The sequence below is a fragment of the Mus musculus genome, chromosome 4 (genome assembly GCF_000001635.26).
Source record: "Mus musculus strain C57BL/6J chromosome 4, GRCm38.p6 C57BL/6J".
Lineage (NCBI taxonomy): Eukaryota > Metazoa > Chordata > Mammalia > Rodentia > Muridae > Mus > Mus musculus.
The window spans coordinates 33,906,406-33,978,494 of NC_000070.6; the positions used below are offsets into that span (position 1 = coordinate 33,906,406).

At 42.0% G+C, this 72,089-nt stretch overlaps 1 protein-coding gene across 11 annotated transcripts; it reads left to right on the top strand.

The window, feature by feature from the left end:
• The first annotated feature begins 16,765 nt into the window (after positions 1 to 16,765).
• Positions 16,766 to 42,426, top strand: Cnr1 (cannabinoid receptor 1 (brain)). Of its 11 annotated transcripts, NM_001355021.2 has the most exons (6): positions 18,239 to 18,753; positions 20,204 to 20,289; positions 28,807 to 28,924; positions 29,509 to 29,574; positions 31,625 to 31,732; positions 37,147 to 42,426. In NM_001355021.2, exon 6 carries the CDS (start codon positions 37,209 to 37,211, stop codon positions 38,628 to 38,630), a length of 1,422 nt encoding a protein of 473 aa, NP_001341950.1. In that variant the 5' UTR covers positions 18,239 to 18,753; positions 20,204 to 20,289; positions 28,807 to 28,924; positions 29,509 to 29,574; positions 31,625 to 31,732; positions 37,147 to 37,208; the 3' UTR covers positions 38,631 to 42,426. The 11 variants fall into 11 exon arrangements, with proteins under 11 accessions (XP_030109009.1, XP_006537657.1, XP_006537658.1 ...); XM_006537592.4 differs by lacking the exons at positions 28,807 to 28,924; positions 29,509 to 29,574; positions 31,625 to 31,732 and having other exon boundaries at positions 17,995 to 18,753; XM_030253148.1 differs by lacking the exons at positions 18,239 to 18,753; positions 20,204 to 20,289; positions 29,509 to 29,574.
• Positions 42,427 to 72,089: the final 29,663 nt, after the last annotated feature.

Here is a 72,089-nt window from a genome sequence, read left to right on the forward strand (position 1 = left end):
CATGACTGCTTTATAAGTAACAATTTTAAACTGATTTTAGTACATTTAATGCTCTACGCATCTGTGACTAAAAACATTTATAGCCATGTATCTAAAGGTCGTATTATGCAAAAGCCACAGAGTTGAAAGTGTGCTAGGATAATACATGCAACATTATCAATAGGTGGTATTGCTCGGTGCTGTGTAGTCTCTGCAGTCTGAGGGTCTCCATGAAGGAGACAGGATAATGGTGTTAGGAGTCCATGGCTATAGCCAGAGCCAACCTGAGAACGGGGAGAGCAGACCTAGCCTTGGGACAGGCTGAGGAGTTTAAGTAACCCCACTCAGTGCAGGAAATACAATATATATACTTGTAAATACTCTATACTAAGTAGCAATGTTCACAGAAACATAGCTTCTGATAAAGAAACCTGAACACCATTTTTGAAATGCTAGAACATCATCCACAGGACAAACAGAATATAATTCAAGTGTGTCCGACTTAAGAGCTACTCCTTCTATACCCCAGCTGCTTCAAACTAGACCTAAGTGGTTTGTTGGCAAGAACTTTTGACACTTGTCTCCTGCCCACCCATAACATGGGATCAAATCAGACCAACTAGGATCAATACCTTTTCCTAGTGTAATGGGACAATGGAGCACAAATCACCGGATGGTAAATCACTGATGTCTTTAGAGAATGTTGTTCAGAGACAAGGGAGAGTTGTCATGCTGGGCTTGGTAGTTATTTGTTTGTAATCCCAGGGAAGCTGAGGCCGGAGGATCTTAAGTTTTAGGACAACTTAGGTTTCATGATGAGATGCTGTCTTGAAACAAGATGCAGTTGCTGTGCCAGCTCCTCCAAAAGCAACAAAAAGCCACAAGGTTATTAAAAATTAACCGTTCCAACTTTTCTTTTTTCTTTTCATCTCAATATATCAATCCTAGGAGGGTCTAGAATCAAAAATTTAAATACCACATTTTGCTGGATTTAAGACATCATTAGTAATGTGCCGATAATATGCCATTATTTTATGTATGGTAATTGATAGGGAAATCTCTGCCCAATAAATTATGATGACTTCCTGTAGGCTATAAACAGCATTTTATTTTATTCTATTTTGCTTTTTACTTTTTATTGGTTATTTGTGAATTTCACACCTTTTACTCCAATCCCTTTCATCTCCCCAGCTCCTCATACCTGCCCCCCACTCTTAGAACTTCCTCCCTCCCAAAAATAAAATAAAAATATCATTGTGGAAGCTATAGTGTGTCCCACAGTGTACTCTTTGTCCACACTTCTTTGCTTGCAAATGTCAGTTTCAATGAGTCACTGGTTTGTTTCAAGGCCTCAGGCTTCTGCTACACTATCAATTTTGGGACTCATCGGGACTCCTCTTGGATATCTTGTTGTTGTCCTATGTCATGGGGATCCTATAGTTTTGGATCTGTAGGGCCAACCCCTTCCCATGCCCCAGCAGTTTATTGATGGGGTAGATGTTGAGGTAGGGGCCAACTCAACCCTGGATCTGGGTCTGAGAAGCATCTGAGCTACTGAGCCTGCCAGCTCGCCCATATTCATTCTGGTGAGAATGGGCTCTCCTAGCCTCGGCTAGGTCATCCAATGCTGCAGCGAGCAAGGGGCAGGGGCTATGGATGGGGCTCTCCCCATCTCAGGCCCTCCGAGCTGATTCACACCAACCTCTACAACCAGGGCCAGCTCTACTTTGTTGCACAGGTGAGGTGTAGGACCCCTCTCCCAAGTGTTGCAGCCAATGAGAGATAGGACCAGTTCTCCCACTCTCATGACCCTGGCCATAGATGTAGTGGGATAGGGGTGGGGTGGGGGTTAGGAGCAGTATGAGCTCTCTCTCTCTCTCTCTCTCTCTCTCTCTCTCTCTCTCTCTCTCTCTCGCCTCTGCACAGCATCCAAGTTGCAGGGCCAGCTCTCCCATGCTCCCGCCCTTGGGGCTGACCCCCACACACCCCTGACACCAGGGTCAGCTACACTGTGCTGCTCAGGTGAGGTACAGCACCCACTGTCCTATGTGCTGCAGACACTGAGGGGCAGAGACAGCTCTCTTGCTCTCATGACCCCAGGGCCAGTTCTTCCACCTGCTGCAGGTGGTGAGGGGGGTGAGGTAGGCATCTTTCCCTCATTCATGCTACCACATGAGTGGCTGGGCCAGCTCTCCCACACTTACACCCTCTTGCTGGCTCACCCTCAATTCATGCATCCAGGGCCAGCACTACTGTGCTTCCTGGGTAGTGTGCCCCCAAGTACTGCAGCTGGCATGGGGCAGAGTCAACGCTCATATAAATAAATAAATAAATAAATAAATAAATAAATAAATAATGGTTCTTATACATGGCTGCCTGGCATTAAGTAAAAATGTGTCTTCACCTTGGCTCCAAACTTTCATCTTGTCTATTATACTTGTTTCAGACACCAGCATGTTTCAAGTTCAAGGTTATGGTGTGAAAACAGAATGTGGGGAAATGTAACAGGCCTGACAGAAAGGACAGTATTCTAAATAGACACTTGACTCTCTCAGTACGACTAGCAGACTCTTGAAACAATAGACCCAAAGAAATGGAAATTTCCCCCGCCCCCAAAGAACCTCTTGGTAGGAGAAAGAAACAGCATTGGTAAGAAGGGGAAGCTATCTCTTAGAAAGAGACTTCAAGTAGCTCTAACAATGTGTCAGACCACCTTAGGGTTAAACCCATGGCCCAGACAACGATGGATCAGTATGGGAGGGGCCACACTTTCCCTGAGACTGCTTAAATACATATATATCTTTGGCCCTCTGTTTAAACTTTAATGTCACTCCTGAGCCCCAAAGACTGACTTGGGGGGCTCTTTGGATCTCTTTGTTCCTCTTTCTAACATGGTCACATTGAATGAATCTCCCTTTTCTGCTTTCCACAATAATTTGGCTCCTTTGATTCGTTTACTTAGGATGAGTGACTGAATCTAGCTCGGGGCACAGCCTGTGGCCCCATAGGATTGTTAAGAATCTCTACCAAAATGTGTTCTGTTTTAAATAAAATCACCCTGACACATTAAAACAGTGTGGCATGCTTTATCGGGCCTACTTTGCTAAGTTTGGGAGCTATTTCTAATGTAGTCTTTGCAGTAAATAAGTAGATGAGGGTTAACTCACCACAGACAAACAAAAATGAGAATGAGTGGTTGGAAAATTACTAAGAGGCTGGACGAATTCTTTGCTAACTGGACCTTACATTGAAAGCAGGCCAGAATGGTCACATATGGAAAGCTGGCAGCAGGGAATGCACAGCTTGATTCATTATTGGGGTGGGGATGAATTCTGGCTAAACTGCATACGTGGGACCCTCCCTAGAACTGGGCTCTTCAAGGACAAAGGTAGAAGACTGAGTTGGGTCGTGGAGATCTGGGGGCTGAGAGACTTGATCAAAGGAGAGAATCTTGATCAATCAATGAATAGGCTTTTTGTACAGAATAATGTGGCAGAGACTGCATATCTCTATTTGAATAAGTAATTTAAAGTTAGATTTTTTTGATAAAACAATCAGTAACTCCTTAAATCCCTGGAAGACTGAGTGTCCTTGAACTATTTCTCCTACCATGATCTAACACAGATGAACACGGATGAAAAATGGCCACCAAGATAGCTGTCAACAGCAGAGTTTTGTGGGGTTGAATCTGATAGGTTCAGATAGTGAGCCCCATGGTCTAACACTTTGGCATTGAGGAGATACTGGGCATCCTCAATCTTCCCCTGCCCTTCCGCCCCACTCTAAAACATGAAAAGGGCGTTTCTGACCTCCCTGGGAATCATAAACCTCTCTCTCCTCAGGGCACACTTGCAAACCTTCTGAGTCCCTCTTGGTTTAATGATACCTCAGTGCAACTGCTTCTTCGTCAGACTTAGCAGGAAACACAGCCATTTTCCTGTTTCGTTTCTAAAGCCTCCTGTGCCATGAAGTACTAATTAAATAAATGTGTGTGATTAGTGTACTCCTGCTGTAGAGGCTTCCCCACAAACCCACTGAGAAATCAGTTCTTCTACATTTTCATTAGCAAGGTTGCTTATGTGAAATTTAGTAGTGACCCATCATGTAGGGTCTTAATCATGGTAGCAGCACAGTTCTGAGGGTAAGAAGCTCTACGTGTTGAGATCAACACATCAACTCAACTCTATCCAACACACTAGTGGTTTTGTAGACCTTTGAGATGTGCTATTTTTGTTACTCAACTTGGCATCACAGTCTACCTCAAAAAGTCAAAATTAATAGTAGAAATCAGAAGATGAGATTAATTTAATGTAGCCATATTTGGAAGATGGGCAAAGAAGATACAGTCACCCATCTATGGGGTCTTGAAGTAAGATCACAATTTGAATAGAGGACCAAGGATGTGTCTATCTAAGAGGACTAAGGCTGTGTATATAAGCCGTCCTAGTCAGGTTGTGGTCCTGTCCTCTATTGTCCCACCATTGTCTGGGCTTCAGTTTCAATCTGTGAGGGGCTCTGACAAGGTAGAACTGAATGAGATCTTGTTCTTGGAGATGAACTATTCTATAGATGGGGCTTTCTCCTCCCAGAATCAGACCCCTAGAGAAATTCCTAGAGAAATAGGCTGATAGATTGAGAGACGCCAGGGTCTTGTTAGACTATGCTCTGACATTGAGATTGCCACGAAAATCATACTTCTATGAACTCTGTGCCATGCTTGCCCAACATTATTTCCAGGATGCCTCTTGGTCACTCATGCTTCAGGCTCAGTGTCCCTGGTCAGGATAGCCCGCTCTGTTCCCCTCTGAGGCCTTCCTACAGCACTTTGTCTTCTTCTTTCACAGCCATTCCAAAGGGGCCAGCAAACCATCAAACTAGTATAGAGATGACTTCAAAGTGAAGACATCTGAGGTGGAGAGAAATGAACTCTACCTCAGCTTCCTTCATTAGATAAGGATGAAGAGCCATATGCCACCAAAACACCTCCGAGATGCTGACCATAGTCATCTGAACAGTAACAAAAAGCATTGTGTGAATCCCTCATCAGAGCCTTATATGGCCCTTACCTCTTTCCCTTCTGCAGCCTGGCATACAAACCTTAACCAAAACTCTTCTGGGTACTCCTGCATCTGTAATATTTTTTTTTTCTATTAGCCTGTCCCTTGTCAGTTAATTCACAGCTTCATAGCCCTGCAACCAGTAGAATCTAAATTGGTAGAGAAATCTCAGCACTGTCTATTACAAATTGATTTTTTTTTTTTTTTTTTAGCATGATTGTAAGTCAGGGAGCAGAGTAAAGGACTCTGTCTTGTACTCCTGAATTCTCCAGAAGACTGCTAGCTGAGGCCTGGCCTTGACAATGTTACTGTTTTTATTTCATTTGCACATATACCAGTTTAATTGAATATAGAATTCCTATACCAAAACATTTTCCCTCCCAAGGCTAGTTAGATATTTCTCAGTTGTACCTCTTTGATTATTGGTGTGTTACCAATTACTCTCTTTATACAAGTCTCTGGCCTACCTTGCTGATCTGTTTCAGATTTACCCTCCCCTCGGATCCTTCTAGAGGACTGAGGATCGTCTCTGTCTTCAGTGGCTCCATTGCTGGATGCCTCCTGGTTTAATTAGCTTATAGGAGGTACAGAAGGAGGGGGAGGGACCCATGCTGCCTTTCCTCACTGGTTCCCTGAGCAACAGCATCTCTGGCAGTGCTAAGCCCTTTACAGCAAGACACAGAGAACTGAGGCTCCAGGCCCAACACCCTTCCAGGCCCTGCCTTCTCTGTTCTCCTTTGCTTCTTCAGCTCCAGCACCACCAACTGTTTCCCATTGCTGATAACCTCTGGCTTCCTTACTCTCCTTGTTTGTATTTCTAATCCTCTCATTAAGTACTAAAAGTATTGACCCATCAGAGATTACCATCTGTGGAGTAACCTTGATGAGGGCTTTGTGGCAGTCATTAGGGACGCTGTTTTCTGGCTTAGGTGCAAGCCCACTTCTTCAGGAAGGTGGAACCCCACCTAGGTAGGCAGAAGTGTTAAAGGGAGGCATAATTATTTGTTTAATGAGAGAATGCTTTCTCCTCCCCAGGATCCCCATCCCCTAGTGTGGCTGACAAGATTTGCTATAGGTTCTGTCTCTTTCTTTTAGATAGCCAGTGAGTCTACAGGACCCTAGATCCCCAAGAAAAGCTTAAAAGCCACAATATTCTCAGATCTGTCGCTTCCTGTTTCTGGAAGAGACTGATGGTTGCTGGTTTTGCCGTGTATGTGGCAGGACTGAATGGGGCTGGGAGCAACTAGGATCACTGTATTCTCTTAATAACCAGGCACCGGAGAGTGTTAGTTCCTTATGGCATTAGCTTGGGCATTGTAATTTGACTTTTAATCTTTGAACGTTAGGCTGAATTTCTTTGGACCAGCAAAAGTTTTCTTCTGATTAACACTTGGCTCTTTGTTGCTGGCCCCATAGGAGCTGTAGGCTTTTGGCCTGGCTATCCATAATACTCCCCGTGTATATGTCCCCATAACACCCTTCTCCCCATGTACTTAATGTCCCTAAGTACTTCAATTCTTTTAACCATTTTTCAATGTCCTAGTAATTTTGAAAATTTGTAACAGTTTTTTCAACATCTATTGTCTGCTTGGCTGCTCCCATCTCTGTTTTTTTTTTTTTTTAAATCTGGTGTTTATGGTTTTAAAATTAATCAATCTTTCACTATATCATACTTTCATAATTATTTATTCATTATATAATCCTTGACTGTCTCTTGAATTGTCACTAGAAAACAAGTTAGATCTCCAAAGTTTACTCAAAATGGCTGTTCTGAGCCAGATTACCCTCTATCCGTAGGGTTGTTTTATTTTACTTTATTTTTGTTGTTGTTGTTGTCATTTTTATTTGCGTTGGTTTACAGCTATATTTGTAGGGGATGCGGTTTTTCTGTTTACCTATCATTCATTTGATTCTATTTACTTGCCAGTGTTTGCTTATAATTAAGTAAACCTTGACAGGGATTGGTGTGTCTGTACAAAGCCTTCCTTTTAGAAAGGGTTGGGACCCTGGTTTTAAAAAAAAAAAAGAAATGAAAGAAAGAACAATTTCAGAAGATAGAAGATTTGGGATCCAGCAAAGAGGAGCCAGGCAATCTTGGATGTTTGAGTTGCTGACAGAAGCTATCTTTTACCCTTTTCTTTGTATTCACAATATAACATTTCAAAAATAAATAAATAAATCTCTCCTGAATTGTCACTATAAATCACGTTAGTTTCCCAAAGTCTACTGAAGATGGCTGCTCTGAGCCAGCTCACACTCTATCCTTAAGGTCAAAGAGGAGGCTGGATGGGCAGGTGAAGGAATTAATTAGTTCAAAGTTCAGAAGCTTTTAAAGTTGTCATTAAAAGAAAATTTCCATTAAGGCAAGGGTCAATTTTTAAAATTTTTCTTTTGTTAAAACACACTGTCAAGTCAACACAATTGTAAACTTAAGTGAGAGCAACTTAATATTTTTGTAAGTGACAAAGTGCCATTTATATTAAAATGCCATTATTTTTTAAGTTCTGAACTCTTTTTCTGTAGACGTGGACTGAACAAATATGCAGATGAGTCATCTGAATTGCAAATGGTTCATGGGGAGCAGGACACTGTCAAGGAAAGAGCAGACCACTTAGTGAAGACCGAAGTCCCAGTTCATCCTGTTAGCTGTCCAAGTTGCATATGCCATCCGAATAAAGTCTCTAATTTCCTATGCGAAAATCTGCTTTGCCTGCTTAAAAAGAAGGGGACTGGTGTGCAGATTAACTAGGAAGCACTGTGCACTCTTACTTGTGGCTATTATTATAAACTTCATGAGTTGACTTTTAGCACAATGTTCCAGTTATAAGATAAAGGATATGACTGACTAAGACTGGAGGGGAAAATGAAACAAACCAAACAGACAAACAATCGAAACCCTCAGGTGATCTGCACACTAAAGGTAGAACAAAAGGAAGCAAGTTTGATGGGAGACTTGGAAGTTGAGAGAAGCCACTCTCAGAATGACCAATGCCTGAACCTGGCACCTTTGAAATCAAGAAACTCTCAAATGAGAATAAACAGATACTTCTCTGCTGGTTGAAGTGAGGCAAGTGGTTCTGCTGCAGAACAAACTGTAGTTCTTCAATGGAGACGCCATGTTTTAAGCGTCGAATTGCATTAAGAACCCAGTTTTCTAGTGATTGATGTCTGATGACTTTCTGTGGTCTGCTGTCTGCGCACTTCACTGAACATATTGCCTGTGCAGTATGCTCAAGCACTACTGTCTCCTAGGTCATGGGGGTTTTCACATCAACTGAAGGCCATTGTTCAAAGATGAGGCACTGGCCATCTCTCTTTAGCACTTTCCTAAAAGTGTGCAAATAGTCTCTGTCTTCAGCCTGTCTTTTCTGCACTCTATCTTCTACTATAATGCCCTTGACAACTCTTTAAATCCAAGTTCCTAATGAGTTTCCAAATGTCCTTGTTTGGTTTCAACTGCTACATTTTCTAGCCTTCCACCTTGTGAGTATTCTTAAATCCCCAATTGCTGATTGCCATTTTTAAACCTCAGAAGCATACATACATGTTGGGTGCCTATGCCTAGAATGTTTGTTGAAGATCTCAGAAGATGGAAAGATCTCCCACGCACATGGATTGGCAGGATTAATATAGTAAAAATGGCTATCCTGCCGAAAGCAATCTACAGATTCAATGCAATCACCATCAAAATTCCAACTCAATTCCTCACTGACTTAGAAAGGGCAATTTGCAAATTCATCTGGAATAACAAAAAACCTAGGATAGCAAAAACTATTCTCAACAATAAAAGAACCTCTGGGGGAATCACCATGCCTGACCTCAAGCTGTACTACAGAGCAATTGTGATAAAAACTGCATGGTACTGGTACAGCGACAGACAGGTAGATCAATGGAATAGAATTGAAGACCCAGAAATGAACCCACACACCTATGGTCACTCTTTTAGGCAATATCAAATCTCATTCCAGGGCATCCTTTCCTAATGGTCTCTGAGAATGCTAACTCTTACTCTGGAAGAATTAGTTACTCCCCCTTTTCTGTTTCTACAGCACTCTGTACCCCAAGGGCAACTGTTATGTGCATAGATAAGCATTGGTGTCTATTTCACCTACCACACAGTAAAATCCCCAAGGCCAGGAACCTCATCTTTTTGTTTTTGTATCCACCTCCTTCTTCCTCAGCATGAATTGCTCTATCATGATGTAACTGGGCAAGACTGGAAAGATACAGAATTTCAGGGGGATATTTGCCCAAAGCGGGTAAGTAAAGAAACACACAAAGAGGGCCCATTATTCCCTATTTCTCCAGTCTCAATCAGTATTCTAGTATGGATCTTTTTTGATTAAGTGGTGATTTTTCTGGGATATGTTAGCTATGGAGCCGGACAACCAGCATTTCAAACATGTGCCTTTGGAGAAGCAGAAAAGGCTGGGAATGGTGCCAAGTCATCTATCTGTCTGTTGCTGCCTGTGGTCTCCTTCCCTTTATAAAACTGGCAACAAGTACTAGTTGCAGCACATGGTGAAGGGAAATGGCTGAAACACTCCAGGGCATCCACGAGTGAGCACTGTCTGATGAAGCCTTCTCTCTGTACACTGTGTGGCAGCCTTATCCACGTCATCAAGCAGGACCGGAACCTCACCTTTCATCGTTGTTAGAAAGAAACAAAAATGATAGATTTGACTTTGCAAAACACAAAGCCTGAACCCCAGACATGAAAACAAAGCAAACGATGGAAGGAGAAAATTAACTTTTGAAAGTTTCACTCTGACCTCCATATGTGTGTAACCTAACACACACACACACACACACACACACACACACACACACACACACACACACACACACGTCTCTTTACAAGCTAAGGAAAGGGGCTGGAGAGATGGCTTAGTGGTTAAGAGCATAGACTGCTCTTCCTAGAAAATGCAGTAGTTGAAACCAAACAAGGACGTTTGGAAACCTATTAGAAACTTGGATTTAAAGAGTTGTCAAGAGGTTCTGAGTTCAATTCCTAGCAACCACATGGTGGCTCACAACCATCTGTAACAGGATCTGATACACTCTTCTTGTGTGTCTAAAGACAGCTACATAATATACTTCTTAAAAAAAAAAAAAAGCTAAGGAAAATGAGCTACCTTTGGAAGAATTTCCTCATTTCTAGATGATCAAGTATGGGCAGTATTCCTGTCTGACAACGATCCAGTACAATAGTAGTTCTTGGTGATCAATTGAGTAGATTATTGGCTGTGTTCAATGAAGTTGGAACAAAGATTTCTGGTCTCTGAGACCTGAGTATCGCTGCATGGTGAGCATTGGGGTAACTTCTATAACCTGAAAATATAAAGAGGAGGGCACTTTTGCTTCTCCAGGGTTCAATAATGCAATCAATGTTTTAAAGAGTGAATGAGGCACTGGTCTAGGTGTTCAGCCTGAAATGAGCAAAGCAGAGAGCTCAGACAGCCTGCATCCAGGGGTGGGGCTGATGTCCTAGTAATGGCTTCACACTCTCCAGTCCTCTCTGAGTGCCAGTCTTGTAATATAGTCCACACTGTGGAGAAAGGATTTTCATGTGTTGTAAACTTAAAGTCAGAAAAGAATATTGTTACCTCAGGAGGAGAAGAGATACTGGAAAATAATCTAAAATGTAATGGATATTTTAGTTATGAAATTTACTGTAATGATTAAGTTTGTCCTGAAAATATGGGAATCCAAGGTTATTGTTAGCACAATGAACAGCAAGACACACATTCCCAATTACAATAACAGCATTTCTCCTTGTCCTTCACACTTGTAAGGTTTGTGGCAGATGGCACTGCCCATGGTCTACCATCTTTAAGCTAGCTCAACACTATCCTAGAGATGGGACCAGCTCAGGATTTCATTTTAATCCAGATGTGTACTTAAATTAATCAACCAGATCCATTTAAAGCACTAGGTTTGCACTGGGTATTTTCCTTTAATATCTGAAATGCAGAAAAGTTTGATCACAGAATTCTACTCCCAGGAACTCATGCCACGGGTTATGACTGTATATGCTATAAAGAGTTGTGTGATGGAAGAATAGAGTAGAACTTGCATTCAAATTTCTATGGTTGTTTTTCTTTATAACAAGCATGTTTTAATGTTTATTGTCATAAATGTTACATTTACTCAATAAAAAATAATAAAAGCCTTAAAAATGACATCGACAACTTGAGATTTGAACTCAGTATATTGTTGCCATGACACTGAACTTGCTATCTTGACATCATATTATCTGTGAACCACTTTAGAAAGAAAAATGTTAAATATTGACTCAGTGTCAGCATATTCTATCTTTCAGGCCCTTCCCTACACTCATCCATTTCTTTGAAATATTTTGGGCAGAGGCTTGCCCTCTTAAAATGTGCAGGGAATTGTCTGCAGGAGTTCAAACCACCATTGCTTCACATCATGTGACGTGTCAGGCCAAAGGTTTCACATGACATCATAAATGTTCCGTTTTAGCATTTAAGGGGCACAAGAGGTAAATATTCTGGAAATTCTACCTTCCTGCTTCCCACCTGTTTCTTCTTTTTTTTCTTCTCCTTCTCCTTCCCCATCTCCATAGTAATAAAAGGTGCTGGGATAGGAAAGAAGACTTCCCCTGGATTGTGCAGAGGAGGATAGAAATTGGAGCATTGAGGGCATAGTTGTAACACTGAACGGCAGAAAACCTCAGAATCAAAGTTTTCTAAAATGACATTTAGCAATGGTCCATTTTCTCCATATGCTCTTTTATAACTTTCACAGTAAGAAACTGTCACCTCAATTTTTTTTTCTACACGAGCTCTTATTGGGGAAATTATGAATATCTTCTAAATTGATTTACACATTGAAGTTTTATATTTAAGCTGGCTTTCTGAAATCTGGGAACCACACTCAACACAGAGAGGAAGTTAGCATCATTTTAGTCAATTTTCCACACAGACATATGTTGTGCAGTCTTAATACTGAGTATTCAGCTTTGAGAAATGTATTTTAAGGAATAATCAATCATATGTCTTCTCAATTTTTATGAGCAAACTCTGTCCCCTTGAGTGGAAGACTTAGCATTTAGCAGGCCATAGTCTGTAGCATAGCACACAGTAGCAATAACCACAGGTGGATGGGCACATAGGGAAAGGGGCAAATGCCTCACATAGCCTCACAAGGTAGAGGGGCAAGGCAATATTTTCTCAGTCTGTTCTACAAAAGCAGAACCCTCATGACCGACTCCTCAGACATTCTTACTTTATAATATCAGTACCTTGAGGGTTAGCTCTTAAGACATGGCTTTTGAGAGACATTATCAATGACATCATAGTAATCATCCCCACCCTGAAGAGTGACAACCTTGGGCCATAAACCGATACTCCTTTCCATACACTTAATCATCTGTAAGTACAGCCCATACTGTCGCTCAAGAGTTGCCACATTGGTTATTCACACATTATGGCCTCTTCTTTGGTCTTCATAAAAGCCCTCCCTCCCCCGCTCAAAGAGTCACAATTTATTTATTGTTCTTTCTTGAAATAAGTACAGTGGTTAAAATAACCTATGCAATTTTGTTCCCAAGAAGGAATCACTTGACAGTTAACAATCTTTCCAGTGTTCTTTCCCAGTGATTCCCATGTTTATTATATTACTTGACATTTGTCAGTGACTGTAAGGGTAGATTAGTGTTAGCTCTAACTCTTAGAAAAGAGAGGTCTATACCTGGTAATCAAGAGTCTGGGCCATCATCAGCATAGAGAAGGGCTAGAAGACCTTGAATCTCACCTACCTCTGTCCAAATCTATAGTTCTTTAAACAAAAACTTAGAAAACCATTTGTTATACCTAGTCCTTCCTAAGGCCTAAGCTGTACCTGTTTGCTTTAATGACAGATATACTTAGACAAAGAAATGAACACACAGCATTGGCTTTTGCAAATTCCCAATTTTTATTGAGAGCCCAAGTTCCAGATGCCAGATGGGAGGTTAGATCCATTATTACATTTACTCTTTTTTTTTTTTTTTCTCAAGAAGGGCAGTCATTTTCTTTTCTTTTCTAAGTTCCTACTCGAAGTTGTCAAAACAAAATGAAGAAACAAAGAAACCACCAAGAACACGAATGTGGTGGTTTGAATGAGAACAGCTTCTATAGGCTCATGTGTTTGAAGACTTGGTCCCCATTTGGTGGAACTATTTGGTGAGGACTAGGAGCTGTGGCCTCGTTGGAGGAGGTATGTCACTGGCAGCTGGACTTGAGGTTTCAGAAGCTCACACCAGTCCTGCTGTCTCTTCTTCTGCCGCGTGACTCTATTTCAGGTGGTGAGCTCTCAGCCACTGCTCAGTGCCCAGCCTGGCTACCCGGTGCCAGGTTTCCTGCCATAATCACCATGCTTTGGAAACTGTAAGCCCCAAATAAGCTCTTTCTTCTTGGAAAGACAAAGTTGCCTTGGTTCATGGTGTCTTATCACAGCAATAGAAAAGTAACTAAGCCTATTCAAGGAGGGCTGTGCATGACTAAAAAGTGTCTGTCTTCACTCCTGGCTATTGTTTGCTGTTTTTATAGTATTATATTGCTGCTTATCCCAAGTTTTTAGAACATAAATATTTAGATATATGTTTTTAGCCCTTTTAATTATAGCGCATCGGCGACAGGTTTGCCTGCGCTTCATCAAGGGGAGCAAAGGCTGTATTTACCTGGCTCCTTGCTGCTGTATTTTCTCCCTCTGCTTGTTTATTCTGTTAGAGCATGACTCTCATGTGGTCTGAAGGTATGGGTACTCCATCTCCTCATCACTGCTCCTCTGCTTGGCTACAAAACCACGACAGAACACATGAGCAGAAGAAAATGCCATCCTGTCGTTTCTTGGCTTTCCTTGCAACTGCTCATCTGGCGTGTTAATGAAAGAAGGTGAGAAGGTGAAAAGAAAAGAAAAGAAAAGAAAAGAAAGGGAGGGGAGGGGAGGGGAGAGAGGAGAGGGAGAGGGAGAGGGAGAGGGAGAGGGAGGAGAGGGAGAGGGAGGAGAGGGAGAGGGAGAGGAGAGGAGAGGAGAGGAGAGGAGAGGAGAGGAGAGGAGAGGAGAGGAGAGGAGAGGAGAGGAGAGGAGAGGAGAGGAGAGGAAAAAGGAAAGGAAAGGAAAGGAAAGGAAAGGAAAGGAAAGGAAAGGAAAGGAAAGGAAAGGAAAGGAAAGGAAAGGAAAGGAAAGGAAAGGAAATCCCTAACTAGCACACATTTAGTTGTATGGAAAGATGATAGTCTCTGCATCTAACAGAGTATCCTGAGATCAAGGGGGTCCTCATCCTTCCTTCTCCACTCCTTCCTTTTCTTCCTGACTCATCCTGACAACCAGCTTCTCCACTTGAAGGCAGTCTCAGGACGTTTACTTTCTGATGGTGGCATGACAGAGAGCCTCCAGTTTCTTCAGCAGCAGCTCGTGGTTCTGAGATGCACACAGAAGCGATGTGGGTGGTTCTTTAGGCTGCTACATCGCTGGTGGAACATATCACAAGCAGCCATTTCAGACCTCACACTGCAGCTGCCAGAACCTGGGCTGCAGGGCTTGCAGGCCACCAAGCAAGGCAGAGCCACTGCAATACAAAATGCCTTAACACTTCTTAGGAGAGACAGCAACAGCTGGTGGAATTCTAAAGCTACTCTCTGAATTAGAATGAAATCGTGTAGCCAGATCAGTCCCTAAATATCTTTAATTACCCAGCATTCTAGCCCTGTGGAATGATCATCCCTGCACATGCTAAATTGACATGGGGCCCAAACTTGGGCCCCAAACTCTAAAAAAGAGTGACGTTTTTTTTTTTTTTTTTTTTTTTTTTTTTTTTTTTTTGCTTTGCCAGTTCCTGAATAAAGGAACCACTGTCCATCACCCTGAAAGTGGGGGTTGGGTCTGATGAACCACGGCAAGTTAAAGGAGCAACCTCAATGTGCAACCTCTTTGGGACCCAACGGCTGTCTCAGAGCGAGCCATTGCTTCTTTAATGTTCTGTGTCTAGTGTAACTAGGAGCACATTGACTGTTGCAAATTGAGATCTTTCTTTGAAGTTTAAATATGCCACTTTAACTGTGTTCTCATCTTCTACATCCCACTGAATGAATAACCCAAATTACACAGAACAGCAGCAAATTGGCTCATCACAGCCCTGTTATAATTTTAAAAGAATAAAGATCTGAAAAACCAGAGAGTCTGAAGGAACTAGTGACGCCTGCTAAAGAGTTGACAGGTCTTTCCTCAGAAGGACGTGGATTCGAAATTCACCCTTGGTTTGTAGAGATCAAGAGTCATTTACATTTTGTGTCATGTTTCCATGTATCCTTAGTATAGTATTCCTATTAGGGATACTGACAGCTCTGCCTTTGCCATCCCTGATGTCTCCTCCGGGAGCACAAGATACACCCAGCGGCATGTGGGCTGTAGATCATTTCCTCCCATATAAAAGTGATCTTTGCAAACTGAAGTCCAAGGCATCAGAGAATACCTGGCTTTTCCACGGTTAGCTGCCTGCCTCTCTTTTAGCTCCCCAACTCAGAAGGAAACATACAGCAGCTCATTGCCTGGCTGATGAGCTTGGGGCAGACAGAACTTGAAAAACATGTATGCATACCCCCAGGAAGGGCACTTTCCAAACAGCATAATTCTCTCTGTTTTAACAGAGTACCCCTTTGTGTTAATAAAACACCAGGTCACAAGTCAAAGTTTGATTCCATTATTGAGGGTTATCTTTGAACTCTGAATACTGCTGGTACAATTTTCCAGATGTCAGACTCTAGGCCTCCCATTCAAGTTAACAGAAGGATAACTAGCTAAATAGTAATAGCTTCTGTAATCTCTCTCTGGTTAGATTAATACTGATAGTTTCAATCCACATACCACTTCAGCCAGTCAACCAACAGACTCCCAGCATTTAAGATAGATAGATGATAGATAGATAGATAGATAGATAGATAGATATGGTGTTAGTGTTTCATAGGATTCAGTGAAAAAGTACACCATCGATCAGAGATTTGGGATGATTTTGAGACACGAATAAGCATCAACATCTTTATAAGGAAACTGAGTTCCATCTTAGAAGAAGTAAAAGCTGGTGTTGATAAAAGACTTATGTAGAGTACCTCCCACAGGTTGCAAATGACTAAATGACTTCTTCCTCCAGATATGATATGGGCCACCAAGACGGTGGATCAATATGAGGAAGAAGGTCCTTTACATACTACCAGGGTCTGTCTGTGTTTAACACCTGAATGACGCTGAACAACAGTGCTGAGCCACCTGGGTGGCTAAATAGCACCAACACCCACACGAAAGCTTGCCCGGCTCCCTGACCTGACCACGCAGAGCAAGAACTGCCAGCTTCCTGGCTAGCAGGTAGTGCTGAGACTTCTCTAGAGTCTGGGAGGTCCCAAGAAAAGCAATGTCTGCCCCCCCCCCCCAAATGTTTGCTTCTGCTAGGAATCTGAGGTGAGGCTAAAATAGCAACTTCGACCTCTGAAAGAAAGGGGCAGACGACGACGAAGCCTCTTTCTCCTGTAAATCTTTAGAAAGAGCTGCCTTTATGCTGGAGATGTGTGGAAGGAGGCAAAGCAGAGCCTGTGCCTAGGCAGCAGGTTTAAGGCTCAAATGGTATCCCACATCCACCCAATCATCTCTCCTAAGCATTTCTCCCTCTACGATTGGTCTGTCAGATCTTTGTTTATATTTACCTACAACTTGATTGCTTCAGCTGTGGACTCTGTCTCAAAAGGCCATCTCCTCACATGGAAATGGAAACTACTCTCTCTAGTGGAAAACAGTCTCAGAGATATTCCGACAGCTAGCGCTCTGCTGGAAGCCTTTCTTCAGCTCGACCTGTAGGTAGGAAGCTTTCAGGCTTTCCTTCTCAGAGCAGTCTCTCCTCCCCGAATTCTGCAGCTTCCTCTACCCTCTATGTTGCTTCTTCCTTTAGGCTCACCCTCTGGGATCCTTGTCACCAGATTCAAAATAGGGGCCAGATACACTGAGCGTTTGGCTCTGGGTGGGGGGTAGGACGTCAGGGAGAATTGGTAAAAAGAGGCCTTGTAGGAAGCTGTTTGGGCTAGACGTCCTCGACTCTGAGCAAGGCTTAAAACGAATGCCAAGCTGCTACCTTGAGGGCCTAGGAACCTAACGTTGTGCCTACAGCTGGGCCCCTGGACCTGACTTGATGTGGCTCTGTCAGGTGGAAACCTTACGACTCGACTGGACCCAACTCTCCAGGGAGAACGAGGTCTAAAACGCAATTCAGCTGTAGCCACAACCGCCTGGTCCCCGGGGCCCGGGCGGAGAATGGCCCCCTCGGCTGAAGCTGCGGGCTGACGCTCGTGTATAGGGTTGCAATTCGCCGTGATAAATGTAAAGACCAATTAAGGTTTGATCCGTGCACACAAGAGGCAGACGGCGGAGTGGAACCAATTAACGAGCATGTCCCCTAATTCCTGCGGCGGCGGCCGGGCGCACCGCCGGTCCCCAGGCTCCCGCCCAACAAGAGCCCCCGCCCGCCGCGGATGCATCTCCCCGCGAGCAGGAGGTGCGGGGAGCGCCAGGGCTGGGGAGGGGGCGCCGGGCGCCCACAGAGCCGAGCTCGTGCGGCCACGGCTGGAGGCTGGGCGCGCCCGGGTGGTCGCGCGGGCCAGCGCGGGAGGCGCCCAGGCGACGCCGTCCGCCCCGAGGGCGGAGGGCTGGTGGCCGCGGCCAGGTAGCTGAGGACTGGAGGCGGCGCAGAGGGGAGGGTCGGGCGGAGACCTCACTTGGCCGGCCTTCCTGCCGCCCTGTTTCCGGATCCCGACCGCCCGGCGCGTGACCTCCAGTGAGGTCCTGGCAATGAGCAGCGCTGGTGATTAACGGCCCCGAGGTCGCGGGCAGTGAGGCACGCGTCCCCTTTGGCCACGCCAGGGTGGGAGGGCGCCAGGGAGCAGAGCAGGGTGAGGCCGCGGGGTCGTTGGTGGCAAAGAGTGAGGATGACACAGTGGGCGCCGAGCGCCAGGGCCGTCCCTCCTAGCCCCCGGGCCAGCGCCGCGGCGGGTACCGCGCAGCAAAGTTTGGAGCCGCGGGCGCCGCGCGCCGGTCCCTCCCCGCGCAGATCCCTTGGCGGAGTCTCTGCTGCCGCCGCTGCCAGGGCAGGACAAAGGCTCATTAACACGTGATGGGACCACGCTTCATAAATGGGACTGGAGCGAGAGCGAGCCAGAGACAGCGCGCGAGCTGAGGGAGAGGCAGGGACCTCAAGCAGGGCGCGGCGACGGGCGCTCGGGGTGGCCCAAGCGGGCGGCCCCAGGCCGGCCAGCGCGGTCAGTGGGACGCCGGGGAGAGCCGGAGAACGAAGCGGGCCTGTCCGAGCCCAGGGGAGCCAGTCCCAGGGGCCGTGGCGCACGGGTGCTAGAGGCCGGGGACGCGGGCGCGCAGACCGACTGACTTACTGACCGATCGCCGCGGGCACGCCCCGCTCCACCCCGCCCCACCGCGCCCCGCGCCGCCTCCCCTGCTCGCTCGCTGCCTCTACCTTCTCCACTTCTTTTCCGCCTCCGCCTCCTTCTGGCTCCCCTGGCGCCAGAGCCTCCCCCTGGCTCAGGCGGGAGCCTGGGCTGTCTGCAGAGCTCTCATAGAGTCTGGGGGCAAATTTCCTTGTAGCAGAGAGCCAGCCCCTTGGCTGGGCGACAGGTGCCGAGGGAGCTTCTGGCCCGTGGACCGGGGGATGCGAAGGGTAAGACCTGGCACAGTGGCGTTTGGGAATAGCTTTTCCGCCTCCCGCCCCCTCGGTACTGGCCAGTGGTCCCCTGGTGTCCTACGCGGAGTTCTTGCTCCGTGTTCCAGGAGAGCAAATCGTGCTAATATGGTGTTTACTTAGCTGTATAGTCCCAGCTTGTTACCTGTGGTCTAAGCTACTTCTGGAGGCTTCTACCATTTACAATTTACTGGATATGCACCTAGCTCTGCATACACTGATGTCTGTTTGTAGAAAATGTGTAATTGTGCATGTTTGGAAAACAGGCACTTGAGTTGATGCTTGACGTCTTTTAGCCTTATCAGAAACTAAGTCTTCCAGAGTCTCTGCACCACATGTAGAAAACGACTCAATTAAATACTAAATGTCATGTAAAGAAATCTATGTTAAATAAGGAACTTCTGATACAGAGCGATAGCTACAGCAGCCATCTCTGTTTAAGGAAAAACTAATATATATAGTATTGATACCTGTGATTGACTGTTATAGGAACATGAAACTAAGAGCTGGCACCAGACGAATGAAGTTGATGCTTTATTTTAAAAGGATGTTTCTTGGTTAAGGCTTACAAGTCACAAATGGAGCATTTCCTGAATGCAAATGTTTGCTATGATAGATGTGAGAAACTGTTGTTTGGTCATTTCAAAGTTTAAAGCAACATGCGTGTTTTTAATTGTAGTACATGGTTTATCTCTCAAAGGTTTCAAAGAGGTGAGAAAAAAATTTAATAACCTATCTATGAAAAAACCTATTTCCTATCTTTTAAATTTTTCTTCCAAATAGGAGCTACTAGCTCTTCCTGCCTTTGTTTATTTCTTGGCATATTAAATCTCCTTGGACATTTAATCTAATAAGAGATTAGAGCAGATTTACTGGTTTTAAGGATGTTGAAAGATACCTCTCTGGGTCCCATAACTTCTCGTTTTTATTGCCAACTTAATTCCTTTGAACAATGGGGAGATGCACATGCTCAGAGGAGACTCCGCGGGTACTGATTATCTGTGGGGTCACTCCTGACATCAGTCTGTTTGGCAGAAAATTGAGAAACTAGGAGTAGCCGACCTCCAAGGTTCCCATAGGACTGACTGATTTAAAGTGCTGGTCTTCTAATCCCAGCTTTTGACAATTTGAAAGGGAGATAGATCTGCTGATCGATTTTTCTCTGCCTCCCCTCCCTCCACGCCCCACCTTCTCTAACTCAGTTACAAGCAATTTTATCCAAAGGAAAGGCCATGAATACTTTCTTAACTGAGAGAAATATATATATATATATTTCTGATTAAATCCACACAGGAACAGAATGCATGCACCTCTAGAATGCTAAGCAGCACATACTGCAGGCTGTTGTTTTTAGGTACACTAGCAGTTGCTCTAGCTGCAAAAGAGGCTTCATGTTGATATGGTTAAAAAAAAAAACTAATCATTTTAGGTCGTTAGGAGAACTTATTGTGAGCAGGCTCTTTTATTGCTTCAAAAGATGTCTCCCGTTTCAAGCAAGGAACAGCCATGGCTGAGGTATGTATGTATGTATGTATGTATGTATGTATAAGTGTCTACTGGGGCAGCTTTCATTGTGCCCCTGATCCTACATGGGGGTGCAGTAATACCACATGGTGGGAATGCTCACTTGTGACCTTCCAAAATGACTATGCTTGCGTGCTCATTGTTAAGAAGACACATCTGATATTTTTGCCCCTACATTTAATGGCATCGGTGGCTGCGTATAGAAATGGAGGTTGTAACTTAATTAATTAAGCCATAGGTGATGAATTGTATATGTAAAGTTTTAATTCTGGGGAAAATCAGACCTCGTGGTGGAGCGGGGCTTGGCTTTGTTTGCTCTCCAGTGTTCCCTGCTTTTCCCCCCTGTTACCCATCTCCCAGCGGACTGTGTTCCTTTCTGGCTTGCCTGTGAGACTGCTCCTCTCTAATAAGCCTCACTGCAGGATCAGTGTGTTCTTTTTGGCATTTCAAAATGTTAAAATAGTGAAATTGTTAAATGTTATCCAGATGAAACTGCTCGGAATGAAATTTTCCAAAAGAACCATGATATTTGTGACATATTATGTATTACAGACAATTCTGAAGGAAAACTCCATGAATCGTTTTATCTGTTTTCTCAAGAAGGAAGCAGCCTCATTGATTGTGTTGATAAGTGTTTAGTATGCTCTGTCAGCTTATTAATTACGAAAGCAAAGCCTGTGAAACTCTCCAAAACAATCTATGACATTCTCCTGTGCTTTGACTTAGAATTAGCATTAACCACAAGAATATTTAGACAGGTTCCTTGGTTTGTCTTGTGTATTGGTCTTTGAAATTAGAGTTGGATTTACTACATAAGAGGAAAGTATTATGAAATAGAGCTTATACTGGCAGTTTAGAGTTCATGGCACTTACCAAATGCTTCTTCCCAGAAAACAGTTGGCCTGATAAATAATTTTCCATAACTAGCTATTTGGGAATTTACAAGGAAAAAATAGCAAATTGAATTTAGTTATACCTAATAACACGTAATTAGTAAAGGACAATTTGGTCATAGCTTCTCGAATTTGGTTAGTGAGATGAAGTCTCTCCTCTAGGATGCTGCCTGTTATTCTTGGGGGTAAGTACATTAGTTTGTTGCATAATGGGCACAGTTCAGAGCTTGGGTTCCCAGCACCTTTAAAGGATGTTAGGTCTTCCCAGTTGAAGACTTGTCTGTCCTATTTTGGTAGTCATCATTTTTGACTGGTCCGGTAGAGTGAAACCAGCCTCTGGATTTAAATTATTTATAATTCTGCTTTTTTACTGTAAACCAAGACTGCAGAGTTTTTGAAAAACCACCAGGGCTGAGTCACAGACTGCATACCTGTATTTTCAGAGTTGTGCTTATTTTTCTCTTACTGGCTGGTAAATAATGAAAAGGACACAAGGAAATAAAAACTTCATTTATGTATTTGAACTCTGGAATTTTGTATCTTCTTCTCCAGATCTCCAGTTCTTTCCCAATCCTGTTCTTATAAAAATGTTAACTGTATGTTATAAATGTACAGGTTCTGTCTTGTGTGGGTTGGGACTTCAACACTTCCCCACTGAACTGCTAATTCTTTAATAACTATTTAATTTGCTTGGCTGTATGTTCTGAGATTAGATTAGGTTTGTCTTATAAAGTTCACTTCAGATTCTAAAATATTTCTTGGATTAAAAGAAGTGATAAATGTCACCCAGAATATCAATGCTCTCAAACTCTATACCACATAAGTTACAAAACAGAATGTGTAGAAACACTTTTTTTTTAACCTATGCAAGAACAAACTTTCTCATTGTTGTAGGTCAAGTAAAAATTTAGGTACAGTGACTTTTTAAATATGTGAAAATACCATTCTGATTTTTAAATGAATACTGCAACTTTGGGAAAATGTCCAAGTTCAAACCAACTACACAGATGGACACAGAAGACACGAAGCAAAAGGAAGTATTCATGTTGAATTAAAACAAGGCTGCTTTGTTTCCAAGATAGGTGCAGATCTGCTCTGGTCTTCTGTGCCCTAATAATCTTGTGCACTTCTCTAGGGGCCCTAAGGTCTGACTCTAGGCTGAGGAGGATCATCACCACACTTGATTATAATTATATCATAAACACCAATGCTTCTGATGAGTTTAAGACAGCTCTTTGCCAGTCTTGATAATTCAAATTTTTTTGGATATTAGAACTATACCAATTGGCAGAAAATCACAAAGTGCATGTTAAAATAGCGCCCATTCGCTTCCTGTTTCAAATGGTATCATGTTATTACAAGGATGCTCAAACAATAAGAAATGCGGGTGAGTGAACGGGGAGGATTAACTCTAGCGCTGGCCACCACCTCGCACCATGATTCAGTGGCTTAATGTTACATGAATGTTTTCCTTGCGCCTGACACGTGGATAATAGGTGTGCTCATGATAGATGGATAATAACACATCAGAGCCATTCCTTGAATGAAATCAGCATAATTGCCTGTAATTTGGAGCAGAAAATACCTACTAAAAGCTTTCCTGGGTCATGTTTCTCCCCCCAACAGGGTATCCTGGCACCCTAGAGCACATTCCGAGACAGAATTTTCTTAGGACATCTAGTTGCATGTACAAACGTTCTTGGTGTCAGACTGGCTCTTTCCCTAAGTTTGAGGAGTTATCCTCATAGATGAGTATTGAACAACGTTGGGACAGACTTTAATTGGAAAGTGATAATGAAATTCTTGAGGACTACAGTAGTTGAGTTTTTAAAGTTGTTGTTGTTGTTGTTTTCCTGTTTTTTTGTTTTTTTCTTCTTTTTAAGGAAGAACTGTTTTTTCCCCAAATGGGAGGAATTGGGCCTGACACTTGTCCTGGTAGTGACCTGAGTTCTGCTCTGGCCTCAACTGGAGAGACTTTTTTTTTTTTTTTTACACCTACACTTTAAGAGACCTTTTGAAGTCTTGCTTTCTTTGTCTTGTTGTCATTTAGTTTAGAATAAACGTGTTGGAACTCTTCCTATGAGAACCCTGGGATTTCAGACAAGCATCTGTTTGTATCTTGTTGCATTACCTGCATCACTGCCATTGTATTTTGTACTTTTGAATACGTTTCATAAACGAGATTTTGCAATTTTTGGAGGGGAGAATGGACTGAGTTTAATCTCCCCTCTTCTAACTCAAAGGAGAGTTTTCCCCTCAACAGTTGGATATCTTATTATTTAATGTTGCCTTCCTGCTCTTGGTTGCATGCTTACTTACCTCTAGTTATGAAAGCTGAGCAGATTTGATCCTTTTGACTTGACCCCTTACTACTCCTTATTAACTCTAAGTAGCATTTAAAATTATCTTTTTTTTTAAACTTTGGAGAGAAGGTGCAGTATAATTTCCTATACTTGATAATGTAATAGCTATTTTTTCCCTACTAGCAAATTCCATGCTATTGCTTTTTAAAGAAAAGCAGAGGCATCTCTCAGAACTGTGCCAGGCAATCTGTTGTGGTGGTTTAATATACTGACAAATGCTCTCACAAACTGTATATGGGTATTTAGATATAATTAAAATACAACGTAACTGGGATGTTTAGTTTTTCAAAGTTTGTGCTTCAATGGGAAGGCCTCTCTCCACCCTTTACCACTTCTTTAGCCATTCTTTGGAGCCATACTTTTAAACAAGAGAATTGTAGTCAGTGTGATAGTGGAGTTGGAACGAGTGCTGCGGTCACACTGCTGAGAAATCCTAGTACCCTTAAAAATCTTTAAAAATTGTGTCCTAAGTCTCTGCCTTTTTGGACATTTGTATTTAGTAATTTTACAGTACTGACTCCCATAGCGAGTAAATCAATATTCTGCCTTTACCATTCATATTTGCTTTTCATACAGCATTCTTTAAAAATCAAATCTATCTATTCTTGTAAGAGACACTCCGTTGAATGCTGTGTGACTATTTTGGTTGGTTAAAATATCTACTCCTTTCAATGTGTCAGTAGCCAGAGTTTGTATATTTTTTTCACCCCTTGCACAAATAATGAGCAAGTGAGTACACATGAAAGGGAAAGCTAGGGTAGTTTAACACATAACTGAGATGGAAAAAAAAAGTATTTTCTAAGAATGCTGTAGTCCTGCCTCAGTGGGAATTTGGCTTTGAGAATGTTCAACTACATTTAGAAGTAACATTTAACTTCTCATAAAGCTACGAGGGAATAATGATAAAGTAACCTGGGGTTCATCTTCATTGTAATAATCGGGAAATGGTTGCTCAGAGTTTATACATTTGAATATTTTTGGATTATATTCCTACAGGCTTATAGCGCCTAGGTACTTAAGAAAGATACCAGTCGTAGGTTATACTGCTATTAGATGCTAGTAGCAAAAGTCTACAGTGAGTCTCTGCCTCTGCAAAGTCTCCATGTTCATTTCCTGTGATGCATCTCTTTATGGTTAGGGAGTAAAGAACAGACACAAATATTTCCCATGTAAGAAAATGAGCTGAGGTGTTCATTTCTTTGACTTTCTAAAAATTCTTCTATCCTCAGCAGTTAAAATGTTCTTCTCAACGTTGTCTAAGAAATGTGTAGCAGTCCTGTCAAGCCAATCATGAGGTTTGTAAATAGAATTAGGAGAAAATGCTAAGAGTTTCCTAATTTAGGTTTGTCTACTGGGTCAGTGTGTATTGCATCTTGAAGTTACTTTACCGGGTAAGATATGTAACAGGAAGTTTGCAGAGAAAGTCTAGAGGAACCCTGAACTGTAGTCAAAACATTGAGGGGTTCCCCAACCCTGCTCTCATTGCTGGCTAGACAGCTACTCCTGTGTTCCAGCTGGACAGGGGTACCCGGGCCGCCGCCCTTTGCTGTAGGGAGCTCTCTTACCTTGTGCAAGTCCTCACACCCTGTTTCGTGCACTCAACACCTGAACTCACCAACAGTCTGCCCTCTCACACAGACTCCAGTCTTCTTAAAGCCCAGCTCCCCCTTGCAGCATTTGGGTCTTCTTTCATGGGTTTCGTAACTTTAAGCAGTGGTTCTTAAATTTCAGAAGTATTTCCTAGAGGTCTTGTTAGCAGCACAGATGTGGCCGACGCTAGCATTTCTAACTCTATCGATCCAAACCGAATTTGCACTCATTAGTTCTCAGAGGCTGCCCTGCTGCTGACTTGGAGGATGCCACTGGCCCGTGTGCTAAGCGTGTGGTGACGCTCAGACTGTTCTCAAGGCGTACAGGGGCCGAGGATCCTGCTCCCTTGCACCTGTCTTACCAACCTAGTCCTTTATCTTCATGTCATTCTTTCTGAACGCTATCCGTTCCGGATCAGTTCAGAATGTTGTAATTGTGCCGCACAAATCCCAGAATGAATTTGACCTTGAATGTGCACAACAGCATAGAGGTTCTGAACTTTCTTCCAACTTGCATGCTTGTAAATCACATCTTCGTGTGGTTTTTTGCATTGTGACTGAGGCCCAGTACTTCTACATTCATGTGTAGGTAATTGTCTGCATCCTGTGAGCTCACTCTGGCTCATCTCCTGTGTTGCTAGTATGCACTGAAAATGTTCTGGCCATTTCAACTAAAGTAACTAGGACTTAAATGTATAGTTTTAAAAAAAATATTTTTTAAAGGAAATCGTGGACTTAAATGACAACATAATTCATTTAAAATTATTCCAATGAGAAAATAGTAGGAAGGGAATTGAATTATTTAGAAATTCTCCTTGTTCTCAGTGGATATGATTATTGGAACTAATATTTGCTTCTCTTGTGAAATATTTCATATTAATCCCAATAATAAAAAAAATTAGTTTCCATTAATTTTCACCTCAGAGTTAGTTATGGTCTGTGTTGATAATTTCATGTTTGCAAGTTAGGTAAATATTTCATAAAAGAGAAATGAGTTTGTTGTTAGAATTGAAGCTGAGCTCTGAGCCTCCCATTTTACGTTTATCTCTTGGCACAAACATATTTGTTTTCAGTAGAATTTTTCTTTACTAATTCCTAATTACTTTCTTGAGGCAAAATTCCAAATATTCACGATTAATTTTTATTAATATATTGAATTTCCTCAATGCCTCTACCTTAGAAAAGTAATTAGAAATTTAATTTTTGTAGGCAGTAGTAATAACCAATTTTAACCTCTATCACATATTTTCTTTCTTATAGTTTAATTAGTTCTGGTGTAAATTTATGAAAGATTGTAGCAGGAGAAGTTGCTCAACCAAAGCAAGAGCTGTGTCCAGTGAATAGAATAACAAATTGATTCCCATGGGCTGATAAAAGCCACTCTATCTAGTGGCTGGGTTTTCACATAACTTCTCTTGACAGGCCATTTGGGAAAGATCAGCGCTTAGCATTCACTTGGGAAAGGAAAAGAAGTCTAATGTAAGAACACTTCTATATGTCTTAAAGGTATATCAGAAGCAGTATTAGGATCCATTCAAGGCTGGATATATTATAGGGATGTCTTTCACAGGTTAATTGTTAGAGTTCATCTTAATTCAGAGGAAACAAGAATCAGAGAAAAAAGTAGGCATCCAATCTTTGCCTATGATTTCCACGTACTGTAGTATACAACTTAAATCTGATTCTGTGAGAAGAGTCACTTGATAGATCATTAGTGGTACATTTTATGTTGACATGTTACATCTTTTCAGGGGGGACATTTGTATGAGACCAAGACTATGTTAAATCTTCTAGTGGCCAATTGGATTTAAAATGAGGGCAACTATTTACCCCTGAAAGCCACTCTGTTAAGTTAGATTTGCACTGTTGCCAATACATGCATCCATTCACTAGCTTGCTGTGTACCAGGTCCTGAGCCAGCCAGGTCTTGAGTCTTGTAGGGAAAGACTGCTGCAAGAGATGGCTCAGCATTGCCCACAGTTTCTTCTGGGAGGAATTCTCAAGGCACAGCTCATACTCTTTAGAATTCTCCCTCCATTATTTTAACTGTGGCAAGGGGTAGATATATGGATAGGTGTTATGATGTGTGACCTAGGATAGAGTATTGTATTCTTTGATTTCTTTACTCAACCCATAGCTATTACACAAGTGTGAAACGTTTCAGAGTAATATGTCATGGGAAATGTTCTTGACTTTGTGTGTAATGTCTGTGCAAGGCACAGAGTACATGCCTGAAGTGTAGTGACTGAGCCTTGTGAAGGCATGTAGCATCCATCGGCCACATTCTGCAGTCACACAGCTGATACTGACACATGCTAAAAGTCTAATAGGCATCCATCTTGCTGGAGCATCAAGTTTACGTAATTTGTCTATGTTGATTCAGCTTCAAGCCTGGGGATTGGCCTTAGGGGTTTCCTCTGTGTTTAAGAGAACTCCACTGCATCTCTGCCCATAGGGAGTGGCTGCTACGAGCTTTTTCTCCACTCACAGCCACCATGTCTTGTTCTGAAGTGAGAGGGGATGAGAAAGGTGTCAGACATGAAGGTGGCCGCTTCTTATCCCAGCTGTGCTGTAGAAGTGTCATTACAATCAACATCCCTGTAAATTGACTAATGAGGCACAAAAACATCCACTCATACCTAATTAAAAATGGTGGTGACTTAGGTTGTATTTATTTCATTGTATTTCAACCAAGGCGCTGCTCCAGAACCAGAAACTATACCATGTAGTTGTTTGTTACGCTTGTCTCTGAAGAACACGGGGCAAGGATGCTTTGCAGGGGGCTCAGGCAACCTGTCTGCTGTCGCTGTCCTTGAATCTTCTGTCCCTTCAGATTTTAATCATTCACTGAGTAATCTTTATCAGGTACTGCTTATAACTGATGTCACTTGCCCAGATCAACTCTTCTATGAAAGAGAGAGAGAGAGAGAGAGAGAGAGAGAGAGAGAGAGAGAGAGAGAGAGAGAGAGAAGGAAGAAAGGAAGGAAGGAAGGAAGGAAGGAAGGAAGGAAGGAAGGAAGGAAGGCAGGCAGGCAGGCAGGCAGGCAGGCAGGCAGGCAGGCAGGCTAATGCATTTTGTGGACTACAGAGTAAGGGCTATGGATTGAAGTTCCATATTTCCTTCCCCAGAACATTTGCTCTTGAACATTTTAGGCAAAGCTTTTGCCTTCTGAACCTGAATTGTCTGCATGCAGAATGGGGATTATAATACTATTTGTGCCACATAAATACTAAAGAAAAATAATGTGTCATTCAGATTATTCTTAGGCAAGAATTTAGGGAAATTCAGATTTTCTTTAATATGCATTTATTCATCCGAATCTAAGATTTGAAGCCAAAGAACATATTTGGCTTTTCTTTAGACTTAATTTATATGCTCATGGATTATTCAAAGTGAAAACACCACTTCATCTACAGATGAAAGGAAGAAAAACTGAAAGCTACGCTACACCATTGACATCGTGTAGTGTATTTTAAACCATTACTGTGAAGACCTTGATAATGAATTGTAAAGATAAAAGCCCAGTACCTGGGTTCTTCATATGTTATGGTCTAGAATAATATATAACTTTCTACTTCTAATGAGTAAGTCACATGCATAAGAAAGATAAAGACAACCCTGTGAAGTTTTTATTGACTTGAAAACTGTGTATTCTTTTCTAGGAAAAGGCTGCTTCCCAAACCATATTCTTTCCGGACTCTGGAAAATATCTCTCTTTCACAGGAAAGGTCAAAGCACTTAGTAGGAGCAAACATCTAAGCCACAGAGCAGAAGTAAATGGTAAATGGAAATTATCTCCCAAGTCAAGACAATTCACAGTATTGCTGGTTCACCTGTGTGGAAGGCTTTTCCTGGGGCACTGTCACCTCACAGTACTTAAACCTATGTAATTTCAAGGCATCTTTTTCTTGAGCCCTGCAATTAAATTTTAACAAGCCAGTAAGTGTTAAATAATAGGGCACATTTCACATTAGATTTGTAAGGAAATATAGCCTTGAAAGTATCTTAATGTCACTAGTTCATACTAATTGATATTTTTTAAGAAGGAAAAAAAACCCCTCATACCTTTGTTAGTAAAGAATAGAGCAGTGAAAATAGTGTGTTTCATACGCTCAATTTCTCTTTTACAAAATATACTAAAAGCCAAAGCTTTCAGAGCTAGTCAAGCATTAACAATGGAATGGAATACATATACATATTTACGTGTGTGTGTGTGTGTGTGTGTGTGGTGTGTGTGAGAGAGAGAGAGAGAGAGAGAGAGAGAGAAAGAGAGAGAAATGGAGCAGACAATAATGCAAGGAAGAAATATTGTCTACTTCTGACTGAATTATCAGGATACTTAAGTTAACTCTTTATTTACACAGCTGTAGAAGATGATGGGAGAGGATGCCCAAACCGCTTCAGTAGTTCCAAACCATAGAGAGTAGTCGGTAAGCCTAGTCATTGTCGCCTGCTCAATTGGAAGCAGAGCATCACTCCCTGGGTGATGCTGCTACTCTGGCCATGGAGACCATGACTTAGACATGATACAGTTATAGTAGCTAACTAGAATGTCTCCTGCTAACTTTAAAGAAGTAGATGATCAAGGCACTTTTCTTGAGCAAATCAGTAGAAAGCAGACTTATTCTCAAGAATAAATTGAGAAACAATGAGTACATCCATGAGGACCTTGAGTCTTTTGAACCCCTCATGTGACACTTCCACAAGGCCACCCAAGCAGCAAGTAAGGAAGTAATTAAGGAAAGAACAAGATTTTCAACATGGATCCAAACTGCCATATTTGGTCTTAACCCTGTCAGATTAGATATCACGAGCTTGTTACTGTCTCATTTTAGCATTTATAAGCTTGGGATATTAGGGAATATTGGCACTGTGCCAATATAGTCTATAACCATATTAGGGCATACCCACCATTCTGATGCTTTTAGAGCCTCTCTATATTTATGGACATATAACCTGCAATGAGAAAACAGCAGCCTATTACCTGTTATCCCAGAGATAGTACTCAGGTCAGAATTGCAAGATCCAGTCGCATCAGTGACAGACACCTAAGTTATTGTAATGCCTCTCTTAAAGTAGACAAACAAAACAACCACAAAACCCAAGCAGGTCCTCAGAGTAACTGCTGTCAAATTATACAGACAGACTTGGCAGCCCTAGAGGTCTTGGTTTCAGGCTTGTTCTACACTCTGCCTATAGAACACATGGCTAGCTTGAGATATTGTTTGGGATTTTGCTGTTTTAATTTAGTGACAGGGTCCTGCCGTGAGAGCCTATGTTGAACTCATGATCCACCGGTTTCATTTACCCAGGTACCAGGATTACAAGCATGGACTCCCACATCCAACTTTACACATGAATGTTTTCTAAAACATATATATAGATATAAAACAATATATGCTATATAGAATTAGGGATATGGACCTTGGATAAATATTTTTAAAAGACTCTCCATTACCATCCTCATCAAATTCCTTTTGCTGATAGCATAGTCAGCTTGTTAATAATGTGCATGTTCCCCACCCCCCAACCCCACCCCAGGGAGGAGGGGTAGAGATGCAGGTGTGTGTGCAGAGAGGGGAGACAAGAACAGATGGTACTAACCTGGGAATCAAAGGAGGCTTTTCTAAAATAATAGATTTAACACATTTAAACATTTTTATTATTGTTACTACAAAGGCACGATTTCTATATTAAGTCGTTAGGAGATTTTAGCTGCCATTCAATCGTTCTTTTACTATGACTGTGTAATAAGCCCCAACTGCTTCTTTAACAGGCACATCTACACATCCTGTTAGAATTTCCAATTACGATTTTTCCCATTAGCAAACAAAAACAAAATTAATGGCAGCTTTGCCCCCCCCCCCGCCCCAGCCTAAGCTACATTGCAAATGAACTCTCAAAGAAAACTCTCCATGCAAAAATAAGGTGGAAATTACTGCAATAATCCAAATGTAGAAATAAAGGAAAGACTTTCTGAGATGCAGGAAATTTTGCTTCTCATTAGCCTCTACAATAGCCTGTACACAGTAGTGTTCTGACATTCTGAAACTCACAAAGTCCATTTATTTTACACTCTTCCCCTGACTCATATCAGACAGACATGGCAGCTCATAACCATCAGACTCTGGCTTAGATTTTACATGCTGTTGTTAAGATGAAAGTGTTTGGTTGCATTGCCATAGGCATTGTGGTCATATGTGGTGAATACAAATTCAGTAAATCACAGAACATTTTTGAGTTCTGACCCCTTGTCCACTCCTAAAGCATCATAATTCTCTCCAGTGCCATTTACAGCTTCCATCCCTGGGTCCACGCCGGTAGGCAGATTTACCTGGAGATCTGGGATTATCATCAACAACTATTGTATTGCCTTCACTTTGCACTGTATCGCCTTCGTTTATGTTTTAAAGAGCAGATAAGATTTGAATATACGATGCACAATAGCTTTAATGAACTTACCATTAAACCTCAAAACAGATACAATGTTAGAGCCGAGCTCCTGGAGTCCTTCAGACATGGGTTCCCATTTGTGTTCTGGATAATTTACTAACTACGGAAGGCCTTCCTTTTTGCCTGGGGAGTCAGGTAAGAAATACATGCCTGAGAGTCACTGTGTTAGTTTACTGACAGAATGTAGGTAAAGTTTCTCAAGTGCCCAAGCACATCTGACGTGCTGTTAAGGCTCTTCTCAGCGTGTTTGTATCTTCTCTATGCCTTAGACTTATGTGCTGATACAAGGATACAACCAAGTAAACAGCCTGTAAGTGAATTAAGATAATGCATTTTTTGAAATATGAGTATATAATGTAATTAGTCTATATTATATATTCTTGAAATGCAGTTAGTATGTAGAATATGGTGATGAGCCATCAGTAGCACTAATAGGGAGGACAGTAATGCTTATTGAAGACTTGGTGTTTGTGCCAGGGCTAAGAACACTTTATATTGAGTTAATTTTCATAACAGTTTTGTGATTTAGGCATCATTACCATCCCAAGCTTGTAGATATAACATTAAGGCCTAGATCCATCAATGGCTTGAGTGGATGTGGCCGGACAGTCCTGGTCTTCCAATTTCTGGAGCAGTTTTCTCTCCATAGACAAGGGAGAGAAATTAGATTGAATAGAGAATGAGATTAGATTAGAATGAGTAGGGAAACTGAGGGAACTAGGTCTGAGCTTAGCAAGTGGATCATGAGGGTTCAAAGCAGGGGGTTGGGACCCACACCGTCCAGTGGGCAGTTGATGGGTACTTTCAGCACATGAAATGAGGTCCATACCCCAGGCTCAGCCCAAGTTCTCCCACCTACTTTATGTGTTAATGGTATATTATTTACCTTCTCTGTGCCTTTCATACAAGAATTACCTCATAAGTAATTGCAGTAATAAAATGTGGTGATCCATGAAAAAGGCTCAAAGAGTCTCCTATGCATAATAAGCTTTCTGTATGCTTTAAAGTGTGTGTGTGGGGGGGGCGGGTAAGGGAGGTCTAATGACACTTAAGAGGTACACCTGATTATAGAGGCCAAGAAGGAGGTGCTGTCACAGTAAGTCCAAGCTAAGGGTTAAGATGGCTGGAAAGATTGCTCACAATAGCATACACAATGTGAAAAACAAGGTGGTTGGCATTAATTCATCGAGGCATTAGCTATAGTAACAAAAGATGGTAAAAGCCCCAAGCCTCCCATCCATAGGAGGCTGATCACATTCATCTACCAAACCCTTAGGGCAGTCAGAGAAGGAGGGATGCACTGAACGAGCATAAAGCTGCCTTTGGTGTGTGCTGCTAAATGGAAAGCTATACAGTACATGCAAACATTTTCCAAAGATGTACAGAGGTGGTAAATGCACACACACACACACACACACACAGATGCACATGCACTCCGATATGCATAGACTACCTCTATAAAAAGTAACAAGAATCTCTATGTCTCTGAGAGATGCATTTCTAAGACTCGGGGGAGAGGGCTATTATGGTAGATCTTTTAGTACTGTTTGAATTTGAACCTTGTAAATCTAAATACATATATAGCACCTATAAAATGTATTGATATGAGTAAAAGGTTCAAAGGGTCTCCTGCTCATAACATGCCTTCTGTGCATTTAAAAGTGTATGTGTGTGTGTGTGTGGGGGGGGCATTAATGACACATAAAGGTTACACCTGACTATAGAGGCCAAGGGGGAGGTGCTATCACAGTAAGCCCAAGCTAAGGGTTAAGATGACTAGAAGGACTGTTCACAGTAGCATAAGCAATGAGGAAAAATAAGGCTGTTGGTGTAAATTCATTGCAGCACTATCTACAAAGTTTCAAAGTTAGCCTTCAACTGGGAAAAGTGAAGAACTAGTGGCCCAGAAGAGATGCCAGAAGGGTGTGGCCATCGGATGCTCAGGATAAGGCTGCCCAGACAAAGAGTTACCGAGCTATTTTTATTTTCTTTAATTTTGAGAAAAGGAAATAAGTCCCAAGTCATTTAAAAATTTTATCTCATAATGAAATTCCATTGCTGTCTTATTACCAGGTTCAGGTGAGCATTTCCCAGAGATTTTAGTTCCCTGCTGTCCAGCTCTGACGAAGGCTATAAAGTTCAGGGTTCTGTTTGGAAACCTCATTCTGGTTATTTCAGTAGCTATGTAAATCTGTGCTTAAATGATGGCAGGAGGCTGATGACAGAAGAATCAGGTAGGGGAGCTTGCTAACCCTGCTGGTGCTGAAGTAGCATTGGCTCCAGTCTAGGAAAATCTCTAGCCCACAGAAGACTTGAATGGGAGCAGTTTGATAGAGAAGGGGTCAGGAGGAAGGTGTGTCAATGTGTCTGTGTATCTTAAGGTCAGTGAGTGACCTTCCAGAGTTGGGCACTAAGCACTGTCTTGAGGAAATGTCACAATGTCTCTTTGATCATGGATAAAGATTCTCCATATGTAAATTAAGTTGTTCAGCAAACAAGTTTGCAAAGTATACTAGTTGACTCCTGTGGTAGGATACATAAGACATTGCTATTGAAGAAATAATTACGTGAGGGAAAGAGATATAATAGAAACAGGGAACGTAGGGATACTTGAGAGTTGCTTGCAACCAGGCTGAGTCTGGTTTAGTAGAGAAATCAAGAAGCACCAAGCACCAAGCTTAGGTCCTGGACTTTGGTCTCATTTCTGTAGCCTTCCTGCCTACAGCTTCTGCAGCTGCCCTTCACCCCTGGGAAAACTGTCCAGAGTTTTTTGGACTTGGCAGACGAATTGTATTCAGTATCACCGTGAGCATAATGTCTTACAGCTCCTGCTTCTAGCCAGGGAGTCAGTGACTCTCATGTGGGCCTTGCTCCTTGGCAGTCCAGGGGTAATGTGCAGAACTGCTCAGATGAAGGGAGAGAGCTCACTTTCCTGAGTGACAGGAAAATTTACCATCTGTTTGACAGTGCCTCTGGTGTGTCACTGGAGCCACCATCCTGCTGACCTGACAAGGTGAGTGGGCAGGCGAGCCTGCCCTTCAGCTCACCTGTCACAGAACACCGAGGTCACTCGCTATCACTGCCTGCCTTGTTTCTCTGGGTAGAGCTGCCTATGTCACAACTCATGAGTACAGCCCCCGTGGCTGTTACTGCCTATGTAGGGTACAGCTCATGAGTGCAGACCAGATGGCCACCTCACCTGGAACACTAATAACTCCCATCCAAATAGAACTCTACTTTGAATAAACGTGTATTGGCTTATTGGGTAAGAAACCTTGACCCCAGTGACATGTATGTCCCTTTCCCATTTTCCTGGTGAGATTCTTCACTTAGTAGAAGAGATATGTTCTTGTTCTACTTGAAGACAAGATTTGTGAGACAACTCTGTTTTAAGCTTCTTCCAGTGTGCCATACATTGTGGTGAGAATTGAATACTAAGATAGATTAAGTCTCCAGGGAGGTCCTCGTGGAACTTTCTGTGGAGCTTGGGAGCAAGAGGCAGAGCAGGTAAATGCTGTGATGCAAATCTTTCATTATTCTGAGAGTACCAAAGTTGGGACTTAGTCTGAGCATGGGAATCAATGAGCTAAGGAAATGGGAATAGCAAATTGCTAAGGATAGGGGCTCTCAGGCAGGCAGAGGTAGAAGGAGTAGAGTCACAGAGTGAGCCTGCGGTTGTGTAACTAAACCCTTTGTAGTACAGCCAAACTGGGAGACCAGGCTGGGGAGGGCAGGACTGGAGAGGCCATTGTTGGATAACAAAACGGTTTTGTCCTGAACTTCACCCAGGAAGCGTGACCATGGAAGGCTCTCAGGGAGAGCAGACAATGAGAGGGTCAGAATGATTGACATCTGGGTTGTATGAGCCCTGAGGGGCAGCTCGTATTGAGTCTGGGTTTGGTTTTTGGGACAGGGAGGTTGAAATGAGAGTCACACAGTCTTCACGTGTTTGTGAAGGTGCCTCCAGCAGGTGTATGACAATGATCAATGCTGGGACTAGCAAAGCTGCCCGAGAGGTTTGTGATCGGATCCCAGTGAGCCATGTTGAGGCTCGGCCACGGAGGCAACAGAGTGCAGAAGGAGGGCCACAGCTACCACTTAACGGCTGCTCCAAATTACTTTTGCTTTTACAAGACAATGTGAAACTTGAGGTATTAATTTAAAAAAAAAACTTTATCTTTGTATCCTATCCTGCTCCACACTCATCCTGCATATTGGGCATATGTAGCCTCTCTTGGGGAAGTCTGCTTTGACATCTACAACTTATGCTCCCCAGTACTGTCAACTGTTGGGACAGCCAGCCTTGCCTACAGGTGCTGGGCCAGCTGATCATCTCCTCTGCTAGATGTCAGACCCCCCTGTGGGCCTGATGCTGTTAAGAGTCTGGTGCATGGTGTGCAATGGGTGCTCTATAACTTATTGAATAGATAGTATATTAATAGGTGAACTATCTTGACAGATAGGCTCTCTGTATTTTGGCAGAAAGACCTAGAATTTCAAATTTGGTTTCAAAAGATAATAGCTTTCATATATGTGTTATACAGAGAAGCAGTGAATGACAAAATATTAAAATGTATGGTTATTTAACTGTCATGTGTATCATCCTGTGTTTGTAACAGTTTTTATAAACTAACGAGAAAAATAGCCACCTTTTAAACATTTATAAATGCCGGGATTAGTTCTCTTGCTGTATATGTTGAAAACAACACCAAATTGCTTAACTTAGAGTTGAAGGATCCGTCATGTTAGCCATCTGCATTTCCAGCACTGTGCCCTTGGAAAGTACTGCACATCACCAGGGAGGGCTATCTCCTGTCACTGTGCCAGCACACTGAGGTGTGAGCTCCTGAAGTACCCCCTCTATCATTACCACCTTCCTCATGTTAACCTTGGGATCCCATAAGCCTCTGTGCTAATCTTCCTGATATTTCCTCCTAATTGTCATAGACATTTTTATAAGTTCTTATCTGCCGTGCCATGATCCCAATCTCCCTTCCTCTGGGTGAGGAGACATGCCTGGTGAAGAGTGCCTTCCCACCATGGTCTGGAGCTGTCTCTGGTCCTCTTAAATATCTTCCTTTACAATTAAACTGGACAGCTCATCCCTTGGTTCTATACCACCATTTCACTGATTGTCTTATCTGTCCAGTCTCATTTCTCTTTTAAGGTATCACACAGGGCAGGGATTATGTCCCTAGCCACATCATCACAGATTTCTATGTACTTGATAGTAGAATCCTAGGGGCTAACTCTTCCCATGAGTTGCACAGTGATTCTTATTTCATTGGGCTTGGCACGTTTGACTATACAGATCCATGCAAGACCATTGACTTTGGTTCAAAGACATCAAGAAATGAGAACCGTGTCTCATCTCCTAATATTTGGGGGGGGGGGGAGTGTTGGGGCCCTTGTGTAAATAGACCTATTGTGTTGACCGAACCTCTGTTTTCAGAGGTGACACCAATTTGTGGTGCCTGGTGTTTCTGTTTATTACACTCTGACTTTTCTTGCCACTCAATGTTTTTATGTTTTGTTTTCCCTCCTGTTAGGGTTCCCTCCTGGCACCTCTTTCTCAGTCACGTTGAGCCTGGCCTAATCAAAGACTGAGGTTATGAAGTCGATCTTAGACGGCCTTGCAGATACCACCTTCCGTACCATCACCACAGACCTCCTCTACGTGGGCTCAAATGACATTCAGTACGAAGATATCAAAGGAGACATGGCATCCAAATTAGGATACTTCCCACAGAAATTCCCTCTAACTTCCTTCAGGGGTAGTCCCTTCCAAGAAAAGATGACGGCAGGAGACAACTCCCCGTTGGTTCCAGCAGGAGACACAACCAACATTACAGAGTTCTATAACAAGTCTCTCTCATCGTTCAAGGAGAACGAGGACAACATCCAGTGTGGGGAGAATTTTATGGACATGGAGTGCTTCATGATTCTGAATCCCAGCCAGCAGCTGGCCATCGCTGTCCTGTCCCTCACCCTGGGCACCTTCACGGTTCTGGAGAACCTGCTGGTGCTATGTGTCATCCTTCACTCCCGCAGTCTCCGATGCAGGCCTTCCTACCACTTCATTGGCAGCCTGGCGGTGGCCGATCTCCTGGGAAGTGTCATCTTTGTCTACAGCTTTGTTGACTTCCACGTGTTCCACCGCAAAGATAGTCCCAATGTGTTTCTGTTCAAACTGGGTGGGGTTACCGCCTCCTTCACAGCATCTGTGGGCAGCCTGTTCCTCACGGCCATCGACAGGTACATATCCATTCACAGGCCTCTGGCCTATAAGAGGATCGTCACCAGGCCCAAGGCCGTAGTGGCCTTTTGCTTGATGTGGACTATTGCAATAGTAATTGCTGTGTTGCCTCTCCTGGGCTGGAACTGCAAGAAGCTGCAATCTGTTTGCTCAGACATCTTCCCACTCATTGATGAAACCTACCTGATGTTCTGGATCGGAGTCACCAGTGTGCTGTTGCTGTTCATTGTGTATGCATACATGTACATTCTCTGGAAGGCTCACAGCCACGCAGTTCGCATGATCCAGCGTGGAACCCAGAAAAGCATCATCATTCACACCTCAGAAGATGGCAAGGTGCAGGTGACACGGCCTGACCAAGCCCGCATGGACATTAGGCTGGCCAAAACCCTGGTTCTGATCCTGGTGGTGTTGATCATCTGCTGGGGCCCTCTGCTTGCGATCATGGTGTATGATGTCTTTGGGAAGATGAACAAGCTTATCAAGACGGTGTTTGCCTTCTGTAGTATGCTCTGCCTGCTGAACTCCACCGTGAACCCCATCATCTATGCTCTGAGGAGCAAGGACCTGAGACATGCTTTCCGCAGCATGTTCCCTTCATGTGAAGGCACTGCGCAGCCTCTAGATAACAGCATGGGGGACTCAGACTGCCTGCACAAGCACGCCAATAACACAGCCAGCATGCACAGGGCCGCGGAAAGCTGCATCAAGAGCACTGTTAAGATCGCCAAGGTGACCATGTCTGTGTCCACAGACACGTCTGCCGAGGCTCTGTGAGCCTGCTGCTTTTGTGGCTGCCCAGAAAAAGAAAATTTTTTTTTTTAGCTTAAAATTTAGAAGTCTGTTGTCTCATCGGTTATATATTTTTTAAGTTTACCATGTTTAGTAAAATAGTGACTGTCACCGTGCTTACTTAGTTTGCTGACATCTCAGTAGTTTAGGTACTTAAACTCCATTCCCCAGGGGTTTACAGTGAAGAAAGTCTATCGCTGCAGTTGCTCGGCGATCCTTCAAAGTCTCTGAAATAGAAGGGAAAACGTTGGCTTCCAAATCTGAAGCCTAACTACCCATAGAAAACCACCATGAAATAAGTAATGCCTTTGTAACGACAACTTTAATGATGCTGTGTCTGTCCATAGTATAAAAGGTACATTTTTACAATAAGTATAGTGCTAAAGTAGAGATACTTTGTAACATGTTTTCTGTCCTGTTAGTTGTGTGTCAGTGTTTACTGTGTCTTTTTTTTTTTTTTTTTTTTGGTCTAGCTTAGCAAAAACAGAATATAGCCCTCATAAGAGCTATGGCATACAGGAGTGGTGATGTAGCAGGGTGACCCCTGTTTAGATAGTATTACTGTTCATGAGACAATTTTAGAAACCTTAGTATTTCTTCCAATATCCGTATCTAAAGTTAATATTGAAATAAGCATAAAGGTTTATTTTTCTGTTAAAACCACAAGAAAAATTTGAAGACTGTTCAAAGTATTGAGCAGAATTCAAGGACACTTAAAACTGTGTTAGGCCTGCATTTTCATATGAGGACATTCCATATCTTCTGGACCACAGCTGTTCAGTTGGATACTGGATTATAATCAGAATGGAAAAGAGAAAGCACATTGACTTTTAAAGCTGACATTCTGACTTCCTGCAGTTGTTGGCTGTAACTAGACCTCTTCAGACAGCATGTGTCAATCTTAGTGTACACTGTGACCACTGTGCAGTTGCTGTTTCCTTGACGTGTATTGCATTGTTATGTTCTGGATTTAAGTAGATTTCAGGCCTCGATGGCCAAAAACCAGTTGTCTTCTTCTTGAGAAGAAATATTGTCTGACTCAGTAAAATTGTGTGTGTGATTGTAAGTGTATATGTGTGTGTATGTGTGTGTGTGTGTGTTTGTGTTACTCTATCTTGTAACTGTTACAGAAATGTCCCCCATGAGGAAACTGACCAAGGGTAAACAGTACCACTTGCTGCGCTCTTGCACATGAACTTAGCTTCTACAGTTGAGCTCTTCATGAAATCCTGTTTATAAAAATTCTGACTAAATCTTTTCAGAAGAATCTTCCCACCTAGGAGACCGGATTAAGCATTCTAATGCCATTTAGGTGTTCTGTAAGGCCAGCGTTCAGCAAGAAGTCATCAGTAAGAGGTGCCAGAAAATAGAGGATTCTCCCAGGAAGAGGGGAGTGTGGAGGATGGTGGGCGCCTACTAATAATCAAGTCCATGGAAATGGAAATCAGTAAAGGGGTTGGTTCTAAGACCTATACCCACACCCCTACAGTAGTAAGTTTCAGTGGTGCATGTCAGCGGTGCAATCTCAGGTTAAGTAACAACATGCCAGCTGGTCCAGGCCATTTCATTACAGAGGGTGACAGCCCAGTACCTGGCTCTGTTTGGAATGATTGGGCTAAGGAAAAGGTAGTACCTCCTCTACTTGCTGGTATCAAGATGTGCCAAAACATAAAGATGAGGGTGGCTAGCTTCTGATGACATCTCTGCCGTGGTACTCAGAATTGGGCCCTTTTCCAATAAAGAGAAGTATTGCTTTTAGGAAGCCACTCTATCCCGATAAGTTCTACATAGAGTCTCTCCTTGTTCAGGTTTTCACCAGCCCTAAGAACTGCATGGCATGAAGTGGGGAGCTAGCATCTGTTGGTGATTTCTACCATTTGGGGTTCCCAGCCTGACAGGGCAGTACCCCTTCTTGCAATCAGTGTGACCTGAGGGCCAAACTAGGATATGTCTAGATTTGGCCTGCTGCAGTCTCTTGCTTTTCTTCTCTGTGCACAGAGGAGGGCTCCGGATGCTGGAGTATTAGTAACTCCTTAGAGAAGGGTATTGAGAGAATACCACCAGGGGCTAGGAATTGTCAGCTTCGTCCTACATGAACCTGAATATCAACCGACATGTCTCTAGCTACCAGGCAGTACCATCTCTTCTCACAGCTACAAAGACCTGGTAGGAAATTCTAGGTATTTAAAAAAAAATCCAAGATTCACTTTTAGAACTGTATTTGTGTAAATGCCATTTTAGTGATAAGATTTTATAGTGTATTGAACTTTCAAGACCTAACTCATATTTAATAAGCTAAGGGACAATGGGGCTGATAGCACTAAACTTGGTGCTTATTGATACTCTAAGAAATATCTGTGAAATATCATCATGTGTGCGTTAAGCTACCTTCATTTAAAAGGACTTAAAATAAGTTGGATCCACTTTGGCTTTGACCATATCATTTCCTAACCCTACTGACCAAAACATTCTCCCTAGTGAGTATTAGTCATTAGAATTGCATTCATTAGTATCATTAATTAACTAGGCCCTTAATTAGATTCATTAATTTAAATGATTTTAATTTGATCACTTATGTACTCTGGCATCAGGGTTATCTGTTTCCCTCTGACATGTGTCCTGAACATGCATTCTTCAGCCATTACTCATCTTAAAAAGGGGCCAATTCCCAAACTGCTTGACTTCATCCAAACAAAGACTGGGTCCTAGACTAGCAGTATCAGTTAAACAAAGAGAGCTGTCCCTAAGAGCCCCTAGTTTTTCAACTATGTATTAAGTGCATGTAAAAATCAGTGTGCGTCTGGGCAGCGTAGACATATGTCTGTGCCAGATGACTCCAAAGCTGTCGGATACTGTCAGGTTTAGCTGGTATCAAATGCCAAGGAATTTTTGCTACCTAAAACCATCTGCATAAAATAGGCCCAATTACCAGATGAGAACTAGGTCTCTAGTTACCATTCAGTTCATTAATTTCTGCCATTCCATACCCATAAACAGGACCACTAACATCATGCACAAAATTAGATTCCTCATACTCTTGACTGTATATTTGTATGATATTTTAAAATCTCCTAAATGGCCATTCACAGTTGCTTTGCACTGGCCTTCCAGTAAAATGTTAACACAGCTATTGTAATATACACAAAGCATTCTATCTACTGATTTGGACTGAATGTATGTACATAGGTTTTACAAAAAAAAAGTCAGATGTTAAAGCAGTGGTTTACAGATCAGTGATTTTCAGATAGAGTTTCTTTCAGTTGCTGTGGAATCTTTAAAAAGCACTCTTAGTGTGAACTTACTGAACTCTAGGGGTCCTGCGATCAGAGTCCCCTAGAGAGGAAACCTTTTCTTGTAATAATATGAACCAAGATACCAGATTATCTTGAGTCTCACTTCCAGTGTTTCAAGTGGAAAACGTATCTCCTTATTGTCTCTGTAAATGGAACATCCTTACTTTTTTCTCTTAAAGAATATTGTACTGTTAGATGTTTGTTGAACTGGTAGCATCATTGAGACTGCTGTGATGTCTTTGTCAGTAATCTGTATAATATTTTGTATACAAGTACTGGTAATATTGTTATTAAATGTAGCTCGGTCATTAAATTACTATAGCAAAGTAGTACTTCTGTAATATTTACAATGTATTAAGCCTACAGTATATTTTATTTCATTGATGTAATTTAATTGTTATTTATTCAAGAGAAAGCAGTTCATCATGTCTATTGTCTAAAATTACCTGGAATCAAATAAAAATTCTAGATTATCATGAAAAACATAACAGGCCTTTGAATTCTGCCTTGTATCAAAGTCTAATAGTAAAGCATTGGAGCGGGCGTGGGGGTTGAGTAGGTGCATCTTCTCCTATTGTGTCTAGGTAAGGCAGCTAGAGGGAAGAGATCCAAAGGCAGGCAACACTCAGTGACAGCCCCTGCTCCAGTTGTTAGGGGTCCCACATGAAAACCAAGATATGCTCATCTGTTACATATGTGTAGGGGGCCCAGGTCTGTCCCATGCGTGCTCTTTGATTGGTGGTTCAGTCTCTGTGAGTCCCTATAGGTTCAGATTAGTTGATCCTGTAGGTTTTCTTGTGGTGTCCTTGACCCCTCTGGCTCCTTCAGTTTTTCCTCTCCCTCTTCTACAAGATTCCTGAGATCCACCTAATGTTTGGTTGTGGTCTCTGCATCTGTTTCTATCAGGTGCTGGGTGAAGCCTCTCAGATGACAATTATGCTTGGCTCCTGTCTGCAAGTATAGGCAAATATGATTTAGTGTCAGGGGCAGGCTCTCTCTCATGGCATGGGTCTTAAGCTAGGCTAGTCATTGGTCCAGAAGTTCCCTCAATTTATGCTCCATCTTTTATCCCTGCATGTCTTGTAGGCAGAACAAAATGTGGGTTGAAGGTTTTATAAGTGGACTGGTATCCCCATCCCTCTATTGGAAGTCTTGCCTGGTTATAAGACATGGACATTTTGAGTTCTGTATACCCTGTTACCAGGAGTCTTAGCTCAGCTCCCCCTCATAGGTTCCTGGAAATTTTCCTTGTCCTAGGTTTCTAGTTCGTCTCACCACTGTGCTTTTTAATGCATTGTTTAATTAAGGATTCTAATGATTTTTTTAACTTATTAAAGCAAACAGTTGCAATACATAAGTTAAAATTTAACATACACACTAAAACACATTAAAGAGGGTATAAGTGTATTCCTTGAGCCTAATAAAAGATACATGTCTTTTCAATAGTCTGCAAAACTGGGATTTCAATTCAATTAATAAAAAGAAGCACTAGAAAAATTTAACTTTTTGAAATAAAAGCATGGAATCAATTTTGAAGAAAGGCATTTAAAGATTTTGGAATTATGAATCAGTGAATATTTAAAACTAGGTTATTTTTGTTTTTAATAAGTAACCTAAATTAATTATCCTGCCTCTTTTATAATACAAAAGCTTAATGCTCTGACAAAAACATTAATTATATCTGTTCTTAGATATTACATTTTATGTTAGTACATCAAAGGAAAAGGGTACATATTTTAGTATTATTACAGCAAATCTTAAAACCCCAAACTGGTTTTCCATTGACATATGTTACTCCCTATATTGAAATATATGTTTGAAATGATGTCAGGATAGAAACACCAATGTAGTCCACTAGAATTAGTCCATGTTGGAATTCTCTGTGCTATCTTATCCAATTTAACTTCTATACATCTCTCCTCTCTCTTCCTTCCCCTCCTGTCTTCCCCACTCTCTTCATTGATTTTGAAACAGGCTTTGGCTACACAGTCCAGGCTGGCTCCACACTTGTAGCCCTCCCATCTCAGCTTCCAAAGTGCTGGGATCACAGCCACACACAGCCACACAGATTTACACCAAGTTTTTAGCTAAGGATCAGAAATGAAACAGTTATGAAACATTGGATCTAACTCGACAGGTGCTATGCCAACCCTCCTACATAGCATATCAGCTCTGTGATGTGTAGCCACTGTTAGTGTATAGGTAAGAGGAAAGGCTAGTGAGATCACAGAGCCAAGGCTAGAATCATCAAGGCTTCTCTGATTACAGAGTCCATATTACTTTGTTAATAACAGTGCTTCCACCTACATATTCATTTTGTACATATATATATATATATATATATATATATATATATATATATGTATGTATGTATGTATATGTATATAAATACATACACACACACACACACACACACACACACACACACACACACACACTGGCAAAGTTAAGATGATGAATCCTTGCACATGCCAGAAAGAGTAGTGCACTCAGGGCTCTTTTCTCGTTGCTATAATCAAGTACTCTACAAGTCACTGAAGAAATGAGAGCTTTGTTGTGCCTCACAGTTTGGGGATGTAGTCTGTCACAGAGGGGAAGTTATGGTGGCAAGAGCATTAGGCAGTTGGCTGGCCACATTGCATCCACAGTCAGAAGGCAGAGTTATGAACGCTGGCCTTCTGCTTCCCTCCTTCTTGTTCTGTTGATACTGGAGACTGTGGAATGGTGCCGGCCACATTTTAGGATAGCTCTTCCCACCCTGGTGAACTCAGTCTAGAAAGTTCCACACATAAATGCCCAGAGGTTTGTTTTTATCCTGACTCTAAGTCCTGTCAAGTTCACAGTCAACAGTCAGCATTCCACTTCTGTATTTTCAGCAGGTTTGTAGGCTTCAAGAGGTCCAATGCCGTGTACAGAGAGTAGTAAGTTGCATTTCTTTCATGGAGACCTATGGCTTTTAGCTCTAGATTTTAGATTCCTCCACAACACCAACTTGCAGTGGACTAGGAGAAACAGAGTGGGGAATGACTCTAATCAGTTATGAGGGTTTTCTTTCCTTCATTTTTTAAACAACAATTAATAAACTTCATTGTATCTATCCTGGTGGTCAAATAACTGTGTGCTCTTCACTGCTTACCCAGTAGGAATAGGACTCACCTTGGTTAGGTGATGGGTAGCTGAGGGAAAGTGTGATTCATTTCACTATAGGCACAGCCTGGTGATAGCTACATTTCCAGCCTTTGCTTGCTCACTACACGAACGTTTGGTTCCAATTCACTTAAAGAAAACAACCTACCTTCCATCCTTTAGCCTGGACACAGGCATATAGAAAGCATATTCTATACTAGTCAATGAAATGTAACTTGTTAGGATTGTGATAACCACATAAGCAGTTTATAACCCTGTCTTGTACCTGGTACTGATAATAGTGGTTAGAACTGAGCTCATTAATTCTAAGAGGCATTATCTCATTTAATCCTCTCACTCACCCTGTGAAATAATACTATTCCTATTTGACAGCCAGTCTCCTGCCTACGGTCAGGAGGCTGCAACTAGTAAGTGGCACAGCTTGGACGTGCTCATTGCTTATCAGATTACAGAGTGAAGATCCAGCGAGTTTACAACAAATGAACAGTGCATGTATCCTATTCATCTCAAGCACTGTTTATTGTCTACCATGCTAGATCATCAAATTACTTAATCTCTAGTAAAAAAAGGGAGCCACCAGACCACCACGATGCAGCACAACCAATAATAAAATGCAGAGAGCAGCCAGAAGCAGGAGGGAGCGATGCTGGAGCACAGTGCTTACTGAAGATCAGAAAGGAACTAGCCTTGAAACAGGTAAGTGTATACGGGCATGCTGGGAAACGGGAAAGTGAATACGGGCAAGCTGGGAAACGGCAGGGTGAGAAATAACGGTAGGATGGGGACAACAGCGAGAGATGTAAGCTAGTATAAATGTCCTGCGAGTGGAACCCGTGCTGGGAGCATTCATTGTTCTTGGTGAAGCACGCTGCAGCTTACGTTGCCTCAGCAGACCCGTGGTAATGGTCCACCATGACAGAGTCTACCCAGCCTTTTGGTAATCATGATGATTCAAAGGCACTCTTACAAAACACCATGTACACATTAAGAAGTTTCCCTTCCTGCAAGGCAAAGCAGAGAACTCAGAGGTGGAAGTGGGGCCTCCCTCTCTGTATTTCTGGTTAGCTAGCCACTTATTTTTCCATTCTGACGCTACCCGTCACTATGAAAAGACCATTATTCACTTGGAACAGAAGGACATCAATTAGCTCCCCAAACAGTACAGTCACCAGTCCCAAAGTGTTCTTGGTCATTATTCACCTGGCTGGGGCAGCCCTTTGGTCTGAGAATGACAGGGACCTTATTGAGCTCCAGCCCCTGGGGCTTCCAGCCCTCTGCCCCTCTGACCTCCTTGTAAATAAGATTATTGTTGTTGCTTCTGTCTCTGTTGCCTGAGGGAAATCCTTCAGGAAACAAACAGATCAGGACGAAGGGGGAGAATCTTTTTGAACTATCCCAAGCAGCCCATACCTGACCGAAACCATAAAATGATTTCATAACATACTGCTTTCAGGTGTGAGTCTGGCTTGTTCCCAGACTAATCACCTATCTTATGTCTTTCATGCTTCATGAACACATACATCCACAAGAATTTCTTTATGAAAATCTTTTGTCATTTTAAGAGATGAGAAATTTATCTTTTATTGTAATAGATTTTATTATTTGAATTTATAAATCTGACTTTTTTTTTTCTGGCTGGTGCCTTATTCAAAATCATTGATTATTCCAGACAGACACAGCCGCCTTAGCCATACAATCTCACCTCTGATGGCTTGCTTTATTAAATCTCAGCCCATTTAACATGAGCGACTATGAGCAACTGTCACCTGGCCACTGAATATGGATCTTTTCAAGTGTCCAGTTCCCTCCCCTGCGGAGGAATTAGAGCAAGAACACTTTACAAGAATACCTCTCTTCCCTTTCTCTCTTTCTCTTCCTTTCTTCTTTCTTTCTTGCAATGGGACAATCTCTGTATTTTACAGGCATTTCCTTAAATAGTGGATGTAAATATTTGAAGTAGGCCTCACTTAGCTGCAGAATCTTACTTACCATCTCCCTAGAATAAGCTTTTAAGAGAGATGAGAGTAACGGGGACATCTGTCTATTTCAGTAAATGGTGTTCAACAAAGATCACAGCTAAGTTGCTGTCCCTGAAGATGGGACAGCTGAGAATTTTCTTCTCCCAGAATGACAGCCTTGCCAGCCATTACTATGTCCTGTGGAAGGGAAAACAGTGGTCAGTGTAGAGGAAGGATGGCTGCATATTTTCCCAAAGCACAAATACTCTTGGTTCAAATTATATTATGCCTAAGCAGAAGGAAATAGGAAAAGAAATATTGATTCTTAAAAACAGACTATGAAAGTAAATTCTTTAACTATGCTGTGTCGGGAGAAAGTGCAACCGGAAGCTTTGTGACTATACTGTGTGTTTCAGAGCCACGCTATGACAGGACGGCCACCACTGTGACCGACTTCCATAAACTTGCATCTCTTATGAACTTCCTTACCTTGTTTTGTAGGATATTAAAATAGAGACACATCCTTAAGCTTTTCAAAACTGAAAAGCAATCAAAAAGAGTTTCCATGTTTTCTCTAGAAGGTAGTTAGGCATGTCGGAGGGAAGCAGTCATTAGCCAGAACATGACTTTCATCTTAGGTGTGAAGATGGGATCGTATGAGAGAAGAGCTGTCGCACAAGGGACTTGTTTTGGCAACTGTCATGTCTAACAGGAAGTGGTACAAACCAATCTGAGAATACAGCTCTGCCCTTATATCGAGGGCTCAATTATTTTGAATGGACCGAAAGCATGTCGAGCAGTGAGCCAAGAGAAACTCAAACAGCAGGCAACAGGCATTTACTATACTTCTTAAAAAATCTAGTTTGTGTTCCGAGCTCTGGTGTGTTTGTACAAGGACCCTGAAATTGTGTACACAGGTGACAGCAGAGGCAGAACCATCTTTGGAAAATAAAAATATGAGCTTCTATTTAGAACAATCGGAGGCATGAACAAGAGAGCACAGCACAAACGGAAGCGTTTATTTTGACTTCTGAATCAAGATTTTAAAAAATTCTACAGGCCAGGGATTGAAATGTTTGCAAAGATACCAGATCTAGAAGCTTTAAACAAAACAGAGAGACCTCTCTATGCAAATGTAAATAAATGCAGTAATGGATGGATTTAAACACAACTTCAAGCAGGTACTTCTAGATTTGGCTATATATGTAATGTTAGAGAACTGTAGAACTTAATCGGGTGTGTCTCACTGAAAGCCTTCATACAATTCATTATAAGCAGTTTTCTGCTTTGAAGATAGGAACAGCACTAACGTTTATAATGTTCCCCTGGGAGAATGAGTCCTCACCTATTAGATACTCTGTTAAAAGCATCTTAGTGGGAGTACCTATACAGGTGCTTCAGACAACTTGATGTACTAAAGTTGAAATTATAAATAGAGAGATGAGGAGGAAATTATTTCCTCATTTAAACACACTGTACTGCATGGAAGCTTACAGTAGAACATGCTTCAAGAATCACATACTCCCCTGGCCGATTCAAATGTAACCAAGAGCTTATAAATCTAAGGTACAGAAATGTTTAAGAAGCATCCTTACTATTTAGAGAGAGAAGTTTCTACAGCGTTAAACTGCCCACTCATCCCACCTGACCTTATACAGGAGTCTCTCTCTCTCTCTCCCTCTCCCTCTCCCTCTCTCCCTCTCCCTCTCCCTCTCCCTCTCCCTCTCCCTCTCTCCCTCTCCCTCTCCCTCTCCCTCTCTCCCTCTCCCTCTCCCTCTCCCTCTCCCTCTCCCTCTCCCTCTCCCTCTCCCTCTCCCTCTCCCTCTCCCTCTCCCTCTCTCTCTCCCTCTCTCTCTCTCTCTCCCTCTCTCTTCCAAAGCCCTTCGTTCTTTGCTGTGAGTATATGATGAGCTGACTATGTTCAACTCTTCAGGGCATAGGGCCCATCTACAAATGTGTGATTATATGTGGGCTGAAAACAACTCATTATCGTAGGTATCAGTGGATGAGAAGGAGTGAATCAAGAAATTCTTGAGACCCAGAGATGAACCCACACACCTATGGTCACTTGATCTTTGACAAGGGAGCTAAAACCATCCAGTGGAAAAAAGACAGCATTTTCAACAAATGGTGCTGGCACAACTGGCGGTTATCATGTAGAAGAATGCGAATTGATCCATTTCTATCTCCTTGTACTAAGGTCAAATCTAAGTGGATCAAGGAACTCCACATAAAACCAGAGACACTGAAACTTATAGAGGAGAAAGTAGGGAAAAGCCTCGAAGATATGGGTACAGGGGAAAAATTCCTGAATACAACAGCAATGGCTTGTGCTGTAAGATCAAGAATCGATAAATGGGACCTCATAAAATTGCAAAGCTTCTGCAAAGCAAAAGACACCGTCAATAAGACAAAAAGGCCACCAACAGATTGGGAAAGGATCTTTACCTATCTCAAATCAGATAGGGGACTAATATCCAATATATATAAAGAACTCAAGAAGGTGGACTCCAGAAAACCAAACAACCCCATTAAAAAATGGGGCTCAGAGCTGAACAAAGAATTCTCACCTGAGGAATACCGAATGGCAGAGAAGCACCTGAAAAAATGTTCAACATCCTTAATCATCAGGGAAATGCAAATCAAAACAACACTGAGATTCCACTTCACTCCAGTCAGAATGGCAAAGATCAAAAACTCAGGTGACAGCAGATGCTGGCAAGGATGTGGAGAAAGGGGAACACTCCTCCATTGTTGGTGGGATTGCAAGCTTATACAACCACTCTGGAAATCAGTCTGGCGGTTCCTCAGAAAATTGGACATAGTACTACCAGAGGATCCCACAATACCTCTCCTGGGCATATATCCAGAAGACGTCCCAACTGGTAAGAAGAACACATGCTCCACTATGTTCATAGCAGCCTTGTTTATAATAGCCAGAAGCTGGAAAGAACCCAGATGCCCCTCAACAGAGGAATGGATACAGAAAATGTGGTACATTTACACAATGGAATACTACTCAGCTATTTAAAAAATGAATTTATGAAATTCCTAGGCAAATGGATGGACCTGGAGGGTATCATCCTGAGTGAAGTAACCCAATCACAAAGGAACTCGCACAATATGTACTCACTGATAAGTGGATAATAGCCCAGAAACTTAGGATACCCAAGATATAAGATACAACTTGCCAAACGCATGAAATTCAAGAAGAATGAAGACCAAAGTGTGGACACTTTACCCCTTCTTAGAAATGGGAACAAAACACCCATAGAAGGAGTTACAGAGACAAAATTTGGAGCTGTGACGGAAGGATGAACCATCTAGTGACTGCCATATGCAGGGATCCATCCCATAATCAGCTTCCAAATGCTGACACCATTGCATACACTAGCAAGATTTCGCTGAAAGGACCCAGTTATAGCTCTCACTTGTGAGACTATGCCGGGGCCTAGCAAACACAGAAGTGGATGATCACAGTCAGCTATTGGATGGGTCACACGGCCCCTAATGGAGGAGCTAGAGAAAATACCCAAGGAGCTAAAGGGAACTGCAACCCTATAGGTGGAACAACAATATGAACTAACCAGTACCTGGGAGCTCTTGTCTTTAGCTGCATATGTATCAAAAGATGGCCTAGTCGGCCATCACTGGAAAGAGAGGCCCTTTGGACTTGCAAACTTTATATGCCCCAGTACAGGGGAACGCCAGGGCCAAAAAGGGGGAGTGGGTGGGTAGGGGATTGGGGGTGTGGGTATGGGGGACCTTTGTGATAGCATTGAAAATGTAAACGAGGAAAATACCTAATTAAAAAAAAAAAAAAAAAGAAAGAAAGAAATTCTTGAACAATCCCCAGATTCCCAGGTCCTTGGTAGCCAAATGCAAAAGGCTCTGTCCTGATTAGTGATCTCACTTACTGGTGCTAACAAACAGATAGGAGGCTGGCTTACAGTCCTCTGGGTTCGCTCATTGACCTCCATTCACTGATAGAAATAAAGGCAGACAAACGGTCAGAGACTGGGCAGCCCATTCTTGGAGCAGAGATATGCTGGAGCCTACACAGTTAGCTCCTAAATAACAAGACTATCAATGAAACAGGAACAAGTTGGGGTGGAGGTGGGGGTTACCTCCAGTTAGCAAGGGTTTCTTCTTATCTGTGGGATGCCCAAACCACAGAACTCCTTAGCTCAGCATAGTATGTTGATGGCTGCTATCATCAGCTACCAGTTTAGAGAGTTGCAGAGACTCCATGAGTCTACTGTGGTGTCTGGGAAACCTGGGTTCATGGCCTGACCTCCCAGTTGGCCTTTATATAAGCCGTGCTTCTCCCCTGCCCCACATATGACACTGCAATAGTCCTATTAGTTGGCATTATGATGAAATAGGAGGCTTCCTTGGTTAAACTGCATGTACATCTGTGGTGTTCAATGTAAGGGACTGGATGGAATTTATTCTGGGGAGTTTAGAAAATGAGAGAGCGGTCAAATAATGCCAGATAGACTGTCTTCCCATGAGCCGGCCCTACCACAGTCCTTTCATGTAATCCCATTCTATGAGTTTTTATCCATCTCTAAACCCTCAAAGAGCACAGCAACTAAAAAGCTTGAAAGAGAGAAAAAAAAAAGCCATCAGATTTCTGCTGCAGAGCTGCATGGTTCAGAGGATTCCTTTAAAATATGATCTGTCTTCTAGGATCAAACTCAGTGCCATCCACTTCTCCCCAGAGCCTCCTAGTGACTCAGCAGCAGGCAAGCAACACACAGAACTCACAGACAATGCCAAATTCTTTGCAATAAGTAGTATTTCCCACCAATGTCACACATAGGTAAACAATTGAAAGCACTGAAAATGGGGGACTAAATCCAGTTGATTCCTGGTGGATTTAAAGTTTTGCTGGAAAGGTGGAGTGACTCGGGTTTCTATCTCAGTGTTACTTTCGGATCTACCTTTCCACAATCAGTATAATATAGGCTGAGGAACTTAAACATATGACAGTTCAAAAAGAGGAGGACTGTGCAATGATTGTCAACTCGTATAGTTTGATGAGATAGCTCCTTCCTACCTTTTGTTTCATGTTTCAGTGAGGCCGAGGCACCATGCAAAGAGCAGAAGGCTTGGTTTGCTTCCTTGGCCCAAGTCAACCAGAATTTGATTGTTGATTTATACATCTACTGAAGGATCTGGCTAACATGAATTAATTATGAGGAAGGAAACGAAGATTTATTCAGCTAGAGATTCATTCATGTCACCAAGATCCTGTAGCAGATGGTAAACCCTGGCACACTGAACATATCAGTCATTTCTACCTTAGCATTTCTTTAGGAGTGGCTTCAGTTATGCATACATACATATACATATGTACACATATGTGTATACATTTTTAGATTTTAAAAAAGAACTATATGAACGTGTGTGTGTGTGTCTGTGTCTGTGTTGCAGAGTACACACCTGCATGCAGAGGATGTCAGATCCCGCAAAGCTAGAGATACAAGAAGTTGCGAGCCATTTAATGTGGGTATTGAGATTCAAACTCTGACCCTCATGACGGAGCTCTTAGGTCCTCTTAACTGCTAACTCATTCTCTGGCCCTAAATTAATATTTCTAACAGATACTTTTACTTCATGTGCCATATGCTGACTTCAAAAACATTTCTTTAGTCATGATTAATAAATCGGAGTTAGGAAAGCTCTTCCCCAACTTAGAACACGCCACTCAGTGTGTGCATAGAAACCTCCTTTGGGTATTACCCTAGAGGAATGCTGGAGCTTCTTGCTCCTGGCTGAAAAGCACTACCCACTTCTGTCACCAAGAGGAGGGGAAGAGCGAGCTAACAATCCTAGTCCACTTTAGCTTGTTGGTTCAGTCTAACTTAGGGAGTTGATGCTCATCAGACTGAGGACAGCAGGGCAGACGGGAGTTAGCAAATATTAGTATAGAATAGGGGATTTGGAGGGTGAAGCTTATTTTAGAAGCAGCTGGAAGGCTTTGGTCAATGAAAGGAGAGTAAGAGATCCTCACACTCTTTTAGCCTGTCTGAATATGAAATCTGAATCTCTATTTCTTCAGTTGTTAGGGTATCATTGGACAGGTTTAAAAATAGGATGGCTCTAGAATGCACAGAACGAATGTATCATTTCTGACTGCACATGAACTTTGTATGTTTAAGTAACGTGCTATACAGTGTGGAGCTTCTGCTTCGGAATAGATGTAGGATCTGTTAACCCTGATGTTCACATCTTAGTCATGTTTGTAAGACTCTCTGTTTCTGCCTTCATCACCCCAGTTCAATCTCTTAAAGCTTCTGGTTACATCAGTGGAATTGTGTGTCCTCTGCGCTATGACACTCAGACTCTAAGTATAATTTGCTGCAAGGCATTTTTCAAAACAGAAGTAGTTAAAGGTGATTTTAATGTGCTCCAGTGTAAGAAATTCTATGTTACGTTTTAAATCTGGAGTAATTTTGTCGTGTTTAAATATGTTTTTTTTCTATTTGAAAATTATTTTCTAACAGTGTGTGATTTTCACTAATTTCTCTTGGCTCTCCGTGATTGTGATTGTCGACATGATATTTTCCTTTCCATGACTTCCTGGAGCAGTGCCAGAGCCTTTCATTTCTGTTGCCATTGATACAGTTTTTCGACCCAAGAAGCCAAATATCATTCATGAACAAATTGACTTTTAAAAATTCATCAAGAAGCGGCCATCACCTTCTCTATGTGTCTGTGGCTGCTTCCATTCACCAATTCACTCAGGAATTCCTTAGATTTATAGTCAGGTATAAATATACCATTGATGTAGAAATTAAAAGATTCTAGGCACTCTACTACACTCTGGCAATGAGACGACTGTTGAGAAAAGAAACATTTCACATTCAATCAGCACATCTCTCAGTTTTACCACATTATAGTGAGTTTGTAGAATAGTGAGGATATCTTAGTTATTTTTTCTTTTACTGGGATAAGACATCATGATCAAAGCACCTTATAGAATAAAGAGTTTATTTGGGCTTACAGTTTCAAAGGCTTAGAGTACACAATCATCATTGAGGGAGCATGGTGACAGGCAGACAGGCATGGCACTGGAACAGTAGCTGAGAGCTCCCATCTTGACACACACACACACACACACACACACACACACACACACACACACACCCCAAAACACAAAACAAAAAAACAAGGCAGAGGCAGAGACAATGGGAATGGCTCCAGTCTTTTGAAACCTCAAAGCCAACCCCTAGTGATATATACTTTCTCCAACAAGGCCACATCTTTTCAATCAGGTCATAACAACTGAGCATTAAGTATTCAAACATCTGAGCCTATGGGCATGGGCACAACTCTCATTCAAACCACCACAGAAGCTAGACACAAAAGCCTAAAGCAGACGTTTTAGTCTATAAATCCAAAGTGACTCAGAGGCAGTTATATTATCAAGGATTTGGCTAATGAATAGCTCATGCATTAGGGCAATAGTATATCCCAGTGGTACATCCTTACCCATGGGGAGTGTCATGGTTTTTGGAGTAATGTCTGAGTTCAAAACTCAATTCTACTACTTGGTGACCTTGACTGAATTACTTCTCTTTACCTACAGTCTTTGTTTTTGTTTGCACCTATCTGATACTGCGGTCATTTAGAAAATGTACATAGATGATAATATGAGGCAATCATTTAAAGTACAAAAACTAATTATTCATTCATTGGGGCTAGAGAGATGGCTCAATGTGTTAAAATGCTTATTGTGCAAGCATGAAGACCTGAGTTCAAATCCCCATAATTCATGTAAAAAGCAGACATGGTAGTACAAATCTACAGTCTGGGTGCTTCTGTGGTAGACTGGGAGGCAAAGATGGGAGAATCTCTGGAATATTGTGGGTCAGCTAGCCCATGCACAAAAATTACCCTGACTTAATGTGGAAGGTAAAAACTTGATACCAAAAGTTGTCATCTAACTTCCACACACACATTGTGTTATGAATGCACCTACATACCTATACACACACACACACACACACACACACACACACTCACACACACAAAATTATTCATGTCTTTTATAAAATCTTGTTTTCCCAAATACCAGTGTCCTATGATTAAAAGCTTTAAACGTTAACAATCTCATCTTTTGTCATGAGGCATCTCTTAGCTCTGTGGCAACCAATCCTTCCTTTCTCTTGGTCTCCCACACAGTGTCTGACTTTGGACAAACACTAAAAGGAATGACTAGACCTATGGAAACCCTTGCTTTTGAGGGAAAGTTTCACAAGGGACATTCTCTTGTGGTTTGTTTCTAAAAAGAACTCCAGGTGTGCTTATCATTTATGTTAGAATATTCCATATCTTGCATTAGTTGCACTATTCTGGCTACATGCTTTCTGGTTCTCCTTTTAATGAAAAGGCCAGTACCTCCATTTCTTTAGGACCACATTCAAATTTTCCCAAACAGGTGGCCCTTCTCTACATACTAGTGACTTTGGCACTCATCCTTCACCTCTCCTTACCCACCCAAATGCTTGAAGACCCCAGTACAGAGCGCCAATATTTTATGCCAAGTGCTTTCTTACCTTACCCAAATGTAGTAATGTAAAAACACTCCACCTTTACTGAAGGAATCGTTCTTTGTTTTACATCGCTGTCCTTTTTGGGACAGATAAAGGGACACTAAGGAAGAAGGATGTATCCAGATGTCTCTCCCCATTCTTTATAACTGGTGACTATGCCTAGTTAAAGTAGCTGTGTTAATGACATTCTACAAACACAGTATGGGGTGACCTGGAAACCTTGTCCTGGTAACAAGATAACTACAGGGAATTTCCCCTCAAACCATCTTACAAGCAAACTATGAAATTACCCCTTGATCAACTTCAGCCTCAAAAATGCTGCCTTCATCCAGAGCGTTTGTGAGATGTTGATTACGTCAACAGCTTTCTTTACCTTTCACCCTTTAAGGTGAGCAGTTCCAGAGAGTGGACCATTTAGAAAATTTTGAATGTGGTCCTACAGAAATGGATGTCATCAAGTCATCTCTTATCAAGTTGTGACACAGAACTGTCCCTCTGCCTTGGTGTGTCCTGGATTTATAGCAGCATGGGCAGGTTGATTATTTGGGACACTTTAGAATAGATTGTCATTAAGTGATGTCTTCAATGTTTAGTTGAGTATTACTTTGGAGGAGACTCAAAATAGAAAACCACTAGTTGTATTGTCCCAATTTGTGTGTCCAACTAAAGAACAAAAGCCCCTGAGGTACATACTGACTCACTAATTCCTTGCTTTTAAGAACAGCAGGGCAAGGGACGCCATCTACATGATGGGCTCTTGGCAAAGCCAGTCTATGTGCATGGCTGACTCTTCTTTTTTGAGATCCTTTCTATGTCCTTTGGATGACTGTGGAGTTCCTTACTAGCTGTAGCAGGAACATATTTCATTTCCCTGAGGGTAACAAAGAGGGGAAATCAAACATACTATAATTAGCTATTGATTTCTTTCTTAAGATTTTACCAAGATGCAATTTAAGGAACAAGTCTTTTAAACCTAAATTAGTCTCAGGGAAAAAAAAAATACATGAGAAACTGAAGGCTTAATGACTGTACCTGGAGCCAAGTATTTCAATGGCTCCATTCAGATCTGCCAGGGAGTTTTTTACTTCAACGAAGATCTTCCATTAAACTTCAAGAAATAAGAGCCTACTGTCATGATGATCAGATATTCTAGGAACTTGACAAGCGTTCATGTTCATGGACTCCCACCATGCCTAAAAGTTTTATAGTTTTTCTTTTTCTTTCACTATAGAAGAAACTAAAAGTCAGGGAGATTAGCTGACTTGAAAAGGGCTTCATTGCTGATAGGTTACAGACCTGAGATGTAAGCCAGGCAGCCCATCCCCCAGACACCCAAGTCTGTATTACCACATGGCCTTCTTACATCCTTGTGAATCTCACAGGATGCTCATGGTCCATCCCAGCTTATCGTCCTTCACACCTACATTCCTCTCTTCAGCTTTGCAACATTCTGTTTACTCTGAACCTTCTACTTAATGTCACTTTTATGGATCTAAACATGACATCCTTCCTTCAAAACTCATCTCAAGTATTTCCATAAAGTATTTGCTGATTAGCTTCTGGTCACTCAAGCCCAGTAGATGGGCTTAGCCACTTCCCTATTTAAACTCTCATCACACCCTGATTTAGCTGTGGTACTTGTTGAGACTTCAGGAATTTTGTTCTTTAGAATAAAAGCACTATAAGGCCAGGAGCTGGCTAGGTCTTAACTGATTTTGTTATCTTCAGAACCTAGTGTGGATTCTCAGATAGGACATTAGGAAATATTGCACCGACTCCCTTAGTCTCAGTTTATTTATCATCACTCTACAAAATAAAGCAGGTAAACTCTTATCACACTAAAGCTTACATTCCTTGGTGTTTCTTATATTAGCTGCTGCTGTTTTCCATTTCCAAGAGTTCTATTTAATTCTTTTAAAATCTACACGACCTCAAATTCATCATGTTCAAGGTTTGGATAGCTAATTTTCACTTGTTTTTTATGCCTTGATTCTCCTTCATGGTGATTCATGTTCCTGCATGGTTTGTAATTTTGTAATTTGTAAACTCATCTTCTGCAGGGCTGAGTTTTCCCTGGAGATCTTGATTTATCTGGATGTGGAAGAAAAAAGAAGAAAAGGAGAAAGAAAGAAAGAAAGAAAGAAAGAAAGAAAGAAAGAAAGAAAGAAAGAAAGGAAGGAAGGAAGGAAGGAAGGAAGGAAGGAAGGAAGGAAGGAAAGAAGAAAGAAAGAAAGAAAGAAAGAAAGAAAGAAAGAAAGAAAGAAAGAAAGAAAGGAAGGAAGGAAGGAAGAAAGAAAGACAACCACAACTGGTTTTGAGTCGTTTCAAATGTGTTTTCACCACAGACTTTAAGATCTTTAATTGTACTAAAACAGCTTCTCATGCAAGTTTCATGACGTAAGTTTCTCAGATTGCTTACTTAAATACATTCAGCTTCCATGCCTACATGTGGCATGGCACACATGTGGCTTAGAATTTATCATAACTAGCTCTCCCACTTGCTTCTGGGTTTTGGAGAATAGTAAGCCTTTCTTTTTCTTTTTTCCTGACTGGACTAGCAGAATTCTAATAGATGTCTTTCCCCAAATAGGATAGAATTTTAGTTGTGCACTATGCAGAGTTAGCTCTCACACTTCCAACTTCACACAGACCCAAGGCTTACTTCTCCAACCCTGAGCTCCTAGATGCTCAATACACTTCAAATTAGCTTCAGATCTTATTTGGCAAATGCCATCAACTCTGGGTTTTGTCCTGGTTCTGATTTATATCAAGTTTTCTCTCAGGCTTTCACTTTTGGCTTCTGGACAGAGTAATTGTGTTGGGATTTTGTTTCAGTAACAAAACAGCTAAGATTAACTACATATAAGGGAGAAAAATGTATTTCACCTCATGGCTTATAAAGGTTTCTTACTCATGGTTGGCTCTGGATCTTTGACATCATGGAGGAAGCATGTGAGTGAGAGGCCTATTCACTTCATTGTGACTAGGGAGAGGGATGGGGGTAGGGGGTCCCAATAGCATACTCAAGCTTCAAACGTCTTTAGATTGGAACCCCTCATTTTAAGACAAGGTCACACTAGGTAGCTCTGGGCTGTCCTGGAATTTACTATTTGAAGTGGCTGAAGTCAAACTCACAGAGATCCATTTCCTCCTAAGTGCTGAGATTGAAGATGTGTACCACCACACCGAATGAGCAGGCTCCTCTTGAAAGTCTCATCACCTGCCAGTAGCTCCACACACTGGAAACTGAACCTTAGCACGTGGGCCTTGGAGGAGCACTTCCAAACCAAACTCGGTAGCAAGCAATTTGTAGAGAAACATTTTCTTGTGTACCTGTGTCTGTAATGAAGTGAAGAACATCTCTGTCTTCTACACCTGCCATGTTGCTGGAAGTCTCCCTTAAGATTTTAAGAATACTTTCCTAGGCCTTCTCATGTGAGCCATGTAATAGTTTGCATGAAAGATTCACCTAGAAGTTGTCCATGTAACTGTACTTTAGGAATCTTGCCTGACTAAGTAAGATCTATAACATGCCCCTGACAGTTTTGAAAACACGACTCTTCTTATTTTAGCCTGTGACTGCACACATAGGGCAAAGGTGAACATCAGGCAATAGGTTCTCAAAGTAAGACCGCTGATTTGCCCTTCTGTGCTCCTGGATCTAGGATATTTTCTTGTATCTCGCATTGTTCCACCAACTTCCACTGCTCACCCTCCATCTTCTATGAGTCTCTGCAGTTCCCAAGTTGATTAATACAGTCATTTCTACCCAGCTTTCTTCTTTCTCTCAAATGTCATGAGTTTACTCCAAACCTTTACTGACCGTAGGAGCCATTTCCACTGTTTGAATGGCAGAGAGGATCGTCCTTCCACTCACATCTTGATGTTTCCACTCTACCCTTTCCAATGCACGTATCCTTCATCCTGCTCACTAGAGGAGATTACGGGGATAAATAAATTGGTCCACTTTGTTCTGCTCTGAAGTGGAAACTTTAAGGGTCCTTTGGAGAGTCAGTCATGTTGAATGTTGTTTTGCTGGGGCAAACACGTGAAAGAGTGTTTACCTGGAGTGGACATAGGTGAAAGGCTAAGGCAGACTCATGAAGGAACGTTTCACTGAAGCAGACACAGGAGAGAGGATGTTCTGCTAGAGCAAACACAAGAAAGGACACATGATGAAGGCTTCTTTGCTTACAACATGCATGGATTGGTCCACCTTACATTGCACAGTTGAACTCTATTTGTCAGGATCTCCCAGTCTTTGGCTGATTGGATGCATGTGCTGAGGCGAGACCCATGCTGAAGCTCATGGAGGACACATGATGTTTGGAGGGTATAAATAGGACTCCATAGACTGACAGAGACAGAGCTTGGCTTTCTGGTACAACTGGTACAACTCGTTGTACAATGCTTGATGCTTGTGGATCTCTGATATTCGCTGATCTTTGCTTCCATGAAAGAGGCACAGCCAAGAACTTCTTCTGGTGTTCCTGTTGGTCCCTTCTACTGACTGAGGCCTGGCTGTTTCTGCTAGATCAAATCATCTCTGTTGCTAATCTGATTCTATGGAACTGGACTGCTGGTGTATCCATGAAGTGTTTGTGAGTGGATTGCGCTGTCACTGACTGCTAACCTATGAACTGCTGATTTACAGACAACACAGTCTGCAGTTGTTCCAGGGAACCTTTCTAAAAAGGTCCACTTCCCCCATATCCTTTCTTTACCAATACCTCTGGTAGGTGGTGGGTTAAGAGGGAATAATAGTTAATACTATTCTTTTAGTGTTTAAGAACCATCACTAAAAATGAGGTTTGAAAGATTAAAGTTATACCACTCAAACAGAATGCCACAGTCTGGGTAATCGATGATGGACCGAAATCTATTTTCTTACAGTTGCAGCCTCTGGGAAGGCCAAAATCAAAGCATTTCCTTAAAGAAGAAAGGCAAAAGAGAGCCACACTTTTGGTCCTCATGTGGCAGAAATGAAGAAGATAGCAAGCCTTTGTAACCTAAACATTTTCACAGAGTTCTTGCACCCAACATGGCTACAACACACACGTTAGTACACAGCAAATTTAAATTTAAATTATAATAAAATAACCCAAAGTTCTAACCCATGAGTCTAGGCCCTTCAGAAAATTATGCTTCTTTTCTGCCTAAAAATGTTTTCTGCCTATGACCTACATTTTTATACCTCAGGATAAAACTACACAAACCTAGTGTGCTTTCAAATTGATCTGAGTGCCATTATCAGAGTCCACATGTAGAAGGGAATTATGTTACTTGCTTTGAATCGACCTCTTCCAACACACTCAATCCATCAAAGGCTACAGGTACCCTAAAAAGAAAAGCTGAAAGGCAGAATCTGGGCTGGAAAGCAAACTGTTTTTCTTCTAATCACACACCATAAAAATCGGATGCTAAATGTGTGTGTGTGGTGGTAGTTTTCCTCACACACCAAGCGAGCCATCAGTCCTGTAGTGGAAACCATCTGGATGTCCCTTAACTTAATTGGATTCTGGCATTATGTACTTGGAGATGATACGAGATCCTTCAGTTTAAGGATCCAGTCTCAAGACGGCCTGCACTCACTTTAGATATCAGCTGTTTACATGTATTTCTGATCCAATATCTATAAACTGAAGCTCCTGATAACCTCCCCTTGGGTTTGGCTAATTTTCTTACCCAGTACAAAACCCAGGGAAATACTAACCTTGCTGGTTTTAAAGACTGTTACAGAGAAATCCAGATGAAAAATGCACAGGGTGAGGCATACGGCAAAGAGTACAGAACTTTCCTGCCCGGTATGCTCTGTACTGTCTTCTGTGTACCCCCTTGTGATAGCTGAAGATTCCTATATGGGTCCTTTGTTTTTTTAATGGAAACCTTATTTCATGGGCATAATTTGAGCATGGGCATCCAGATCAAAATGTGAAATGACAAAATAATTCATAATGTATCCATAGACAGAGCAGGGAAACCCAGTGAGGCCATTCTACATTTTCCTTGTCTTTATTAGCCTTACTGTGTAGTGTTCCTGACTTTTAGGAATAGGGCACATCTTCTTCTAAGGTAGAGGTCAGTCATCTACCATCAGACAAGGGGAATGGAAGAATGGCTTTATGATCAGCTATGAAACAGCAGCACAGATAGATCCAGGTCCTATGTCCTGTTTAGAGGAAGAGAATTCTGTTTTCTATGGCCTGCCTTGGGAAGGAGTGAGTCATTGCAAACCATAGATGAAAACTAAAAAACATAACACAGACTCCCAAATCAGCTCACGGAGCTTTCCCTCGCTCCCTTTAAACCCTTCCCCTTGCTGAATCCTCTGGGCTCTTGGACTTGGCATTCATAAAAAACTGTCCTCTTTTCTTGATTAGGTAAGTTTTCTTAGCTTTGGATGTAAGTTCTGGAAATTCTTATCATCTTTTAGTTGCAAGTGAGACTAAGAAACATACTGTAAGATAGATCCTGAAGAGTCTCATCTTTAGCCTTCCAGACATGAAGGGAGATCCAACAGCCTCTCAGGACCCGTGAGATATAGGTAGAATGGAGATCACAAGGCTACATACGAATCCTACATCAAATACTGTATTTGCACATGAGGTTGAAAGAGTCCATTTCACTGAACCAAAAGAGCGCATTCTAAAGACAACGAGGAATAAATAGCACCGGCCTCAAATGTGAATAATCGAAAAATGAAAAAAAATTAAAATGTGTACAAAGGACCCCGGAGTCATAGACACTCTCAGGCAACAGCTTCAGCACACCTTGCTGATGGTAAGCTTTCGGCCTGTTCTTGCTTAGGCTCGAGTCTGTGAGGCAGAGCCATTTGTTTTTCTGGGAATTTTCATCAGTAGTAGGAAAAATTTGTACCAAAATGGGACATTTAAAATGATCTCCTGGCTGGAGATGACACTTGTCACAGTTGATTGTTAGTAACAAGGGAGAATTGGTGTGTATAGTCTAATGTCTGCAATGTATTTATTTCATTATCATCATAGAAAGCTGGGTTAAACATACCCTCCTATTAGAGTAGATTTCTGCTATCCCTTTCTCCTTCTAGGCTGCCATGACGAAAAGATGAAAAGAAAGTCACCTAGCTGTGATCCTAGGAAATGTGAGGACTAGAAATTATTCCTTTTAGCCTATCTTTGTTTTGAATTGTTTAACCAAAGAAAAGCGTTCAGGAAATGTCGATTAAGCAATGGACAATCTGGCTGTAGACAATTCGAATTGTTGAAGGAGCAGAGGTGACTCCGAGGGCTCTATTCTGCATCATCATCTCGATTATGTTCTCCCATATGTCTTTCAGACAGATGCTGTTATGGAAACCAGCTTGGGATGTAAAGGTTGTTTTCTTTTGCCTTCAGCTTCCCTCCATAGAGCCGTTGCTTTCTGCTAATTTGGATGCTTCCTTGGGGACTCTGTAGCTCTGGTCAGTAAGTATAGCCTGAGAGTCCGAGATGTGTGGGAAGAGAGCAAGGAAGCTACAGACCATGACAATCTTGTCTAGCAGCAGGCCATTTATATGTGTCTATTGGGGGCAGTGAAGGACATTGTTGATGAATGTTAGCATGCCCACTCCTGAAATCAATGCTTTCTTTGGGATATAATATTGCTTTATTCTGAGACTCTGCAGGATTTCTATGGCATTGGGCTTTGCTTGAAAATGCAAAGAATTCTCCAATGGCAAGCTTAGCTGTTCTAAAAAAAATAATCAATTAAAAACTCAAGTGCTTTGGATACTATGAAAGCAACTCACAAATGTTTCTGGTTTGCATCTGAAACAAAGAAGAGAGAGTGCATGTTATTTTAGATCAAGGACAGCTGTCACCTAATGGGATTAATTCCTTCCACAAAGAAACTACAAGCAATGGAAAATGCCAAGGTCTAGCATTGTGCTAACAGACAAAACCAAACTGCAACAGATTCTAAATATTTTACACTGTGCTTAGTTTTATTTTGTGACTCTGTAGGTCTGGCAAAGGTGGAGAGAGGATTTTTGGAGTACTAGAGTCTGTAGTCCTAGAAATTATATTAGGATTTTCATTATTTGGTCCCACTGACCTCCACTTGCTACTCCATTTCTCATCCTCCAACTTTATCAACATGAGAAAATAGTGTGTGCTGAAACACAACCAATTTTCTGTAGCCAGTTCTGGATAGGAAGTCAGAATCAGTCTTCCTGACCATTCTCCTCAGGTAAGAAGCGTGAACGTGTCAGCTTTGCCGAGAGAGTGACACCGACTGGGTCCTAAGTGGAATGTTCTGCTCAAGGATTCTTCTGCCACAGTGGTAGAGAACACTCCTTCCAGCAGGAGCCACCACTAGAGCTTCAGAAATCAGTGCCTAGCCACACAGCACAAGCTTTCACGGTACTAGTATCTACTGCATGCTCTAGCTGTGCCCTATGCATTCAGACCCATTCAATCCTGTGTATGAAGTTCCCATATTTAAAAACATAACCATTAGACATTCCACAAGGCTGATAGAACGGGACTGGAGAGAGTTGGAACGTTACAGGTTGAGAGCCTCATTATCTTGGGTTACTCTTAGTCTCTTAACTATCCAATCACTGCCTACCTCAGTGTTTGACCTAACTTCCTTGTGACTACTCTTCCTTTTTAGAATACACAAATGGATCCCAGACTCCCATCACTCCAAAGGCTATGAATGACATCAGAACACATCTGAGGTCTATAGTACAGACTTCCCCATTTTGCTTTAGCTTGCCTATCTCAAGTTTCCACTGCCATGTTTTTAAGGTGATTTTGATGTGGCAGAACTCAAGTAATTAAACTGGTCATATAACGGGTTTACTAATAGATTTGCTCAGGATACATGAATTCAAAATACCCCAAAGCTAAGTAGTATGCTATCCAGACCAGTAAGTGATGAGCTAAACTACTTTGTTATCATGTAAATGTCTGCTCACCAGGATTCACTGGCCACCCCCAAAGAACTTGCCTCTAACTGGCTGCGTAAGGGGCAGCTCGAGGTCACAGCTAAAGTTAAGTCCTGGGCTGCATAAAGCCCCCTGTTCTCTTCTTGAGAAAAACATAATTCTGCCAGATGGGCAAGAAGATCCTAGATAACAACCATTTGAAAAAAAAAAAAAACCCACTAGCATACTTAAAAGAAGTCTGATTATATCTTTGCATGTAGCTCATCTGCATAAGTGGCCAGGCTTGTAGTCTTCTGAAGTGGAAGGTTAAGGGTTCTTTGAAAAGTGAGTTGGATGGTGTTTTGCTGGGGTAGACATGTGAACACAGGTGTGAAAGGCTAAGGCAGACTTGTGGAGGAAAGTTTTGCTGAAGCAGACACAGGAGAGAGGACGTTCTGCTAAAGCAAGCATGTGAAAGGACACATGATGAACGATTCTTTGCTAATGACACACATTTATTTGTCCACCTTACATTGTGTAATTGAGCTGTATTTGTTGGGACGCCATAGAGAAAAATGCTTCCCCCCCCCCCAAATACTTCTGGTGGTATGCTACAGTTTGTTGTCACTTCCAAGGACTCGGGCTGATTAGATGCACATGCTGAGGCAAGGCACGTGGAGGACACATGATGTTTGGAGGGTATAAATTGGACCCCACAGAATGATGGAGACAGAGCTTGGCTTGCTGGTACAGTGAGCTGTGTAACACTTGTGGGTCTTGCATCTTCGCTGATCTTCACTTCCCTGAGAGAGGCACAGTAGAGAGAACTTCTGGTGTACCTCCTGCTGACTCAAGCTGAGGCTGAGGCTTGGTTCTCTCTGCTAGGTCATGTCACCACTGTTGCTAAACCTGACTCTACCGAACTATACTACTGGTATATCTGTGCAGCTACCTGCTAACCTGTGAACTGAACTGCTGATTTCCAGACAACACAGACAGGAGTTGCTCCAAAGAACCTTTTTTTAAACAGGGCTACTCCCCCACCCCTGTATCCTTCTTTTCCACTACCTCTGGAGGGTGGTGGGTTACAAGGGAAGTTAAAGAAATTAAGAAACGTCATTAAAAATAGGATTTGAAAAAATTAAAATTACATTCTCCCATCTTTGGTCTGTTTATAATGTCCAAATTGCAACCTGGGGCCAGGACCTAAAAAGATTTAAGGTGACAGCATATGTAAAATGCAAAAGCCTAAAATGTATATAAGTTAGCAAACTCGTCTATCCCAAGCTGGCTCTTCCTCAGACATTAGCCACAGCTGACTGGGTGCTGTTCCAGCAGAGACTTGACTTTGCCTAAGTTCTCGAGACTTTCCTCAGTGCATGTAATGGGGAGGCATGTTATTTCTATGTCATCTTTACTTATGACTCTCTTTGTTCTGTTATACTAGAAGCCTCATGAAGCTGTTACTGCAATGGAACACAGGGTTTGGAGTACCCTAATTCTGTGTCCTGGGTCATGACCATACATATTGGCTCCATTATCAACTATCTCTTATTGCTTTTGAAGTGAGAGCTGCATTTTTGCATTGGCAATCACATCAGCCTTTCCAGAGACAAGCAACTGAGACATCAATAAGGTTAGGCACATGTCCAAAATTATAGTAAAATGGGATTTTGGGTCCAAGCAGTCTGCCCCAAGCTCATTACTCTCTAAATTATATTGAATATACATTGGCTAATATCATCAAGGCAGAACACAGAAGCATTAAAAATGAAGATCATAAATTGTTCTAGTATCTGAAAACATAGGCCAGGTCCTAGATTCTTTTTCTTTTCTTTTTTCTTTTTCTGTGTAGCCTTGGCTGCCCTGAAACTCACTCTGTAGACCAGGCTGGCCTCAAACTCAGAAATCTGCCTGCCTCTGCCTCCCAAGTGCTGAGATTAAAGGTGTGCGCCACCATGCCCGGCAGGTCCTAGATTCTATAACAAAGAGCAATGCTTTATGAAAAAAGACCTATAAAAGCAGATATACATCAGAACAAGCTGAGAGGCACTGTGTTGTCTTTGTTGTTGCTGTGGTGGTGGTATATATGTGTGCATGAATGAGAAAGATATGGTCTGTTTTTATCCCCAGATTTGCTTTCCTACAGCTTCAGCTTCTCCTCTGTAATGGTCCTAACTGTGCACAAAATATATTTGATAGTGAAAGTATAAAATCCAAGTAAAATGGCACAGCTTCTATTCTGAATGGCTACTCTAATTGTATGGAAGTTCACTGTGTTGTATACTCTTTGGGTCTGGATAATGTGTGTGTGTGTGTGTGTGTGTGTGTGTGTGTGTGTTTCCTTAAGTTTAAAGGAAGATAAAAGGTCCTATGAGTAACAGATACCCATTGACAGGTTAAGCCACCTTATATTTGCTAGGAGTCCTTTTCTGTACCCTTTCCCCAGGTTGTACAAACTTTCTTGCATTTATATTTATAAGGAATGAGTATGTGCCTCTTCCTTGGAACCAATTATATTTGCTTATTTATTTTGTGTTTGTGAGTGTATTCTTGTCCTCTAACACTTTCCTTAGGATCATGTTTATTTACCCTATGAGCTTAATTTTTCTATTTTTAGCCACTATTAGACTAGGCTAAGCATTTAAGCTCAGATTCATGTCCAGAGGTTCTTGGGTAGTTGCCCCAGTGCCTCTGCCATTTACTTGATTAGAATAAATTATCTGAAGGTAGAAATGGGTGAAATTGGATCCAAATGAGGAATCCTAAGAGAAGAAACATTGACATCTAAGTCTGGGGAGAACAATGCCACCAAGAGGCCTGGGAGACTTCAAAGAGAATTTCTTAACGGGGATGGCATTATGGTAGAAAGTCCTTACTGAGAGAGAACCCAACCCTTGATAATATCAGATAAACCCAGGGTCCAGTGACTCCTTTGAGCTTCATTGTGTTTAAAACTTGTACATAAATATATCAGTGCTGTATCCAACTCTCAGAGCATATTCCTTGTGTTGAAAAACTGACTTACATAACTTGTGAAGTTTAGTGTTGCTAATATTTCTTCCCAAGAGGAGCTACAGCAACTTCTACCTCTTGTCTGAAGGTCCCAGTGGCAAATGAAGCCACTCTGGAGAACCAGTGAGTTTGTTGGACTTTCTTATAGAGCACAGATGATGGATTACTTACAAGGAGCAGCTATAGATGGAGCCCCCCCCCTCCCCGCCAGTCTGTCCACAGCTTAGACTCCAGCCCTTCTCTGATGCAATGTGCAATTTAGAGGGAATTGCATACAATAAGTAGTATGGAGCAGTTAGATACTCAAGTGAGGGTCTTGTGACCCTCCCCAACCCTCCATGGGTGGACATTAATAGTCAGAAAGCCCAGCTGGGATAATCATTTTGCAAGGGAAGACAGTTGAACTCCCCAAGCTGGTTGTTGCTTGGCTTTGAGGATAATCACACATACAAACCTTGATGTCAAATGAAAAAGGAGGATCCCTTATTTAGAGAATCATAATACCAGAGGTTGGAGCAATGCCTAGGTGGTTAAGAGCATTGCTACCCTGGCTACTCTTACAGAGGACCCAGTGTTGGTTCTCTGAACCTACATGGTGGCTCCCAATTGTCTATTTCTAGAGGATCTGATAGCACCAGGCACGTACATGGTGTGCATACATATATGCAGGCAAATATTCATGCACATAAAAAGAAATAACTATTTTTTTTAAAAAACTGGAATTATGACAACAGATTAAATCAAGCTTCCAGTCTTTGTAAACAGAGCCCAGGAGCCTGCAGAGGCCATGTTCCTGTAAGCCCTACCCAGTTGGAAATCTTCATAAAAAACAAAGTCTGTTTCAGCTGGAGAGCTGGCTATTTTACAATTGATAATTGGGTTCTGCCTGTGGGTCAATAAAGAAGAAGACCTGTGATGCACTGGAGATTCTGTTGGAGAAGTTGAGTTAAAATATGAATTTTACAAGCAGCTGCCAAAGCATGCCGAAAAGCATATAATGAAATTGTATGAGCAGTTAATAATCTGCGAGCGGAAGCAGGTATCATTTCTGTCTGTGTGCATGCTTACAGATAACTTCATGCTGAAAGAGATCTCCCTTGAGGTCACTGAGTTAAATTTAAAGGTAGGAAAGGAAGAAGCTGACCAACATAATTTTAAGGGGTTAGGTGAGAATTAGGAGGGAGCAGATTGAGACATGCGCAGTACAAGGCGGCATGGGTCCGTCTCACCTGATGTGGGTCGTATGGGAGAGCAGCATGCAGGGGACTATGAAAACAGAAATAGATAAGCCAGGTGAGACTTATGATAGACTGAGGAATCAAAACAATCCTCCAAATTCTAATAATGTAGCTAAGAAGAAAATGGCTGGTCAGTGGAGTAAGTGGGTGCTGGGGAGCGAGGCCGTGAGAACCATGATCAATAAACCTGGAAGTTCTTCGATTAGTGACTTAAAAAACAATGGAACATTGTGCTATAGCAGAGCAGAGGATAGATACAACTGTACTATTGAACACAGCACTTTCTGTCAGTTGCTATTATAACGTACAGAGAGATTCCCGGATGAAGAATGTTATAGAACCACCCATTATTGAAATTCCGATTGCAGGTCAGATGATCACAAATGAAGAAGACATAAATTCTATACAGGAATGTGTGCATGAGAAAGCCACTATTTATATTTATTAATATGAGAAAAAATGACCGTTTCTTGGTTCAAAAGAGTAAGCAGGGAGAATAACAAATGTGCACATGAGTTCTATATAATGTATTTTTATGGTTGCTATTATGGGACCAGTCAGGGCCAATGAGGGTCAGAGAACTGGCCAGCAGCTGTTCTTCATGTTGGAATTTTGTCTGCCTCCTGCTGGAAACCTGAGAGGAAGTGGTGGGAATTCTAATCAATGTGCCAGAAGGATATGAAATCTGTTTAGCGTCACTGGGCTGCTGATCCCTAGGGAAGGCTCCAAAGAGAAACATCTATAGCCTCCTGCAATCTGGACTTTGAAAGACCCTGGAAAGAAACCACGGCCACCCCAGAATAGGACACGTGCACAAGGAAAATTTGTGTCTTAAGAAATGGATGTTTACATAATATTCTGTCCCCCCTTCTCCTGACCTGGGTATGAATATGTATGTGTGTACATGTGAGAGAGAGGAGAGAGGAGAGAGGAGAGAGGAGAGAGGAGAGAGGAGAGAGGAGAGAGGAGAGAGGAGAGAAGAGAGAGAGAGAGAGAGAGAGAGAGAGAGAGAGAGAGAGAGAGAATAATGTCTGAGTGTGTGTATGTGTGTGTTTGTGGGTGGGGGAGTGAGAGAAAGCATGTGTGAGTATGTGTCTATGAGAAAAAGGGAGGGAGAGAGAGAGAGAGAGAGAGAGAGAGAGAGAGAGAATGGAGTTTGGGTGTGAGTGTTCAATGTGAGCAGTAGGGTTTGGATAGGAACTACTCTAACTACCTTCCTTGGGAATTTGGCCTAAGAAAAACAAAATTTGTCATATTCATTTCATAAAAAAAAAAAAGAAAGAAAAAGAAAGAAAGAAAGAAAGAAAGAAAGAAAGAAAGACAGACAGACAGACAGAAAGAAAGCAGCAAAGAAATGTGGGCCTGACACCGAATATGGATAAGAAAACAAGCTAGCATTTGTCGAGCTGACAACTGTCAGCAGCTCAGATAAGAAACAGATAATCTGGACTTACAAAAGGATTACACCGATTGCTGCAGGGGTTCAGGGTTACATATGTTGGCTCACATGTTTCACCCGAACTTTCACTTTTTTTTTGTTTTTCAAGACAGGGTTTCTCTGTGTAGCCTCGTCTGTCTTGGAACTAACTCTGCAGACCAGGCTGGTCTTGAACTCAGAAATCCACCTGTCTCTGCCTCCCAAGTGCTGGGATACTGCCCGGCTAACCTTCACATTTGATTTTGTTTTGTTTTGTCTTGTTTTTGTTTTTTAGAGACAGGGTTTCTCTGTATAGCCCTGGCTGTCCTGGAACTCACTTTGTAGACCAGGCTGGCCTCGAACTCAGAAATCCACCTGCCTCTGCCTCCCAAGTACTAGGATTAAAGGCGTGTGCCACTACCACCTGGCCTAACCTTCACATTTGAGTGAAAAGCTCATTTATGGCTAAGCCCTGCTCATTTCTGCATCGGGATACGTCGTTGCTGATATAAGATGGCTCCACTTTGGGTTCACACTGATGGAAACATAACCCACCACATGTGGTAGCAGAGGAAGGTAGCCCGCTTGCAAGGGATTATTTTTAGGCTTGGCATCTTTGTTCAGTGGGCTGGCATTTAGGTGCCCTCTAGGATGGATAAAGGATAAAACCAAGAATTAGAAATTTACCCATGCTGCAGGCTGATCCTCAAACTTCAAATGTTGTAGGAGACCATAAAAAATGGAGTCTGTAGAGAAATCAGGTAACAGAATATGAAGGGCACGGGCAAGGCAGCTAATGGTGCAGACGCGCAGGAAAACATGGCTGCCTTTCACAACCCTCTGCTCTGAAACTTCTGTTTCCATGTTCTTCAGAGGGACGGGGAGAAAAAGACAACAGAGTGTGAGAAAAGTAAAGAGTAGAAGACAAATCAGAAGTTAAAATATGGCTGACTCTCAGTTTGCACTTTCGACAGCTATGGAAAGCACAGAGCTGAGGAGATGAAATCGCTGGGTGAATGTTCGTTCTCCTCCAAAATTCAATAGGCCTTATATGATTGACTGATCGATGACCCATCGATCGATTGATTAGAAAATAGATTACTTTCTTTAAAACTAAGAGCAGCCTGGAGCTGGTGATGTTCAGGCTCGTGCTGAGTGCAGAAAACTCCTCTTGCATCAACTGCTTATGGGAGTTACTGCATCACAGAGTTTTGTAAAATACTGGAAATGAAGTCCTAATTAGATTTTGCCCAAATTTTACTTTCTGAGAGGAGCTTCCCTCTCTCCTATCTTCTATTCTCTTTTCCTCTTGCAGGCCTGTATATTAAGGCTTTGTTTCTAGTTTGGCACTGTTAGAAGACGATGGAAGTAATAAGAGACAGATGAGAGGTTTTCTGGTCATTGAGGCAGTTCCTAGCCCTTTCTTCTGCCTTCACTTCCGAATTTCACCAATGGGATAATGAATGGCTTTGCTCTGCACATACTTACACCATGGTGCAAAATATTCCACAGGCCCAAGGTAAGTGGAACACACACACATACACACACACACACACACACACACACACACCACACTGTATATAATTATATAACAGTTGGGAACACAATACAAAGGTCCTTGTGCATGGGATTGTCCTCTAAAGGAATGGACAAAAAATATGTTTTTCTATCAAGAAATCTGGGAATTGAAGTTGATTAACAGCCAGGTAATCTGCATTATTTGTTGAGTCAGGCCATACAAAGATCCTACAACCAAGAATGGAGGTGGTTAATAATCTAGTGACCCTTACATTATCTGTAGAGCCAGGGGCTTCCCCAAGTTCCTATATATAACTATTTGTAGGAGCTGGGGGAAATATATACTATGCATTTAATAGTAACATAATTATAATCATAAAATATATTTGATTAAAATGTTAATATTA

Bases quoted from the DNA above. Each gene is read 5' to 3' on its own strand.
- Cnr1 (XM_030253149.1), top strand. From the start codon at position 37,209: ATGAAGTCGATCTTAGACGGCCTTGCAGATACCACCTTCCGTACCATC.